The sequence below is a fragment of the Gastrolobium bilobum genome, unplaced genomic scaffold (assembly GCF_033153095.1).
Source record: "Gastrolobium bilobum isolate Gb01-03AN ecotype WA unplaced genomic scaffold, APGP_CSIRO_Gbil_v1 utg2894, whole genome shotgun sequence".
Taxonomy (NCBI): domain Eukaryota; kingdom Viridiplantae; phylum Streptophyta; class Magnoliopsida; order Fabales; family Fabaceae; genus Gastrolobium; species Gastrolobium bilobum.
In genome coordinates this window covers 1-72,089 of record NW_026897400.1, presented here as the reverse complement: position 1 = coordinate 72,089, position 72,089 = coordinate 1, and the positions used below count along the sequence as shown (strand labels likewise).

At 34.4% G+C, this 72,089-nt stretch overlaps 4 protein-coding genes across 4 annotated transcripts; all 4 read left to right on the top strand.

Annotated features, from left to right (window-relative positions):
• The first annotated feature begins 6,779 nt into the window (after positions 1-6,779).
• LOC133306612 (protein PIN-LIKES 3-like) lies at positions 6,780-12,628 on the top strand. Its single transcript, XM_061506934.1, has 10 exons — positions 6,780-6,914; positions 8,539-8,618; positions 8,710-8,834; positions 9,234-9,355; positions 9,437-9,691; positions 10,439-10,519; positions 11,241-11,341; positions 11,687-11,739; positions 11,838-12,023; positions 12,504-12,628. The coding sequence occupies exons 1-10, from the start codon at positions 6,780-6,782 to the stop codon at positions 12,626-12,628; spliced, it is 1,263 nt and encodes a 420-aa protein (XP_061362918.1).
• Positions 12,629-25,043: 12,415 nt separating this feature from the next.
• LOC133306614 (mitochondrial import receptor subunit TOM9-2-like) lies at positions 25,044-25,920 on the top strand. The gene has a single exon (XM_061506935.1). It carries the CDS (start codon positions 25,235-25,237, stop codon positions 25,496-25,498), a length of 264 nt encoding a protein of 87 aa, XP_061362919.1. The 5' UTR covers positions 25,044-25,234; the 3' UTR covers positions 25,499-25,920.
• An 18,873-nt stretch (positions 25,921-44,793) lies between these two features.
• LOC133306616 (protein PIN-LIKES 3-like) lies at positions 44,794-65,474 on the top strand. The gene is made up of 10 exons (XM_061506937.1): positions 44,794-44,928; positions 45,363-45,442; positions 45,539-45,663; positions 45,784-45,902; positions 46,020-46,268; positions 63,871-63,963; positions 64,245-64,345; positions 64,702-64,754; positions 64,854-65,039; positions 65,350-65,474. The coding sequence occupies exons 1-10, from the start codon at positions 44,794-44,796 to the stop codon at positions 65,472-65,474; spliced, it is 1,266 nt and encodes a 421-aa protein (XP_061362921.1).
• Positions 65,475-66,496: 1,022 nt separating this feature from the next.
• Positions 66,497-67,924, top strand: LOC133306603 (uncharacterized). The gene is made up of 2 exons (XM_061506925.1): positions 66,497-67,613; positions 67,761-67,924. Exons 1-2 carry the CDS (start codon positions 66,497-66,499, stop codon positions 67,922-67,924), a joined length of 1,281 nt encoding a protein of 426 aa, XP_061362909.1.
• Positions 67,925-72,089: the final 4,165 nt, after the last annotated feature.

The following is a 72,089-nucleotide window of genomic DNA, read 5'->3' as shown; positions in this document are numbered from 1 at the left end:
CCTAGGTCAGAATTTTTGCATTTATACGTGACCCTTGTGCCTCCACTTCTGATTTTGTGCTCTCCAAGCTTGCCACCTCCATTTTCTTCAAGACCAAGCCCAAGTGATCACCTTTCTCCACTCTTTCTTCATCTAAACACCAAAGCCTTGTGTGAGTGGGTCTTGTGAGGGTGTGGGAGCAATATTTTCTGAGTTTTGAACCTTGGGTAAGTTTCACCAACCTTGATCATGAGTTTTCTTTGTTTAAAAGTTGAGTCTTAGCATGTTAATGAGTTAATTAGGTAACCAACCTGAACATAAACTTAAAAGTGAATAAAAATGCATGCTTGGACGTCCTTATAGGTTAAAAGTTGAACTTTGGAAGTGATATCTCGCGAAATGCAGAAACTGCATTCTATCGCAAAATATCCAGATATGATATCTGGATATTGATATCCGGATATGGGGTTGGAAATATTCGGATATAGATATCCAGATATGAGACTTGTGATATCCGAATATGGGGTTGGAAATATCCGGAATATGATATTTGGATATGAATATCCGGATATGCCCCCGATAAATATTCAGATATTTTGGGAATTTCGAGACAGTAATTGTACTATTCATACATAATGATATTTTGGGTTTGTGGACCCATGTTTAGTTAAGGTGGACTTCTGTAATAACTAACTAAGTCAGAAGCAAAGTGATTAAGGGCTTATGGCTTTGTGAGAAGCCTAAAGACATGAAACGTAAAAGGAAAGTGTTGTCTTTATGTCATATACTTGTGAGTATGATTGTTGATATGGTTGCTGGTCTAAAACAGATTGTGATTCTGCTGTTTGTGGACTTTGAGCTTGGTTGGACTCTTGGTTGGATAGTTAGCTTGCGAGGTAAGCTTTCGTGTGCTCAATTTAGCCATTATTGGTTCCACCATATCCCATGGGGGGATGGTTTATATGCATGATGTGTTTTCATGTATTGATTTATTGAAATGCCTTTGAGTTGTTAAGTGCAAATGCCCTATGATATGTATGTGGTGTTTCGCCTAGACGGTAAGCCTGAGTATATAGCCTCATACAATATGGTGATCCTGTGGGCAGGTTGATGTGCCTTCGGCATATAGATATTTCAAAGTAAAAAGAATAAGGATTTGACAGTAATTCAGTGATAAAAAATATTATTTTTAATGAATTATTGATAATGCATCTTCAGACACACTTTCACGCTTAATTCAATGTTTTTGCAGGAGGAAAGCATGCAAATGTGATAATGGTGCAAAACATGTTATTCACTGCCTTCTCACGCTAATAGCGTGAATTTTGCGCTATTAGCGTGAAAACCTGAGGAGCCCTACTTCCTCTTCACGCTAATGGCGTGAATCTCATGCTAATAGCGCCAAGTGGAAGAAAAACAAGAGCCAACTACTGCCTCTTCACGCTAATGGCGTGAATCTCATGCTAATAGCGCCAAGTGGAAGAAAAACAAGAGCCAACCATTGCCTCTTCACGCTAATGGCGTGAATCTCACGCTAATGGCGCCAAGTACAAGAATCCTCATTAATCGTCTGCGCTATTAGCATGGATCTGGCGCTAATAACGTGGCATCGTGCTGTTAGTTTTCTGATTTGTGGATTTGGACGAAAACAGAAATAAAAATCAAATCTTTTGGAAGATTTTGACCTGATTGAGTCATTAGCTATATAAAGGAGTCATAAACCTAAAGAAAGAGAACTTTTGCGCGGAGAGAAATTTACGAAGGAGAACGCGTAGCAAGCAAGATTGAAGCTTTCTTCTCCAAATTTTCTGGTTATTGTTTTTCTTTTATGAATTCCTTTCTACACATAGAATTGTCAGACTTGAACATGTCTGGCTAGTCTTTTATTATTGTGGTAAGGGTCACAACCCTTAATGTGAACCCCTTGTAGTTTGGTTATTTTTTATATTTAATTATTTCAATTGCCTTTATTTTATCCTGTTCTTCATCTTATAATTCTTTTAGAACCGATCACTCTATTAGGATTGTGAGGGTTACGATTTTCAATAGGAATATTGAGATTCTAGTTCCTGACAAAGGGTAAAATAACAATTCATGTATGCACTAGGGATAGGCTACATGAATTGCAAACGTGAAAAATTCACTGGTTTAAAAGGATTAACTTGAAAAGGAATTTCTAAAGGATTAGGATTCTAACAGGGTTAATAAAGTTAAGATCACTAAGGAATTAGGGCTTAACTAATAAATTAACAGATGGTGAATTGTTTGATCAATGGTTAAATTAAATGTAAACATTAATTAATATTGCAAGGTGGGGATCATAAAGGTGTTGGTGTCTTTTACCGCAATATTCTTTTAAATATCTTCTCAATCTTAATCTGTTATTCTCAAGTTTTCAAAAACATCTTTGAATTATTCACAAGTCTTGAATTATTCTCAATCTTTACAACCACAATTATTCTCAAACCAATTTTATTAATCCAACAAGAGAAGAATAGATTAAATAATTTTGGTGCCTCAATCCTCGTGGAGACGATACTCTACTTATCCTTTTATTACTTGAAACGATCGGTACACTTGCCGATTTTTTGCAACACGGGTACAGTATGAGCGTGTACTATTGTGGGTTGTAGACGTATGTAAATCCTACATTTCTCTGGCCAGTAGAATAGTTGACACACATAACATGATTATCTGCTGCATTGCACTGATTTTTGGAACTTATATTATATTACTGCTTTTGAACTTATATTGCATATGTAAGTGAGCTTGGGGTGGAGAAATCCTTGAGGACTCATTGTCTTACTGAGATTTCTGTTTAGAGATCTCACCCCACGTTTGGGGCACATATTTTAGGTTCAGGTAACTCGGGGGTTGAGACCTCGAGCGGCAGGAGGCCGGAGCTGAGTTAGGCATTGCTGTTTATTCTGTTATAATTGGATCCTGACATGCTTTATGTTATTATTATGATTCTGTTGTTGAGACTCTGTTGGGCCTTATTGCCTTATTTGGTGAGCATAGGGGTTGTCCATGCCATATTGATTGATTATGTCTTATTTTAGATTCGAGTGGTATAATTGTATCAGGATTTGGTCCGGACTACGTGTGGTAGTTCTGTGACTTAGATACTCACTTATTTATATTATGAGGTTATTCAGTGTAGATAGCTGTTTATTTGCAATTACATACAGACAACGCTTTAAAGGATTGATTAATCAACTTGGTAATTGATACTGACGTCATAATTGAAAAGAAAAAGTTATTCCGCATTTTTAATTAAGTAAATCTTAATACGATGACATAATAACAACCCGACTATACACGGGGTGTTACACCAGGCATCTTCTTGTTGGATCCGGGCCTTCTCCTGTTGATAAAGGTGGCTGTGCCTATCCATCTCCTCGATCCTTTGTAGCAGGGCATTGATCGCAATGTGAGAAATGCGCTGATCCTCATTTGTCTCAAGTGGGACTTGCAACGCAGCTGGTTGCACCTCTCGAGCATTTGCAACTCGAATCAGTGGATCTTGGTTTACCGCCGGAGTTGATGCCGAATCAGAATACACATCACTCACATGGACAACATCATAATCAACCAATTGTTGATTTCCAAGAATAGGGTTATTCGCTGGTATCTCCTCTAAAATTGGATCTTGTGGTAACCCATGATACGATGATGATGGCTGTTAATAATCGCTTCTGGTGCGTGCCATGGTTATTGTGGAAATAAAATTTTATGGATTCTCACAGACGGCGCCAATGTTTTGTCGAATGACAAAAGTGTCAAGTCAAGGGCTAGTCGGTCAATCTATGATCGTGTACTCTCTTCAGGTATCTATCGATTAGATAACATGAGGTAGCAGATCACTATATACAACTATAACGGTGTTAATTAGCCAAAAGGGTGGTGTATGAGTGCACAGTGGCAACATAATGGTTAAAGAGAGAGATTAAGTCATACCTGTTAGATTTATCTCCTATTTATAAGGTTTTACCGGTGAGTATATGACTTTTGGGCCTCTTACTCATAAGCCCAATTGTTCTCTTGCACAACTGTCGTGTGATTGCCCTTTGTTGGGCTTTTGGATATATAAACCTTACCTGTTGAGTTTTTTTTTTTTCACAGAGTTAGCTCTTCATTGAAATATATAGTATATTAAACTAAAAATAGGGTGAGACTAATCCCCTCTTAAACTTGGTGATTCAACCGTAAACTAGTTTGGGCAGTAAAATAAAATAAAAAAAGCTATTTATAAGCACGCGTTAAATAGAAAAGAGTTAACTATGGGTTCTAGAACTTCGAATATATAGAACACATGAATCAAAATATAGTATAGTAGTAGTGGCAATATTCCACAATTATAAAGAGTGTAGAACTTGAAAGAAAGTATTCATAGGAAAAAACAAAAGATGTTTGACAAAAGGAGAAGGTATTTGAGTGGTGGTGAATGGTGGAAAGAAAGGAGAAAGAAGAATAGAGAATTCTGAGTCAAAGTGTGCGGTGCAAATGAAAGAAGAGAAAATAGAAAAAGAAAGTGGACTTACGTGAGAGAGAAAGAGTAAAGCCAAACATTGTTTTTATAGCATGTCGTTTCCAATTGTGTGCTCCCAGCTTTGGAATTCCATTAACAAATAAGTAGGTGCTTACCAATTCCAACTAAGCCATTTTTATGCGTTCCTATTCTACATGTCTGTCCTTTTCTCTACTGTCTTATTCATTCTGTTCTGAAGTTGTCTCGTAGCATATATATCTATGGTTAATCAGTGTACTTACAATATATATTCTTCTATATTATTTTTTTATTATATAAATTTATTATAATATTATGTTGTCAAGAGCGGTCACAAGTTTATTTGTGATTGAAATTTCATAAGTTTGAATATGTTAGAATGGTAACAGAGAGTTCAAAAACTCTCCCATGTTATATTTTCACCAAAATGATAAACCATAATAAATAAGTGAACCGACGCCACATACATCTCAACACAGAACTATAAGGATATAGGTCAATGGATCTTTTGCACTTATATGGTACTTACTTGATTTATTTCTAACCGATACGAGACTTCACCACTATTTACACTAACTATTTTCAAGGAGTCACACTAGCCTTTTGTTGGAATAGTATGGGAGAGCCCAAAAACTCTTTACATGCAAGGGATACTTCCACGATATGTGCAATGACAAACTATAATAAATGAACTGACACCACAATTCAACCTAAAACCTTAAAACTAAAGGTAAATGAGTTTTTTGCTCATATATGGTCATCACTTGTTTCATTTTTAACTAATGTGAGACTTTACCACTGCTCACACTTAAATATTTCCAACAGGGTGGGAAACAAATTATTTGTTATTCAAGGGTAAGACTGCATACAATAATTATTTTCCCCTCACCCTTGCTAGTCGAGTCTAATGAGAAGAGATTTTGTATCACACACAATATATATATATATATATATATATATATATATATATATATATATATATATGGTAGCGATATATATACATACATACATACATACATATACACACCCACACACGAGTGAGATCCAATAAATCACAGTTATTAGATTAACAAAAATCAACGGTTAAGATTTGGTGTAAAACTTATTATTTTTACACCGGTATAACAATAATAAGTCCTACACCAAATCTTAACCGTTGATTTTCATGAATCTAACAATTGTGATTTATTGGGTCTCACTCATTAATTAATTATTAATCCGGTATAATAATAATAAGATTTACACCAAATCTTAATTGTTGATTTTTGTTAATATAACAATTATGATTTATTGGATCTCACTCGTTAATTAATTATTAATTCTCAATATATATATTATCATGTCACTTGACCGTCCAGTCACACAAAACTACGTCGCTTTGGATAATTATTTTCCTTATTTAATTGATCAAAAATGGATATTATATTTTTCTCTCTTCATTTCTCATCATTGATCCATTATTATATGGTTATGATTCCTCAACTTGACAAATCCTTACGTCGAGTGACTTTACATCTGATTAACCATATATATATATATATATATATATATATATATATATATATATATATAATAAGTTGAGTGTAATTTGGTAACCAATTTGATTTTGTCATGTACTTTTGGGATAGTGCGCCATGTTTGTTTATATATTTCTCCTTGCTCACGCTAGAAGCACTTAACACAGTGAAGCCACCAATCCCTTTTAATATCTAAACCGCAGCTGCAGGCCTCCACCTTCTCATAGGCCAAGATTTGAGAGTCAGGTAATGAAGATTGTTTATTCATCTGCAGCTCTTTCATTTTCCATTCTATCTAAATTCATTTGTTCTTTCTTTCTTGCTTGTAGAAATGTATGGATTATGTAAAGACTGCATTTGTTTTTAGTATGTAATTAAATCCATGATATAATACCTTTTAGTTTTATATATCTTGAATTGGTTCATTTTCCTGATATAATATAATTTTCCTCCATATTGAGTTCTTGACACTCATGCATATTCATGCATGCATGTTAGTATGTGCTTGTAATAGCTAGTGTTCTTTTAAACAAAAGTGCATATTCTTTATGAATTTTTGCATATATTTTTTACTGACAGTTGTCTGTTCATGAATTGAAGAGCTAAGACAAGATTTTCTTATTTGATTCTCATTAATTTGGCTTTAGTTGATTCTACCAAAAGTGCTTGATTATATAATATATCACTGTGCAGGCAAAATTCATTGCAACTTGATTTGGAGTAGTAAGGAGAGGTATCAGTATCTTTATCATAGGAAAAAAAAGAAAGACACTATGGAGTTTTGGAAGCTTTTTGTTGTTGCATTAATGCCAGTTCTTAAGGTACTGTTAATTACTGTTGTTGGCACATTTCTTGCACTTGATCGATTTGGCATACTCAGGGAAACTGCCAGGAAAAACTTGAACACAGTAAGTTTCATCCTTTTTTTTTTATCTCTCCTTATTTTACCTCAAATACTATATCTTTATCCAAAGTTACAAATTTTTTAATTGGTAGCAAGTCATTGGTCATTGTTAAATTTTTTAAATATTTTTTTTTTACTGTTTATATTAGTTCTTAGTTTTCCAGTTTACTAATGAAATTCCATATAATGTTCTTAGGGTGAACATGTGACTTATTTTGCTAGGTGTAACAGCCCCAAACCCTGTAGCATGATATTGTCCGCTTTGCCCTCGGGTTCATGGTTTTGTTTCTTGGGACACCCCACAAAAGGCCTCACACTAAAAGAGGTATCCACACCCTTATAAGGCATGCTTCGTTCCCCTCTCCAACCGATGTGGGACATTACATCCTCCCCCACTGGGAATACAGTGTCCCCGCTGTACACACCGGTCCAGGGCCAGGCTCTGATACCAAATGTAACAGCCCCAAACCCTGTAGCATGATATTGTCCGCTTTGCCCTCGGGCTCATGGTTTTGTTTCTTGGGACACCCCACAAAAGGCCTCACACTAGAAGAGGTATCCACACCCTTATAAGGCATGCTTCGTTCTCCTCTCCAACCGATGTGGGACATTACACTAGTCAATGATGTTTTGTCATCTTAGAGTATTTTTCATTCAAGACTTGATGAGTAGCTCTAGGACCAAATGTGTCAGGTCCATATCAACAAGTACATGGATCAATCGGCACGAATTGTTCCAATTTAATAGTTGTCCCCAGTTCGAGTTCTGGATTGGTAGAAAGAGTCTTGGTCCTGTTGGGCTCAATTGAATTGTTTAATTAATCAATGAGTGGAGAAATCTTAAAAATATAAAGTAAAACAATTGTATCAAGTCGAAGTACTTTTAGTGAAATAGTTGCACACTTTAAATGATGTCAAGCTCAAACGCCAATATTAGTATCTGATTGGCCCAGCTGAGGACATATAAAAAACCGTAGATAGAGTTCAAGGAGGGGCCCTCTAATATTAAAAAAAAAAATGAAAAATGAGACGATGGGAGCAATGTTAATAAAATCGGATTGGTCCATGAATCGATAAATCGATCATATAATGGTATGAGTGAAGCAATGGACCGGCCATGCATCAGAACCGGTGCTACTCGGCAGGTTAATCGGTGACCCGATCCAGTCTAAAATAAAATTAATTTTCATTTTTTTAGATATTTGAGTATATTTATAATTTTTTAATATAAATGATAGAATTACATATAATTACCGGATCATGCAATTCAACCAGTGACCCACTGATTGAACCAGTCATCAAGTACCTTAACTGGGTCAATTATGTCTGTGATATGTGAGTGTATGAAGCTTTAATTGACCAAGTATTTTGGGTCTAATAATTTCACACTTCAAATCACTCCAAAACACTCCTCAATCCAATAAAGTCTAAAGAGCTCTCATGCATGAGGAACTAAAACAAATATAAAATCATTAACCTCAACTTAAAATCTTTAAATTTTTAAAATTGTTTATTAATATTTTATTATTTCTTATAAAGAAAAGGTTGGGGAAGAAATAGGACAATATTACTTGGTAACTAACTACTAATATGAGATTTTTATTTATTTTTTTGGTTGTTCTTTAACAGATGGTGTTTTTCGTCTTCGCTCCAGCTCTTGTTTGTGGTAGCCTAGCTGAAACAATAACATTACGGAGCATAGTTATGTTGTGAGTTTTGCTTATTGCTACTTTTGCATTTTCTTTTAGAAATTATTCTCCATTTAGTTGGATTGTCATGTATGCTTCACCAATAATGTAGGTGGTTCATGCCGTTGAATGTTCTTCTCACATTTATTATTGGGACAGCTCTTGGATGGTTACTTGTTAAAATAACTAGAGTTCCTCATCATCTTCAAGGCCTTGTGTTGGGGTGTTGTGCTGCAGGTAGGGTCACTTACATATTTAAAATTGTAAAGTTCAAAAACCCCCATGTAATAATTTTTTTTTTTTTTTATCACTTACCTCTTTTTATGGTTTTTTTTCTTATCACTTACCTGCCCCATGATTTTTTCCATCCAAATCCACTTTTAAAACCATTAAAATTTCAATTAACTTGTCTATTTTACCTACATCAAAAGCATTAATTTATCATAAATATAGAAATTTTCCGCTTTATATATAACGTAGGACAAGTAAGTGATAAGAAAAAAACTATAACGGGGTAAGTGATTTTTAAACTTTTCCCTATTTAAAAGTATCTCTTTAATTAATTATCTTATCATTAATATCATATAGATCCTAAATAATTAATATCTATAATGATTTGGAGTTTGATGCCGACAGGAAACCTTGGAAATTTGCCTCTTATTATAGTTCCAGCTGTTTGTAAAGAGAGAAGCAATCCTTTTGGAGATGTGGATGTTTGCTACAGAAATGGACTAGCATATGCTTCTCTATCAATGGCAGTATGAAACTAACTTTAAACATTTGGAATTTAAGTATGTTCATCACTGAGTGATGTTTACACTTTTGAATTATTATTTCAGCTTGGAAGCATTTACATTTGGACTTATGTTTACAACATTGTCCGCATATATTCAAGCAAGATTTCCACTGAAGTCAAAGTTGATGATTCCATGATTAATCCAGTATTTGCAACTGCAATAGAAACTGATCCAGAAAACCTTTTAACACGTTCCACTGGAGGAGCATTGGTTACTGTTGATGATAGATCACAGAGTAATGATCATGTGAAGCAATTTGAAATTGAATGTACAATGCCTGATAAACAAGCAAAGGTAGTTGTTGAGTAGTTCTAATATAATTAGATTGTCTAAACTTTTCCTTTATGGCATGAATTTCTAACCTCTTTGGTTTAGTATTTGTATCTAGGATCAATATGCTCGCGCGAGTCTATGAAAAGACACCGTAAAGGGTAACAGATCATTGTATGCATAGTGAAGACTAATAGAGTATCCAGTTCAGAGTGTGTATATTAACCCTCTATTTATTGAAGGGGTTACCTATAAATGAAGAGTGTCCTGATAGGAGTCAGCTTGTTGGGATATGATAAGTAGCCTCAGGCTTAGGACAAGAGATCATATCTCTTATCTCTTTAGCTCATCACTTATCTAGGCCCATAGGATAGGTCCAGAGAACAGGTCTCTTGCACCAATTAAATCTCAAATAATCCATTACTTTTTTTCTCTTTTAGGTTTGCACCACCAATAAGCACCATCGCCTTTTTATATCAGCAGCACAAATTGGTAGCTCTTAATTAATTGACATCTTATATTGTTTAGGTTAGAGTTGAATGCAACACATAATAACGATTGGTGGCTTATGCATTACCTATCTTCAAAATGTTTTATCAATTGGGAAGAAGTTAAAGACATAATAAGATTGAAACTCAATATGGCATGCCTTCTTATTCTATTGCATTTCACTTGGTGATGAGGAGTGAGAAGCACTGTTCTTGTTAAGATGTAGATAACATTCTATAGAAGTTATGATCTTACATTTCCAGATTTTTACAGGTACTTAAAAAGGAAAAGATTGTGAAACAGCTGAAAATATTAGCTGAAAAGATCAACCTGAAGGTAGTATTTGCACCTGCCACGATAGGAACGGTATATCAAAAACACTCTTATTCTTCTCTGTAGTCTTCTTATTATTCTCGTTCAACTCATTTAAAGACGGAACAATAATGTTTAGAACGAGGTATGCTCGAACAGTGGCCAAAGTGCTACCGTTGGCAAAAAAAAACACCAAAATGCTACGTCAACAGTAAATTTTGCCAAAATGTCACGTGGCATATTTCACTACACTGTGTAGCGAAATATGTGTGCAAATAATTCGCTACACGGTGTAGCGAAATATGCCGCCTTAGAATGCACAGAACCAAAAATGCCACGTGTCAGACAGGGAGAATTTCTGACACGGCATATTTCGCTACACCGTGTAGCGAATTATTTGCACACGTATTTCGCTACACAGTGTAGCGAAATATGTCACGTGACATTTTGACAAAATTTACTGTTAGCGTAACATTTTGGTGTTTTTTTTTTGCCAACAGTGGCACTTTGGCCATTGTTCCGAGGTATGCTAGTTACAATTAAAAAGAATTGCAACACTATTGACATAAAGTCATATCACAACACTATATGTTGATATCTCAACCATGTTAGATTCTTCTGAAGCATATAGAGGCATTGCTATCTTGGTTTATAAATGTTAGACTATTACCAACTTCGCCTCTTGCTTCTTAAGACTATTAATTAAGTTAATATATTGGAACTTTATTAATTATTCTTAACAAGCATATTTCCTCCTTTCCTTATGTGTATGCAGATTGTTGGTTTAATAATTGGTATAGTCCCACAATTTCGAAAGCTATTAGTTGGTAATAATGCTCCTCTCCGTGTGGTTCAGGACTCTCTAGTCATGGTGGGGTAAGTCACCCAAATCCTCTGCACCCACATTTGGTTATTAGGTACCCAAAAAAAAACTTTATTTTGATGAATTTTTTTTTTCTCATTTTAAAAGATATAACTTTATATCATTTTAAGTAAAAATGTTGTAATACATATTTGTTAATTTTTTACATTTTCTTTCCTCCATAAAATTTGGAGAGAGAAATAGAGAGTATTACGGAGAAAAAGAGAATGTAAAAGACTAACAAATTTATACCAAAACACAGTTGTTTTACTTAAATAAATATAAAGTTGTATCATTTAAAATGATAAATAATTTTTCCTTGTTTGATTGTACACCTTTTTATTTAACCTGATTTGCAGGGCTGCAGGAATTCCAGCAATGACCTTGTTGGTTGGGGCAAATCTTATTAAGGGCAAGTGAATAAAATGAATTTCTCAAATTTGTCATCAATCTCTTTGGTTGAGTTCAATGTAGTAGTTACATTTGAAAATGAATGTGATGATTTTTCAGGTTTAAAAGGAATAAGAAAGCAGCTTCCACTTATTGTTGGCATTACTTTGGTTAGATTCATTGCCTTGCCAGCAATAGGAATAGGCATTGTTAAAGGTGCCATTCATTTTGGCTTGATCCACCCTGATCCATTATATCAGTTTCTTTTACTGCTTCAATATGCCCTTCCACCAGCGGTAGCCATGAGTAAGTTGTTTATGAAAATAAAAAAATGAGCATTTATGGCAAAAGCAATTAAACTATTGTGACATCCCAAAATAATTTTTTCTTTCTTTTTCTTCTTTTAGTTCTTTATATTCTCTCAAAGTGATATATTATTTATCCGGAAGTTGGAATTATCAAGTTGATTACTATTGATAATGACAGAATAAGTTATTTTCACATTAAACAAAAGGTTAAATAAATATATTCACTTTGAAAATCTATCAGATATTCCACCTAGCACTTCTTAATTTGTCTACAAATATCTATCCATTGATAGTATACATAAATTTAATTTCATAATTTACTTACAGGTTACAAAAAAATTATTCTTCACCAAACCTGTTTGCATTTCCAATATTTTTTATTCACTTCATATCCATATAACAGTTTTCACTTTCTGAAATTTTAATCATTTCTCCTTTAGACTTTATGTGGTAATATACTTATTTATGAATGTAACAGGTACGATTACTCAATTATTTGGAGCTGGTGAGGGTGAATGTTCAGTTATCATGTTGGCAACTTATTCATGTGCTGGAATTTCGCTTACACTCTCCTGCACATTCTTTATGTGGCTTGTACTATAGTTATTTTATATTGCAAGATCTTTTTTTTTTACTTTTAACAAATGTCACATTGTCAAAGAAAATGCATTTTAAGATCTAAATATGTATAGAGTTTAGTTAAATTAGGACTGGTTTAAAGGTAGATCAATATTTCAGTGTGCAAAATTGTGGAAAGCATATATGTTGTAAGTTGTAACTTTATGGTGTAATTTTAGCCAAATGAAAAGGGAGAAAAAGGGATAAAAGATCAATACTGAGTTTCTTTTTTGTGATGCAATGATTTTACAGTTAGCTTCTGTCATGGACTCATGTGATGCCCATTTATCACTATGTTCAACAAGGGGCAATCCAAATATAAATATGATATAATTAAGGGAGAATATTCATCAAGGATATCAATCCTAATACGACAGCATTATACATGGGCTTGGGCTGCCAGGAAAGACACAGAAGGTCCAGAATCAAATATCCACAGGCAAACCCTATAAATAAGATGTAAAGCCTACATGTATGATTATTCTCTCTCTTACTATTATGATATCACTGTGCACACACACCACCCCTTTCGCGAAAGCTATTTTGTATTCTTTGTGCACAATGATCCGCTAAACTCAAGGGTATCTAACTCATAAATACCTTAGAGGGAGCACCTAGATCCAACATAAACATACTAGCCCATTAAGTTAGACATCTGTCTTCAGGACAGAACAACTTCAATATGCTTTGTCCTTTTGTAAAAAGCTTTATTGGAAGCATGGGAAGGTAAAGAGATCAATCGTGATGAATCTTTAGGATCTGGAAACGATGAAGTAAGTCTGGTGATGTGTTTGAATCATTAAAGGGAGCCAAGGTTGTTTATTGGGAGAGAAAAAGAGAAGCACAGCAGGACAAAGGAATTTGTTTGAGCAAGTGAAATGAGTAGTAGTGTTCACGGAGAAATTTCACCAAAGATTTTCACAATATTTGCTGATTCAATTTTTAATTATAGGATGTGAACAACTGAACATAGAGTGCATCAAATAAAAGTGAAAATATTAAATTGTAGGAATTTAAGTGACAAGAAAAATAAATTGATAATGGATGTAAATAGCGAGTGGAAATTGATGAGAAAGTAATTGGTGGTAGAAACCAACGGTATCATGATAACCCACATTATTAAGTTGTATAAATGGGAATTACTCATGGATTTGAAGATATTAATGTGACTAAAAATTCAATTCTTGCCATTCAAGTAAATTAGTTACTAAAATGAAGTTATGGAAAGTTTAGGGACCAAATTGTGAATATACAAAAGTTGGCCTAAACATAATTATAATGCCATAATAATTAAGTTACACTAATTAGAAAGTAATGTCTAATCGAGTGAAAATCTTAAGTTTTGGGTTAAAATATCCACCAGGGATAAAATGATAATTTGACAGAAATTATCCGATTTTGGACCAACCCTGTAAAATACACGTCACCTAAGCCTATAAAATTAGGGAAGCATGTTGGAAAGAGAAAAATTAGAGGAAAATCTAATTATATGTTGACCAGATACGTTCATGGTAATAACTAATCATACTTCATAGAGTCTTCCATAATCCGAATGCACTTAACTTGTACGACCAAAATATTCATTGGCCTTGTACTAAAATTTCATATATATATATATATATATATATATATATATATATATATATATATATATATATATCAGGCATTGCCTCTTCATAATCATATTATCAGAATATGCATTTTAACTCAAACACATAATTAGTGTATCCTTTTTTAATTAGGGTTTTTGACAATCTATAACATATGTATATAAACATATTACACATATTTCAATACTCTTCACATCATCATACACACCAAAATTCATCACCACATTACACTTATCAGCACATCAAACATTAGATTTGTCAGACATATCAAATCACTAGAATTTAAGACTTATCAGTTTATCTCTGAATTGTCAGATATGTTAGTAAGTTCATAATTTATCAGACATATCACATAGTTCATAAATGTTAAGTCATTAAACATATCAACATTATCAGATAATAGATCAAACATCATTAATTCACATATATTCACATTTTATTACTATATGAATACAACTATACTAGTGTCTATCCACATCATCAATACAGACATAAAACCATCATCTCACCATAGTTTGGTAGAACTCAACATAGGAGAAAACTCCTTAAACCAAGAGCTTACATGTGAAGCTTTCCTCACAAGCAACTTAATCCTTCAAAGTACTTCTTTTGTGCACACTCTATTATCACAAATAAGACATTATCAATTTCTAAATAAGTGTCACTTGCAATTCAAACAACTCAATACTTACATATTAATTTACCAATTAACCTAGGTGACTTACCTAATACCTTTGATCACTTTACTTGAATTTAAACAACCCATAAGACTATTTATCTTGTGATGGCCAAATTATGGCCTTATTGATTCGCTATCTTTACAAGCTTTTCATTCATCATTCTATGTTCCATTACATAGTTTAATTCGAGTAGTTATCAATTACATAACTTGATAAACTTCCAACTTTACCTTAAACCTCACGGTGGCTGAATTAGGTATAACCCTAGTTACACTCTTGTCATGTTTTTAATCATTCTTTCAAAGTTCCATTGGCATTTTACCATAACTAGAATCATTGCCAAATCATTTTCAACGATCTAATTGTCACTTTAAAATCCACACAACCTACTTAGATTTTCAAATGATCCTTTCATCATTCTTATTTTACAAACACATCTTAAGACTCATTATCTTCATGAAAACAAGGATGAAACATAATTCCATCCATTTTTACTTGACATGACTAATTTGACACATAGTCATTTTATAGGTTTCCATATCTTTTCCATGATTAATGAACTCTTGATTCATCTAATCATTTATTAAAAGCATCGATCATTGTACACTTAAACATTATGATATTCAATTTCAAAGGCTATTTACCTTGCATAGCCGAATTGGCTATATGTGCAGGTATTTTTAACTTTTCATTAACTTAAACTTAAGTTCAATTACTTCAAGTTTCCAAATACTCAGCAATGATCATGATTTCATTTAGACTTAATATTAAACACATGATACACTATCTTATCCATGTATAAGCCGAAACCTAGTTGTACTTTTAGCCATCCATTCTGCATTTTCATTAGCTTAACTTGCTTAGTTTAAGTTCAACTCATCCCACAACCATTCTTAGACATCAAACCCCATCAAATGTCCAAGATTATATCATCATATATTGCCTTAAAATAAAAAGAACATAGATGATATCTTGAGATCAAACCATAAGAACTCAAGTATTTTACTTTGAATAGCTTCTATGTCAACACAAGGTAACTCTCCACACTTCAAACCACTAAAAACTTCATCTTTCAACACAAAGACAGCCATACCTTCAAAACTTTAGAGAGGGTAAAACACACTCAACTCAGCCCCACTTGAAGAACTAATCATATATTCATGATCACAAGCTGAAACAAATGAAGAGCAAAGAAATGTTAAAGAAGGAGAGCAGGAAAGCAGTATAGCAGAAAGACGAGTAAGAAGAAATAAGATAGTTCCACATCGCTATCGTGAGGAAATGTAATGTAGTGAATGGTAGTTAGTCTGTTATTCAGTTACTGTTAGTTGGTTAACAGTGTAGTTAAGGACAGTTAGTCATAAACCTTGGGTAAATAAATGTGAGGACCCTTAAGTATAAAAGGGTATCTGAATGTAAAGAAGGTATCAATCATTTTAATCAGAATACAATCGATTCATTTCTGTTCCCCTGTTCTTCGTTCTTCCCTTCTTCCTCCCAAATTGTTCTTCATAGATAAGGTCTTCCTTATCAATTGGTGCTTTCATCTGAATCATGCCTCCAGAAACTAGAGCACGCTCCATGGATGATCGTATGGGTCAGACTCAATCGGAGATCGACACACTGAAGGAACAGATGAACGAGAAATTTCAAGAGATCACTTGCAAATTGGATGTGATTTTTGACAATTTCCAGGACAGAAGTTCTTCATCTTCTGTAGCAGAAACCCAGCAGCGGCACATTAATGCAAACGATCATCAAGCAACTCGTAATTTGAGGCTCAAGGTTCCCAAGTTTGATGGAACCATGGATGCACAGGATTGGATTTTCAAAGTGGAATAGTTCTTTGATTTTTATGAGATGAATGCTACACAGCGACTGCGAATTGCACCTTTCTACTTCGAAAGGAAAGCCTTATCATGGTACCAGTGGCTTAAGAAAAACACAACAGTTGATTCATGGCCAGTGTTCCTCCAATCACTACAAGTTCGATTCGGACCTTCTGAATGGGAAAACTATCAAGGGCAATTAGCAAAGTTAACCCAACAAGGTTCTGTCATCGATTATCAGGAGAAATTTGAGACATTGTCCAATAAGGTAAATGGTTTATCAGAATCATTTTTACTTAGTTGTTTCATATCTGGTTTGAAGACAACAATTCAACATGAAGTCAATTCATTCAGACCCACTACACTTACAAATTCCATTGCCTTAGCCAAAATACAAGAAGCCAAATTAGCCTATAAATACCCTTATCCCAAACTTCATTCCCCTTATCCACCACTATTACCTACACCCACAAATACACCTATTACAAACCCTGCATCATCCAAGAACCCTGTCAGTCACACTACTAACATTATTCAACCTAAGGAAACCATCCATAGACTTTCCCAAAGTCAAATACAAAGAGGAGGGACAAGAATTTGTGTTTTACTTGTGGTGATAAATATTTTCGTAGCCACAAGTGTAAGGCTTCTGTCCACATCTTAATTGTACCGGATGATGAAATTTCCTCGAATGATGATTCTGCTGTTGTTCATGAGGACTATATGTTACTGGATCGAGACTCATTAGTAGAGCAACATGAAACACCTCAGATTAGTTTTCATGCTTTGTCTGGCTTTGTGGTACCCCCAAACTCTAAGGTTCCAAGGACATATTGGGAAGACTGAAATGCTATTGTTGGTTGATGGAGGGAGTACTCATAACTTCCTACAGCCACAAGTGGTCTCTTCCTTACAGTTACCTATGTCCACATAAAGACAATTTGATGTTATGGTGGGAAATGGCCAAATCTTAAAATGTCAAGGTTTTTGCGCAGCTGTACCTGTCAAAATACAGCAACACATATTCCTTGTTGATTTCCATGTTTTACCTATCCAAGGAGTGGATATGGTACTAGGAGTACAATGGCTACAACTACTAGGTCCAATTGTGGTGGACTACCAGAGGCTCACTATGGAATTCACTTGGGAAGGAGAAATCATCAAGTTAACTGGAGAACAACACAACAACCCAATTTCTTTGAATCAGTTTAAAAAGATTCACAATACTGGTCAAATTGCTTCACTGTATCAGCTGACATTGATTGATTCCCAGCAACTTGTATCTAATGAAGACAGCCATCCACACATTCAACAACTGTTGGATGAATTTGAGGAACTATTTCGGGAGCCCACCGAATTACCACCTCATCGAGCCTTCAATCATGAAATTCATTTGGAACCACAATCACAACCAGTCAATGTGAAACCATACAGGTATCCACATTTCCAAAAGAATGAGATTGAGAAACAAGTAGCCAACATGCTGGAATCGAGTTTCATAAGGCATAACACCAGTGCTTTTTCCTCACCTGTCTTACTAGTCAAAAAGAAAGATGGCTCATGGAGGTTTTGTATAGACTATAGAGCCCTTAATAGCATCACAATTAGGGACAGATTTTACATTCCCATAGTAGATGAGCTCATGGATGAATTGGGAGGATCTAAATTTTTCTCCAAGTTAGACTTGAGGGTAGGGTATCATCAGATTAGAGTACATCCTCCTGATATTCATAAGACTGCATTTAGGACACACCAAGGCCACTATGAGTTCTTGGTGATGCCTTTTGGTCTCACAAATGCACCCTCCACATTCCAAGCCACCATGAACCTGTTATTACAACCATTTTTGAGGAGATTTGTAGCTGTATTTTTTGATGACATCTTGATTTACAGCCAATCCCTTGAAGATCATTGGCAACATCTCAGGTCAGTCCTTATTACTCTACAAACTAACCATTTTTATATTAAGAAAAGCAAGTGCTCTTTTGCGCAGCAATCTGTAGAGTACCTTGGTCACATTGTCTCAGCAGCAGGGGTACATATGGATCCAGCAAAGATTCAAGCTATGACAGAATGGCCAACTCCCAAAAACATTAAACAAGTTAGGGGATTCCTAGGCCTTACTGGCTACTATAGGAAATTCATTCGCAATTATGCAGCAATCGCTTCACCCCTTACAGATTTGTTGAAAAAGGATTCATTCATCTGGACCTCAACCACCCAGGAAGCTTTTCAAATCCTCAAGTCTGCCATGTTATCAGCACCGATCCTGATTCTTCCCAATTTTAACCAGGACTTTGTCATTGAAACAGATGCATCTGATTTAGGTGTGGGAGCCGTGCTACTTCAACAAGAACATCCAATTGCTTATTTTAGCAAAAAGCTATCATTAAGGATGCAAAGGGCCTCAGCATATGTGCGTGAATTATATGCAATTACTGAGGCCGTGAAGAAACAGCGACAGTACCTGCTAGGGAGGATGTTTCTCATACGAACAGATCAAAAGAGCCTTAGAGCTTTACTTGATCAAGTGGTCCAAACACCCGAACAACACTATTATTTGGCTAAATTACTAGGATTTCAATACTCCATAGTATACAAGCCAGGGAAGGAAAATAGAGTAGCTGATGCTCTCTCTAGGCAACCAACTATTTTCTCATTGTCCACATTGTCAACTGTTCAGTTTGATATTTTAGACACCTTGCGCAAGGAGAATAAGGAGTCTCAATATTTTTTACAGCTTTACAGTGACTTGAATTCCCAACACACGCATATGGAGGTCAGAGATGGACTCTTACTCAAACAAGGGAAACTACTCCTTGATCCCTCATCACCTGTAATACAGAAAATCTTACAAGAAACACATGCTACACCAATCGGGGGTCACCATGGAATCCAGAAGACAGTGGCCCGCACTACAGCTGCATTCACATGGCCGGGTCTACATCATGATGTCAAGAAATTTGTGAATCAATGTTTGATTTGCCAACAATCTAAATACTCCACCCAAGCTCCTGCAGGTTTGCTGCAACCCATCCCAATACCAGAAAGAGTTTGGGAAGATCTCACTATGGATTTTATCATAGGTTTACTAAACTCGAATGGCTTCACTACTATTTTGGTTGTAGTTGACAGACTCTCTAAGTATGCTCACTTTGGAGCATTACCAGCCAAATTTCATGCAGCAAAAGTGGCATCTTTATTCTCTCAAATGGTCTGCAAATTACATGGCTTTCCAAGGTCTTTAATTTCTGACTGTGATCCCTTATTCTTGAGCAAATTTTGGATGAAGCTGTTCAAATTGAGTGGCACAATCCTCAAGCGAACCACAGCCTATCACCCTCAATCAGATGGGCAATCAGAGGTGGAGAACAAGACACTGGAGCAATACTTGAGATGTTTTGTAGCTGACCAACCCAAACATTGGTTCAATTTCTTACATTGAGTAAGAAGAAATAAGATAGTTCCACATCGCTATCGTGAGGAAATGTAATGTAGTGAATGGTAGTTAGTCTGTTATTCAGTTACTGTTAGTTGGTTAACAGTGTAGTTAAGGACAGTTAGTCATAAACCTTGGGTAAATAAATGTGAGGACCCTTAAGTATAAAAGGGTATCTGAATGTAAAGAAGGTATCAATCATTTTAATCAGAATACAATCAATTCATTTCTCTTCCCCTGTTCTTCGTTCTTCCCTTCTTCCTCCCAAATTGTTCTTCATAGATAAGGTCTTCCTTATCACAAGCTCTCAAACTCTAAGTTTCATGTAGAAACCTTAACCTGAAAGTGTTTAGTTTAAGAGATATAATCTTGTCCTTTTCCAAGATACATGTTCGACCAAGGGAAGCATGAAGAAGACAAGAGGAAGAAAGGAAGCGTGCGTGAGACACCAAGGGAGAAAGATAACCGAATTGGTAGTAAAATATTTACCAAAGTCAACTTAGTTAATTCATTAACTTTCTTACCAAGTCTCTTTAATTTGTCAACATAGACTTGCTTACTATTGGTCCACCTATTTCCCTCAATTCACTTGAACCTTCGGCTGCATACAAGGAGGAAAGAAGGGAGTTCAACCGACTTACATAGTGAATTTTCCCATAAAACGACTTAACTTTGTTAGTATATCAATATAGCCTACAACTTTTCAAGCTTTCAATTGAATTCTCATTGGTCAATTTATCTCACTTGAATTCAACCCACTTACAAGACATGGGTAGAAAGAATGCGCACAATCCATAAAGAAAGAAGACACTCAACACACATGTATAAAATCAACAAAATTGACTTAGTCAATAGTTTACTAACTTTTCTTTCAATTTTGACTTGTAAACCTTTTTAATTCAATATGATTGGTCCAAGCATACACACATAATCGGGTGACATACATAGGAAAAACAAAGATACAAATCAAACTATGTAGTAAAAATAACACTAAGTTAGTCAACTAGTCCAATTTGCTTACTTACTTTGAATTTCCAAGTGATCTTGCATATCATTGGTTTATATTTTACTAAACTTTGACTTAATTTTATAATTTAATCTATGTATAGTTAGATCAATCCAAGACCACTTCTAGTCATCAAAATTCTATAGAGAATTTAATTAAACTATCAAAATTAAGCTTAGGCTATTATTTTGTTTATTTGCAATTTAGTCCATAAACTTTCACATATTTATACTTTGACCCCTAATTTTTATCAATAATCCCATTTAGGTCTAATTTACTTTACTTGACATGAATTGTATCATCACACTTCTTATCATGCCAATCCATTCAATTACACAACAAAACTTGCATCAAAAGCTTACTTTCTTTATAAACTACCAATCAACCTTATCGTGGCAGATGATATCTATTCTTAAAAGTAACTTTATTAAGTTACCTATAGTCCGTGTACAGTTTCATAGTTTCATCCTTCTTTTTCACAAAGACAACTGGTTCTACCTATGGAGACACACTAGGTCGAATGAAATTTTTGGCAAAAAGTTCCTCAATATGTTTTTTCAACTCAGCTAATTCCAATGGTGACATCTAATATGGAGCCAAGGAAATAGGCCCCACATCAAGCAACATATCAATGGAGAATTCAATCTCCCTAGCCAGTGGGAAATCTGGAATTTCGTCAGGAAACACCTCTACAAATTCATTCACCACATCAATATTTACAATTTGTTCCTGAATCTCACTCACATAGCCTCCCATCAAAACATAACCCAGAGCCCTAGCCTTCAAAGCCTTTTTAGTTTGACACAGACAAACCAGGAGAAGAACTAGAAGTTGACTCATTACAATTTTATACTATCTTTTTGCCAAATCAATTAATAATAGCACAATTTTTGGATAGTCAATCTATACCCAAAATGATTTTCAAGCTATTCATGGGCAAATATGCAAAATCAACCGTATAATCTCTCCTTTATACTTGAATACATCATCCTTACATATGACGTATGTTCAGGTACTTCTTTACAAATATAAAATATAAAAAAATTCAATTCAAGTGGCATTAATAGTAAAGAGATGGATAGAGTAAATCAATTTGATGATTTTAATATCCTAGAAGATAAAATTATCTCGTACATATATAAAAATTATAAAAATATATGAGGTTCATGTAAGGTCATATGAAAATAAAAGAAGAAAAAAAAAATATAGTTTATAAAATAAAATTATATAACCCCATACACTTTTATTTTCTACAACGTAAAAAAAATATTAATCCCAAAATAAATTATTAAATAAGTTATTTTTTTCAATTAAAATAAGTGTTATACTAAATGGAGAGGGTTATATTTATAAATTTTTTGTTTACAAATTCTTACAAACTATACTATGTAACCCTGGGAGAACACTAAGTTACATCATGTTTTCCTGAGAGTACATAGTATAATTTAAAAAAATTTATAAAAGAAATTTGTAAACGAATTATTCCCTTTGGTATAATTGTCGGTACTATCAAATACGAAAGATATTTTCATCTCAATATTAGTGATAGTGTTCCTCCCCTACGATCTTCACCATACACACTTTAGGATATTCTCCATGATTGTTCAGAATATATCGGATCCAGGTCCTTAGGTATGAATCTTTTCCCTTTGGTATTACTCTACTTTACTGATTTGAGTGCTGAAATTTCTACAAACCTATCATGAAGGAGCAACTCCAAAGCACCTTCAGCAACACCATCTGCCACCTTAGACGATGTCAAGGGAGACCAGATTCAAGTAATTTGCCCGTAATTTTTTTTAAGTCACATTATTAAAAGAATTTAAATATTTGGGAAAACTTTAAAACTCTCCTATCATTTTCTTTAAAATTATTTATTCCTATATTATTTTTTTAATCACTTACTTCTCCTATGATTTTTCCATCCAATTCCAACCCGTAAGAGTGTTAAAAATTAAACTACATTACTTATTTTGTCTGAGTTTGACACTAGTATTCCTAATGAATTTCATTGCTAAATTTTTCTCGATTTAATGAGAAACTCGTCATTGTATCATCGAAGCACACTTACGATCAAACTTCAATTCCACAGTGGATAAACTTTGCTCCAAAAGTGGGCAAAGGCTAATTCACATTGCTCTAATACCGAACTATGCATTAAAGAGTCTTGTTATTTTCGAAAAAAAAAGAGAGAGTCTTGTTCACCAATGGTGTCATCAAAACAACGTCGTAAGAATGAGTCATTACAAGAAAAAATCTTATTAGTAATAAAATTTTATGAAATTTTGTCACAAATTTTTACGTCGCAAGTAAATTTTGTCACAAATTTCCGTGTCACAAATTTATTTATGACAAAATTTGATTATTTATGTCAAAATTGTCATTTGTGACAAAATTTATGACGAAATTTATTCACAAATAAACTTTTTTCTTATAGTGAACCTATAACTAATTCACTCCGAGAGAACCAAGAACTGCAATAGTAACTTGAATGAGAATGCTAATGATTATATTTCTGCAAATATAGCAACAGCTATCGAGATGACAAGAAGATTTCTAGTTGGAAATGGTTTTCTTTTGATGTTGCAATTTTTTATGTCAAACAAAGCATGGAGCTTTGGTCATATGACTGTTGATTAGAAAATACGCTTATAAGAAAACGCAAAAACAAAAGCAACAAGTTGAATCAAATAAAGATAAAATAGATAATTTAAGTGATTAAAAAAATAATATAGGGATAAATGAAGAACCACAAATTTTCTCTAAATATTTTAATAAATATCAAAAATCAAATCATTTTACATTAACCATTCATTTTAAAGAAAAATATTTTACAATATCCATGTCCTTTATCATGAAAAATGTGTTTCTCCTACAATTCTTAAACAACTCTTTTTAGGGTTGGCAATTAATTAAAATACATGACATTTTGAAAATTTTATTTTTCTCTTGTGATATAATTTTCCTAAATATTCTTATTTCCCCCCAAATCCCAAAACAATAGTGTTTTCAATGTTAGAAGATAATGACATAGAAACATTAAAAATAAATTAGGAACATTTGAGCTGAATTTGTCCTCATGTGCAACAATATCTTGTTTAAGCCCATGATTATCCATAAACAAATCTGGAGTTTTACAAGAGCTGTCTATTACTGAAAAAGAAAAGTTCAATTGCTTTTGTCCATTATGAGGACACTAGGCTCATTGCATTATCTAATTAAAGACAAGGTTGTAGATCCTTGCATAGTGTGTTAGAGTTTTAACTTTTAACCCACCCAACAATGAATGCATTATCTATCAGCTTCAAACATCACCTGGTATTCCCTCGCTGTCATTGAACTTGTCTTTGAGTTTTGTCAACCACCACATAAGGCCAATCCAGAGGTTGAGTACTCAGTTTGGTAAATTTTACAATATCCATGTCCTTTATCATGAAAAATATTTTACAAAAATCAAATCATTTTACAATATTTTATAACCAAATTTTAATGGTTAAATTTTGTCAATCTAATCCATTTCATTGTAAACAAAAAAAAAATTATAAATATAATCTCTCAAAAAAATATTGAATAATTCACTATAGGAATAACACCCATATAAATATTAAGAATCCATTTATTTGGCTTTTTTTTAAAAAAAAATAGCTTTTATACCTTGTTTATTTTAGAAATCTTTTTTTATAAAAATTTAAATTAAATTTTAAAAAAAATATTGAATTTAAAAAAAAAAAATGATTTTTAACTTTTATTTTTTAAAAAATAAAAATTTTAACTTTTAAAAAAGTAAAATTTTAAATTATTTTTTTTATTTATACTTTTTTTTAAATAGATATCAAAACAAACTTACGATGAAAAAACATTTTTTTTTTCTAAAAAAAAACTTTTGAAAAAGAAAAAAAGGAAAACCATTCAAACGCTAAGGAACTATAAAATTTACAAAAACCTAGAAGAGGGTAAACCCTAAGTGGTTGGTGATTGCAATTTTGACTCTCCTTGTCTTGTTCCTTTGGTGTCGCAGAGTCATTCAATGGAAGACCAAACCTCCATAATCACCAAGATCTCACGCTCCCCTCTTGTCTCACGCGGCAAGCAAGCCGCCAGCGACGCCGCTTTCGTAGCGAAGAAGCTCCTCAAAAGCACCGGCAAGGCTACGTGGATCGCCGGAACCACCTTCCTCGTCCTCGTCGTCCCTCTCATCATCGAGATGGACCGCGAGCAGCAGCTCAACGACCTCGAGCTCCAGCAGGCCAGCCTCCTCGGAACCCCAACCACCGTTGCTCAACCTAAGTGATCAGGTTCTCAGATCTGTTTTTGTTTCAGAGAACAATGTGGTTCTGCTTTTCTCAGATCTGTTTTTGTTTCAGAGAACAATGTGGTTATGCTTCCAGGTTTCCTTGATTGCAATAATTTTATGATCTGTAGCGTTTTATACAGTGAGAAGTGGTGTATTCTCGCGCGTTTATCTAAAATAATAAATACTTTTTCCTTTTATTAATTATTTTAATGCGGGATGCTGAATTTTATATGGGATATATTTTTTTATTTTGTAGGAAAAAAATTATCTCATGTTGTAAAAATAAAAGTATATGTGGGACTCACACATAAAAGGGAGGAGAGAAAAAAAAAAAGAGTGATGAGACCCAACTCTTTTTATATGTGTAGGAGAATTATTTATCTCATATAAAATTATATGAGATAAAGATAACCCTTTATTTATTTGCTACTTAATTTAATAGCTCAATTAAGATGGTATTTCACAGGTTGAGAAGCTGAATTGTTCTTACTTCTTTGGTTCTCTTTCAGATTATAAATAAGAGTAAAAGATTAAGTAGTCGTTTGGAGTGTGTCTGTTTTTTTTTTTTTTTTTTTTTTTTTTTTTTTTCATTCTCTGCTTTTGTGTTAATACAGAATCGTATTCCCTTACCTATTTTTTTAATAAAGACGAAAAATATTTATTTTGTGTTAATATTTATTGTTAATAAAGACGGAAAATTTTTTAGCTTCTTTATTTTAATTTGGTTTAATATTTATTCAAATGATAATGTCGTTTTTAGGTTGAAAAATTAAAAATTAAAATAATAAAAATATTATAACTCTGAAATAAATTATAATTATAATCATACCATAATTTTCACTCATGATTTTTTTTCGCCCCAAAATAATATGTTTTGATAAATATTATACAAAGTTATCTAATTAACTTTATAAAAAATGAATCCTTTAATTTTATCTGTTTAAAGTTTATAGGTTATGTCTGAATTTTGAATTTTACCTTTTTATTTGGTTCTGATTTTATATGCATAGATATTATTTTATATGTATAAATATTATTTTTAAAATTAAAAGTAGGAATATTAAATTTTATTATTCAAGTCAATCCAGAATTTGTATTCATTATTAAAAACTAAAAATTCTCACCTGACTGTTGTTATATTTTTGTACCAAGTATTTGATTAATTATTTACTAAATATGATAAAAAGTAACATTTTTATACTATTTTCAGTTTTATAGTTATTTTATTGGCAAAGGAGCAAGTCCTATCACCTTTATAGATAACTCGCACTTTTCGTGTTTCTGGGTTCCTCTTGCTTAGTTTTTTTATTTTTTATTTGGTAGCTTATCTTATTTGATAAAAAGGAAAACTTCAAAAAAAAATCTCTTATGAATTTTTTCATTTATCACTTATCCTCCTCACAAATTTTTTGAATCATTTACATCTTTATTTAAATTTTTTTTATTACTTATTCTCTTGATTTAAAGTTTTTTTTATCATTTATCTCCCTCACTTAGAGGGGTAAATGATAAAAAAAAAGCTTTAAGTCAGAAAATAAGATCAAAATTTTGATAAAAGAATAAATGATTATGAGAAAAGTTATAGAGAGATTTTTGAACTTTTCCCTTGATAAAAATAAGGCTGTGCATTACCATTTTGCCTAAGGGCAAGGCTTAATTTAAAGGCTCTAGCAATAAACATTGGGAATCAAATTTGAAATTCGTTGTTGCTTTTTCGAGCTCATTCTGGAAGCTTCAAAAGCTTGGGAAAAAAAAAATCTAAATGGGGAATTGGGGTCCCATTTGATCAACTTAAAAGTCTCTCCCAAGATTTTTAATTTTTTTCCCTTTTATTTTTGTCTCTTGCTTTTTTTTTTTTGGGGGGGGGGGGGGGGGGGGGGGGGGGGATAATTTAAAGGTGAAAATGAAACACATAATTTAATATAAATTTTTTAAACTTTTTACTATTAAATCAATTCTAATGGCCTTATACTTATATCGTTGTTTTATATGCATGTGTTTCTTATTGGGGTTAAAAGGAAAAGCAAAAGGTGCAATGGCCCAACTGTGATTCTAATTTCAACTATTAAGACCACTTATCACCGACTATAATACTACAAGTTTCTAGAAAAAGTATTCTGATTAGATACGTCTGGATACAAATATTAAAAAAAAAAAAAAGAAGACAAAAAGGCACTCAGACAACATTATCTTCGAAATAAATCAATTGGTTATCAATTTCACACATGTAGTTACAATTTTAAAAGAAAACAAATGTTTTATAAGCATGAAGATATCTTTTAGCCTAACAACACGCTCATGCGTACATCAGAAAGAGATTGTAGAAAAGAGACGATGCAAAGGTCCGATTAAGGTCGGTAAAATGGGTCAGCTCAACCTGGCCAACCCCCATATATAATCCAAAAAAATGAGTTGTGTTAAGGTTAGTTCGAAAAAAAATGAGTCAAAAAACTCAATTCAACCTGAACTGGGTTAGGGTTGGCTTGAAAAAATGGCTTGCGGGTTGGCTCAAATATGGCTCGTGGATTGGTTCGTTTTTAGTCTATTTAAATGAACCTGTAGTATTAATGCACTAACTATGCAACTTCCATCAGCTTAAACAATACAATTGTTTTACATAATAGTTTATAAAAAAAAAAAAGCAAAATACAATTACAGAATGAGAAGTAAAAACAAAATGTTCTAATTTTGAATTTTTTTCACATCAAATTTGTATCAACATCGAGAAACAATCAAAATCACTTGCTATCAAGTGGGAAAGATATTTGAACCAAACAGAACCAATACAGCCTAACAATATAAAAAAGGCAGCGATGTGAGAAGATTAGGCACTTAGGTTTAGAGAAGGAAGGAAGACGATGATAGATGTAACACCCTGTGTATACCCGGATTGTTATCATATTACAGTATTAAGCGCAACTCAATTAAATGCGGAAGCTAAATTAAATTAAGTTATAAAACATGCAAGATCACTTTTTCCTTATTAACATATCAATATAAAATCCATTTATATCCTTATGTAATTGCAAAACCACAAATAAAATCTTGCAATGCCTCAATGTCATAAATAAATACTAAGTCATGACGCTACATCGCGTAGTCATGACCAACGTCCATATCTTATGACGTAAACAAAGTACATATGTTCAACAATAATCTCAAATAAACTCTACTCTGGCCTCTTGCCTCGGGAAACATCTATCACATGGACATTGTACCTGAAAATGTGCCCCACACGGGGTGAGATCTCTAAAAAAAAATCTCAGTAAGCAAGGGTTCTCGACGAGTTCCTCCGCCCCAAGCTCACTTCGGTATAATAGTTCAAAGATAACAGTTCAACAGTAATAATATAATCAGATGATGCAGCAACATATATATATCATACATGTGTGCTAACAAGTCTACTAGCCAGAGAATGCATGGCTTATGCACGTCTGCTACACGCATAAGAAGCATAAGGCAGATACCTTATACCCACACTCAGGGGTTACCATCTTGTGCAGCTCCACACTACACTCAAGGATTACCATCTTGTGTGTAACACACCACATAACATATATATATATATATATATATATATATATATATATATATATATATATATGAGTGCATCATTTCATCATCTCAAATAACAGATAAGCATATATACCACATAAAACTACCATCTCCCACTTGGAGTATGGTGAAACAAATGGGGATTAACCCTGAGAACACGAAACTTACCTGTCAAGAAGTATGATCAAGCTCAAGATCCAAACAGCAGCTCAAAGATCAGCAAACAGTAGAATCAAGGTCTGTTTATACCAGAAATATAATTAATATTCATAGTCTAGAAGCTTATTGCATTACGACAACGTTTCCTTTTTCGTTTAATGACCGTATGCTTCTCTCAGATCCATAAGCCTTTAATATTATTGGTTCTAACTTAATTAAATTATTCCAGAGGTTCATAACAATCATTTAAGGGTCCAGAAACTCAACCCACGCTTCTGTTTGGGTAAAATAGCTCAAAACATGATTTTTTTTTCAGAACATCCCGATATTCCTCGGGGATATATCAGGATATCAATATCCAGATATTCACAGACCCAATATCCGGATATCCATATTCGGATATCACAGACCCAATATCCGGATATCCATATTCGGATATCACAGACCCAATATCCGGATATCAATATTCAGATATTCACAAACCCAATATACGGATATCAATATCCAGATATTCACAAATCCAATATCCGGATATCCATATCCAGATATTTACAAACCCAATATCCGAATATCCATATCCGGATATCACCAACCAAATATCCGGATATTTCGCGACAGAATGCAGTTTTGCATTTTCGCGAAGATATCCCTTCAAGGTTCCATTTTTAACACTTCCAGACGTCCAAGCATGCATTTTTAGACACATTTAAGCAAGTGTTCGTGTTGGTTAATTAATATCTTCATTTAACATGCCAAGACTTGATCTTTAACATAGAAAATCATGAACAAAGGTTGGGAATGTATACCAAGCTCTCAAAACAGAGGAAAAGGATGATCTTGGAGCTTCCCACAACCCCCTACAGTTCTGCCACTACCAGGCCACGAATTTGATTCCACAAGTTTGTTTCTTTCATTCATAAAATCACTTCTCGAACGAACAATGCACAAGAAAATGGCTTTCACCTTCAAAAATCAGTGGACAACCCTCAACTCTCACAACTCCATGGCTGTAACTCAGAATTGGGGAACCTTTTCCCTCACCAAGGTTGCTCTCAAGTGTATAGAAGGTCCAAGAGGAATAATCAACAAGAAAGGTGGGAATTTTTGAGAGGTTTTCAAGTAAGAAGGGACATGGTAGAGAGGTGGAAGCCAAGAGCACAAGGAACCCACGTAGAGAAACTCAAAATTTGACCTAGGCTATTGTGCACCATGTTATTCATATCCACACTTAATTAATCCAACGGTATTAATCCTAATAGATCCTCTAATAATTTTAATCTCAAACTTCATATTCTGTACCTAGCCATTTTTTTAGGAATTATCATATTTTTATTATAATTTTCGCAGCACTTTGCCGGTAAGCGTTTTATAAGTAGCTGGCATTAGTTCTGACATCATTTCTCATTATATGACCTCAAACATGATATTCCAGTCCTAAATATTAGTTTAGGAATATATACATACTTTTTTATAATTTTTCGGGATACTTCATCGCTACGCATTTATATCGTGAAGCAGAACCAATATCTGCATTTTTCATCAGAAAAGTGACTTTCAGTGTTATTAAGCTCTTATAATAATTATTTAAGTCTTCCCATATTTATTCTACGTCAATTATGGTATTATTTTATAAACTCATAATTAATTATTTGAGTTCTTAATTTAACGGTGCGGGTTCTTACAACAGCGTGTGTGGGTTTTGTCCATTTTTTGTATATTATATTTTGTATGTTTTATAAAAATAAAAACTCAACCCGTGAGCTGGCCCGTTTGATCCGCAGGTTGGCTCTTTTTTTTCCGAGCTGGCTCTGGTCAGGTTGGCAGCTCATTTTTTTCAACCAAACCGAACTCATTTTTTACGAGTTACGAGCCAACCTGATGGGTTGGCTCATTTTTGCCAACTCTAGGTCGAATGCTAAAGAAGTAAAGATATATTAACTCTCTAGGGAAAGATGTATGGCAATACATCAACATTATGCTATAATTCCATATAAAAAATAATCTTTATCTATATATATTCTACTATACAACTGTAGCTATGCTAGGATTATTCCAAGTTGTAATTTGTAAGAACCTGCACCGCTAAATAATTAATAAAATAAGATTATCAGTGCCGAAGCATGGATTTGATAAAGATTATGCATAATTATGATAGGGTAATATTTAGAAAGTCAAATAATGCTTAAACCATTTTTCTGATGAAAAGTGCGAATACTGGTTCTTCTTCACGGTATAAATGTGTACCGGTGAAGTATCCCGAAAAATTATAATAAAAATTTAAATATTCCTAGAAAAATATCTAGGTCAAGAATATCAAGTTTGGAGAAAGAATAATGAGCGGTGATGTCAGAACTAATACTAGCTACATATAAAATCCGTACTGGCAAAGTGCTACGAAAATTATAAGAAAAATATGATAATTCCTAGAAAAATGTCTAAGTTAAGAATATAAAGTTTTGTACAAAAATGATTAGTAGAACCATTAGAACTAATGCTGATGACTTGAGTTAGTGTATTTATAAATAGATAAGTGGGGCACAAAACCCTAAGCTTTTGCACACTTTCATGTTGATCTTCTGAACACTATGGCTGCCATATGCTTCTCATATAGTTTTCATTACCTTCTCTTCAAGAAAAACCATCAAGACACCACTTTTATTTATCTTTTCACCATGGAACCTTTACAAACATTTGATGGAAATCTTCGGAGAGGAGAAAGACTCTTCCTTTGGGGTTGCAAGCTGCTGCCTTTTGAAGTTGAGAGCTATATTTCATCATGTTGTTAGTTTGAAACACATACATCCACCATTGACCATCAAGAAACCTCCTTGTGAAGAAAGAACCAAGCTTTCTCAAGTTATTTTCGTGCTTACCTATGGACAGAGTTGGAGAGTGAAGCTAAAGCATCAAAATTCCTTCCTTTTGTTGTTTTGAAGCTCATGGGTATATTCCTCAACACTTTCCTTTGTGTTTTCATGAATATAACATGATTTGAAGATGTAAAATTATGAGTTTTGATAGTTTGAAAGTTGGTTATTGAACCTAAATGTTAAAATACATGCTAAGTCGATGGGATAGATGTATCTAGGTGAAATATAGAATTTTAATGGATAATTTCGTGCTACGCTGCTATTTTTGGCCTCTGTCGTGAAATATGCAGATATGATATCCGGATATGGCATATCCGGATATTGAGACAACAACGAACCTGTTTCAGTAAAAATTCGATATCTTGAGCTACAAAGCTCCAAATCGAGCGTTGTTTGTACCTATGTGTAGCTAACACATAGGAATACAACTCTATAAAATTTTGTAGCCATTGGATAAGTGGTTTGATCTCAGTGTTAGTTTGAGGTCGCGTCTTGGTTGCTGGAAATTCAGTTTGCAACTGTCACTTTGCAAAAATCATAACCAGAGTTATACAACTTTGATTGAGACAAAAAATGTGTCGTTAGAAATATTGTGATGTCTAGTTTAACATATTAAAATCTCATAATTTTTGGTAAAGATTTGCAACTGCAGTTTTAAAAATGGTAAGCGAAGTTTGTTGTCGTATTCGTAAATAGAGTTGAATTATTTGGAATGTTCTTCAAGGAAATGAATTATAGACTCCATGGTACTTGTAAGTGATTTTCTAAGGTTAAGGGACCTTAGGGAGAGGACTTAGTTTATCCCACCTTGAGTTGGTGTCACTACGTAAAGAATGACTACGTAAAAGATAATATATAAAAGAATGTCGTAAACGAGGATATTTATTAATTGCCTTTATATCTTGAAATAGGTTGTGATTTTGTGAGGGCCTATGATTGTGGTCCTTTGGATACTTAGAGTTCGTGGGAGCATGTTGCAGATAAGGTAAGCTTTCGTGTTCTCGATTTTTTCCATTATTGGTTCCACCTACCTCATAGAGGGATGGTTTATATGCATAATGTGTTTTGTGAAATTATATGATGAATATTGAGCTATTAAGTGCAAGTGTCATATGATATGTATGTGGTTTACCACCTAGACGGTAAGCCTGAGTATGTGGAGACATACAAGATGGTGAATCTGTGGGTGAGGTACAAGCGGTGTTCCTTGTACTATAGGTTGTAGACGTATGTAATCCCTACATTTTTGTTCTCTGGCCAGTAGGATGCATACACACTTGACATGGATATATGCTGCATTGCACAGATTTTGGAAATTATATTGTTATACTATATTTGAACTTATATTGCACATGTAAGTGAGCTTGGGATGAAGAGATCCTTGAGGACCCCTTGTCTTACTGAGATTTCTTTTTAGAGATCTTCCCCCGTGTTGGGGCATATTTTCAGGTACTGAGATTGTTGATGTTGGTGCATCTCGAGGCAAAAAGCCGGAGTCAAGTTGTTGGCATGATATGCATGCATTATGATTATGAAATATTTGCACATGAGGCATGCTTAATATTGACAGTATTTATTATGTGCATTTGATGTGAGCATAGGGATTGTCTAGGCCATATTGTAATATGCTTGATGTGTTGTTGTTGAGGATTATGTATTAATCATGTTGGTCTTTATTTTTGTAATATGATTTACATGTGAGATGGCCTAAGTAAAGGATTGTTAGGTGTCACCGTTCATGCATGTAATAGTTGTTTAAACACCATGAGATATGACAACTTAGATGCCTAGAAAGATATGCAATAGCTTAATTAAAGCGATTACGTGATGGTATGTCTTAGGTAAGGACATCTAAGCATAAGATAAAGTAATATGGGGTAAGGGGGTTGAATGCTAAACCCCAGCATGTAGAGAAAGATATTCCATTTCACCACTGTCATGGAATATCCAGATATTGGAGATCTAATATCCAAATACACTACTAGAAAAAACTTGTATAGCGACGGAATTGCTATGGAAATTCTGTCGCTAATTTCATCCTCGCTACTACTTTCCGTCACAAATTCCCTCGCAAACGATTTTGCGAGGAAATTTGCGACGGAAAGTAGTATAGAGGATGAAATTAGCGACAGAATTTTCATAGCAATTCCGTCGCTATAGAGATTTTTTCTAGTAGTGATATTGATATCCGGATATGATATCCGGGTATAGCATATCCAGATATGTCCCCGACAAATATCCGAATATTATGGGCGAACAGAAGTAAAAATGAATGTTTAAAAGGAAAATCTTATGCATTTATGGAACTTAAATATGTAAGGCTTAAATCCACTTCTAAGGAGTGTGGTGCCTTAATAAATGTGAATGAAAAGATAAGTAGCTATAATAAATAATTTAGATGTGAACGGATGTCTTAGGGTGTGTCTTTATTACTATGCCATGGTTGACTAAATAATAGAAGAATTTGGTAAGATTGTCAAGAAATGAATAATTAATTATGTTGATGGTTAAGTATGACAATAAAGTAATTAGTGGATAATTTTGATATCAATGGATATTACAAGTAAATAATTAACAATGATTATGATAATAGGTAAGTATAAGATTAATCATGCAAATTGTAACACGTAGGATAAAGGAAAAAGTTTATCCGCATTTTTCACTTAGTAATTCTAACGTTAATTCTGTTGCAAGTAAGTAATATTAAGTTGCGCTTAACAAACCGGGTATACATGGGGTGTTACATAACTGATGGACATGGAAAAATACAAAAAAAAGCGGTTAGTTTTGTTATTCAAGTAAAGGAAACAATTTTAATATAAATTTGTAGTTAGTGTTTATAATAATCTGCATCGGTAAATTGTTAATTATGGGATAACCCTGGAATTAAGCATGGATTTCAATATAATTATGAGATAATTATGTGGAAGTTATTATGAAAGTCCAGTTATACCAAACAAGTCATTTAGGATAAAAAATATTATCATGATAAATTATATGAATCAATGTGCAATTATGGTAAAGTTTAGGGACCTAATTGTAATTATGTAAAAATGGTCATAAACTCAATTATGACATCATAATATGATTATTTAAGGAATTTAATAGTATGAAAATCAAATTATTAGTATGAAATTAAGTGGAGAAGATTATGATATTAAGGGGTTAAACATAGGAACTAAGTGGCCAATGGTGTAAAGTGTGGACAAAGTCAACAAAAATTCATTTAAGTTATCTAAGTTCCTTTCTCCTATCATTTTTCACTCTTTTCTCTCTCCTCCTATCAGCCCTAAGGCAGCGACCACCTCCCCTCTCCCTCTCCATTTTCTTTGCTTGCTATTTTCTCCAAGTTCTAGCCACCAAATCAAAAAGTGAGCAACATGGAAGTTGTAGGTTTACACCTTTCATTTATTATACCTAACTTTATAAGTTATAATTTCTTCATCTTACTTTCAAATAGATATTTTCAACACATACTTCATAATTTCGTTCTAGATTTATAATCAACTACAATATACTTGTTTCACACAATCAGACTTTATTTCATAAATCAACAATTCATATCAGAATTAATCACAACACACAATTCTTGTAACAGACAAGATTAGTACTTTACACTACTCCGATTAATCAAAATCATCAGAATACACAAACATCACAATCATCAAAGAACATTAGAATATTTTATATCTATGTTTTACAGAGTAATCAGAATTAACTGAAAATCAATTACTTTCACAGTAATATTTATTCGCAGTAATTCCACTAGAGCTATCCTTTTTACGGACTTCCTCAACTTGTATGACCAAATTATTAAATGGCTTCGTACTAGAATTATTTATATATATATACATATATATATATATATATATATATCACAACACTCTTATTTCAAATCACAACTCTTTATATATCAATTTACTATAATTATACACCACTCTTTAATCTGTTATCAGATTCATCACAACACATTCATTTTTTCTGCTGACAACAAAATCACAATAGTATATTAAGTACCCACAACACAAAATTTCAAACACCAACATAATCACATCATAACACAGAATTTCAATCATCAACACAATCAATAAACACATCAACAAGACATATTAAATCAATCAAATCATATCAGGTAATACATTAATCAATATAATAAATAACTACCGTATGTTATTTACAAATTCAGGTTCAACATCGTGCATTAAGTGTAAACAAGAAAGCATACATATTACATCCATTCACATGTTATTCACAACAATCATACATAATTCACATGTTATCAACACATCAATCATTTTGCATGTTGATCTTAACAAATCCTATAGTTGAACACAAATTCATACATCAAGCATTCATATAATGATTTACAGCATGTTGAATCAATTCACATAAAATCATAATATTTAAATCATACCAATCATATATAATTGTTGATCCTATATGAATGCAATATATGCTAGGATTAACACTTCTCACAGATATTCCAAACAGAAACCATAATCATCCATTTGATTACAATGAAACATTAAGACGGAGAAAGCTCCTAAACCGAGAACTTACTTGATCAACATTTTCTATTTTAACTTGTTGTCCACGCAACCTGCACTCTTTACTTTCACTTATTGTATCCCTTTAAAATTCGATATTATTTCATAAAAATAGTTAAATTTCTAAAGAGAGAAAAAATAACTTTAATAATATAACTATGTACCAGTGTTTTAAAAATCGGCTCGGACCAGCCGGGTCGACTTGGATTTCGGTGACCTGGTGGGTTCCCCGGTCCGAGCGGTCATTTGGACCGGTTCTAGGGTCAACTCGGTTTGGACTGGTTGACCCAACCGAGATTCGGTGACTCGATGACCTAGGTTAGACCAATTGACCTTTTTTTTTAAAAAAAAAAACTTTTTTTTTTGTTGCTGAGAACTCTTCACTTAAATCATACTCATATTTTGTGGTAAATATAATTAAAAAGTAAGGTGAAATAAGAAGGTATTTTGGATTAATGCAATTTGTTTATGTATATTTTATGCCTACCATTTGTTATCATGATTTAGTTTATCTGTGTTATGTCAAGGCACAAAAGGTGCATTTAGCTTATATTGCAATTTTAATCCAATGTCAGGGAGTCTAGAGCTAGAAGCCTAAAAGTATATAATACTTGCTATCATTGAGAACCAATTTATTTTTTGAAGCTCATTGATAGTTTTCTTATGTGAATTTTTAATATAAGAAATATGTTTATATTTTTTTAATATGTGAACAGTAAATTCGGTTGAATCCAGTTGAACCAATGACTCAGTGATCCAATACCTCGACCGAGTCGATGACCAGTTCGAGTTTTAAAATACTGCTATTTTCTAACCAGAGTATATAGTTATAAATTTTTGATCGAACCAAACCTTAAATCCAATCACACACACACACACACACACACACACACACACACACATACACATATATATAGATAGGATCCTTTGACACTAGTGTCAAATTTAAAATTTGATACCTCATCTGAGAGCCGTTAGATCAAAAAAGATCAACGACTCTGATTTGCAATCATGTGACACCATTGATCTTTTTTTATCTAACGATTATCAGATGAGGTGTCAATTTTCAGATTTAACACTGGTGTCAAAGAATCCTACCTCATATATAGACATGATCCTTTGTTTGTTAAGTGCGTTTGAATGGATTTTTTTATTCAAAATTCAATTTTATTTTCAAAATAAAGTACTTTTCATTTAATGTTTGCAATTGCATGTAACTTATAAAAATTCAATTTTTTTTAAAAGCCAATATTTTTGACTTCTGAAGAAAAAACTAAAAAGCAATTTTTTTTAATTTTTCTATAACCCACTCCCACCCCGCCACTACTGCCATCACATGACTTTTTTTAGCAATTTTATGCATAAATGTACTTATTAATTTTAATATTCAAATAATTTCTTTTCATATATTTAATCAATCAAAGTGGAAAAATACATTTATCACCAAAAAAGTTTATCACCTTTACAACCAATTTAAACACCATTGATTTCCGTCAATCTAACGGTTATAATTTATTAGATTTATTGGGAATTAAGAATTAATTAATAAATATGACCCAATAATTTCTAATAAATTATAACCGATAGATTGACAGAAATCAACAGTGATTAAGTTAATTGTAAAGGTGGTAAATTTTTTTCATTGGTAAGTATATCTTGTTGGAGGTTATGAGGTTAAGAGAGAAGGGTTTAGAGATGCTTGAAGTATTATACCAAGAGACATCAAGTTTGGAATGCTCAACAGTGTTACCTCCAGCTTAGGAAACCCTAGATATAATGCAAGTTATTGGGCTCCAGCCCATATGGACCCAAATAACCATGCTTTCACCTATTGGGCTTATATGTGAATATACTATTGGATTATATTATTAATATACCCAACAATCTCCTTCTATGTTCACCATATAGCACAATCCAATAGAGTGATCAATGTAATGTTCAATCAAATATGAATGATTCATATCCAGTCCAAGACAAATAACTCGGATCAATCAAAGAGTTTTAACTGTAAAAGATTAAACTCAATAGTCATTTTCAATCTAAATAAATAAATCATCATTATCATGAATCTGTTCTGAGACCAACATACCAAAGTAAATATTTAGAATTTTAGATTCAATCTAAACTCATCCAAATCCCAACATCCAAAATAAGTCTCAAAATCAGTTCACAATCAACAATGTTCATAAATTAAATATAGCAAAATGTAACTCTCAAATAAATGGACTCCATCAAAATGGGCAATAGCGGGTGAACTGTCAAGTCCCCACATACTCTAAATGATATATTCATTCATCAAGGAGGTGATCTTAGTCAAGATCCCTCTCATTAAGCTCTCATCCATCTCTGCCATCCTCTGTAGAATATCAAGTATGAATTTCATATTATTATGAATTCAATCAGTTGAATAATCTACCAAAGATGTCTAGTTATACTAAAAGGACTTAGCATCATATCATCAGGCAAAGAAGAACATATATTAATGTCATAAAGCATCGCAATATTATGTTCATAAGCATTAAGCCAGTTTCATAAATTATGAACAAGGCCTAAATAGTTTGTTTTGCAAAGAGCCATCAACTTAAGTTTATTTGTAAGAGAATAACTATTGTCTAATTTCAATGAACAAAACCAATAGTCAAGTTACTTACAATAACCTAGTCATGTGATGTCAAGTTTCGATTAAGAACATGACCCATAGGCTTCTTATGCAAACAACTATTTCAATGTTTCAATTTGGAATGTCACAATTACTGATTCCTCAAAGTCAAATAATCTAGCATCAAGTTTGGAATGAGATCATTTAACCAAAAGGATGGTCCAACCAGGTTGGATTGTATCATCAAGTTTGGAATGACACAAGTTTCCCAAGTAGATCCTTTGAATCGGGTTTAAGTTATCTTCATCAAGTTTGGAATGAGACAACTTACCCTTTTCAAATTAATCAACAACTATGAACATCGATGAAATATATAAAAAATGCTTATCAATTTTTGGCCAACAAAAGAAAGATTCGATAATTCAAAACACACAATTAAAAGGTAAGTAAATGGTAATTAAGACTTGTCTATATAGTCTTTAACCCCATTTCCCCCACTATTTTGAATAATCGATCTTTAGGCATATCTTTTGTGGGAGTATCAGCCAAGTTATCCTTCGATCTCACATCGATCAAGGTGATAACTCCTTGTTTTCTCAGATAATTTAACAACGCATGTCTCAATCTTATATGTCTTCTCTTTGAATTAAAGAGAGCATTTTTAACAACTCGGACAGCTGCTTGATTATCACAAAATGGGTTTAAAGAATTAATCTTTAGCCGAGTCAAAGGAATATCCATAATCATATTCTTTATCCACTTTGCCTCATCGCCGGCTAAGGCTAAAGCAAAAAATTCTGATTCCATAGACGACAATGCAATAAAAGTCTATCTTTTAGATTTCCAAGCAATAGTAGCTCAACCCAAAGTGAATACATATCCACTGGTGAACTTACTATTTCTGATTTCTGAACATCATGACGTATCAGAATTTTAATCCACAATTGAAGGGTAACCAGAGTAGGGTAAAGCATAATCTTTAGTACCTTTAAGATATCGCATCAGCCTATCGAGGGCATCCCAATGCTCTTTACTAGGATTACTAGTGAAATGACTCAGCACGCCAACTGTAAAGGCTATGTCAGGTCTAGTGCAACTTGCAGCATATATGAGACTAACAATCAGTTTTGAATACTTTAACTGATCCACATTGGTCCCTTCATAAGGACTAAATCTTTTATTATAATCACATGGTGTCTCACTCAGTTTGCACTCACTGTATCCCCAGGTAAAAAGTCCCTTCATAAGGAGATAACTTGCCTATCAAAGCTTACATTCATACCAAGAATGGTATTAGCAATACCAAGATCTTTCATGTCAAATTCTTTAGCTAAATTAGCTTTCATGTCACTCACTACAGAATGATCAAAACCAAGAATTAACATGTCATCCACTAGTTGTCTTTACATTCATTTCATGCACTACATAGTGTTCAATAGATGTCAAAGCAAGAAGAATTCTTATAGTTGATAGATAACACACAGGTGAGTCGACACCAAAATAGTCTACTTCACTTTGTTGTCTATAGCCTTTAACTACTAAATGTGCTTTGTATCTGACTATCGATCCATCACTATTCAGTTTCTTCTTCACGATTAACTTACAACCTATAGCCTTAGCCCCTTTTGGAAAATTGACTAGCTGTCAAGTTTGATTATGCAGCAGAGAGCTCATTTCATCATTATGGCTTCTACCCATAGTAGAGATTCCCTAGATCTCATTGCTTCCTGATAGGAGAATAGATCATCCTCTAGATGGTAAGTGACAAAGTCCTCGCCAAAGTCTTTGGGACCTCTCTATCTCGTAGATACTCTAACTGGAACTGATTCAATAGCTAGTTGTTTGGAGTAAGTGTCAGAAGGGCTTGCTTTAGATTCTATAGGAGATTCTAAAACCATATCTGTAGATCCAGAAAAACTCAAGCCATGATCTTTGATAAACTTATTCTCAAAGAATTATGCATCTCTGGATTCTATCACCGCAGTTGTAGATAGATCCAAAAATCTATTTGCAGGACTGTCTTCTGCACTTCCTAGATATACACAAGTAATGGTTCTAGGTTCCACCTTAGGTCTCTTAGGATCTTGTATTCTTACATAAGCAATACATCCCCAAGTCTAAAGAGTATCATATCTACAAGAGCGCTTATGCCATATCTCATAAGGAGTTATAGACAACTTATAGTGCAGCAACATGTTCAGGATGTGATTGGCAGTTAGAACTACTTCTCCCCAATAGGAGGAAGGCATGCCAGCTGTTAGTAACATAGAGTTTAACATTTCAGTTAATGTCTTATTCTTGCGCTCAGCAACACCATTTGATTGGGGTAAGGAGCAGTGGTTTCAAGTATCATGTCCTCCGAAGCGCAAAATTCCTTGAACCCTGTCATTGTGTACTCTCCTCCTCTATCACTCATAAACCTCTTAATTTTCAAATTGAGTTGATTTTTTGATTTTTTTTTACTTAAAAATCTAGAACCTTTTAAAAAGTTCATCTTTCGATTTCAACAAATCGACATGACAATATCTAGAAAAAATTGTCTATGAATATTATTAAGTACTTCTGACCACCTCTAGTAATATAATTTCTAAAGTCACAAAGGTCAAAATGTATCAGATCAAGAAGTTGTGTGCTTTTACAAACCGACTTAAAAGGTTTTATAGTGATATTAGTTTGTGCACATACTTCACATTTGTCAAATCGAATAGAAGCATTTAATGGAGTATCAAGAGTTTTAGCTAGATGTTGCATTTTCCTGTAGTTCACATGTCCACGTCTATTATGTAACAACTTTGGATCATTCAAAGTTGAACTCACATGTTTTATGCTCACAGTATCTAAACTCAATCTATACATATCATTAATCATGAATGCACAACCAAAATAACAAGAATTAACAAATAAATTTACTCTACCATTCATTATTGTGAAAGGCATATAAGATTTATCAAGCAAAGATATCAAATTTCTTTTAAGTAAAAGTACTACTCTAACTTGTTTTAGAGTTAGTAATTTACTTGAAGAAAGCACCAAATTTGCAGTTCTAACATGAGTCACATTTGTCTCATTACCACTGCAATTGTCCACTGTATCTTTCACTTCTATGACCTTAGTGAGTAAATTTCTATCATTTGTAGTATGACAGGTAGCACCGCTCTCCAACCACCACTCAGAAGAGACACTAGCCTTTCCATTCTTCATCATTCCAATAAAAGCTTGAGGCTCAGGTTTATTAGTTAACATATTAGCCTCATTTTGTGGTGTGTTATTCTTTAAATTATTTGGTAGCTTACACTCTGCTGCCCAGTGATCCCACTTTCCACAGTTATGACACTTGTCCTTCTTCTTTTGAAGATAGTCTTTTTGGCCTCTAACTATGAAGAGGATTCACCTTTTGGTGACTTGGACTTCTTCTGAGGTTTATTGGAATGTGAAACTAAGTAGGCAATTAACTTTTATTGCCTTATTTGTTCCAAACTCTTCCTAGAATAGTTTTGATCCTAAATATAAATAAACCTCTTTAATTTATCCAGTTCACTTTGTTCTTTCAGTCTTAAAAGAACTTCATTCAGCAGGTAGTTTACTCAATGCAAGATCGACAAAAAGATTATCAAACATATCAGATTTATCATCTTTTAGCTTGTTCCTTATGTTCTCAAGTTTAATTAACTAAATTCGTATTAAATTTGAATTCAAAGAACTTCTCTGCTATGAGAGTTTTGGAGAGCCCCTCTTGTTTTGGAACTAAGCATTCAAGTGATTTCATATTTTTTTCCATCGTCTTATATTCACTACAAGTCATAGCTAGATGAATATTTAGAGAATTTAACAAGTAGTCCCTACAAAAATATCCATCTTTATTCCATTGATATTGTTAATCCACAATTTCCAATGGTAAATGCAAAATCATTTAATACATTGTGGAATATATGTTCTTCCATGCCAAATTGAACATGTAATTTCCAACCATAAAATTCAATAACATCAAATGATTTCATTTCATAATATCATAGGAACTATATGTAGGCATTTTAATAAGAGCTAAGAGTTAGAAAGAGTGCACCTTGTAGATCTCTCAGACTTCGCAAATTAAAGCAAAGGCTCCATCTTTCATCAAACTGCTCTGTAGACTTGGAATTTGCCAAAACGACCCCAAAAACAGATCCGGAGCGCCCAAAAACCTTAAGATGGACTACCCCTATTGCCAGAAACTCACCGGAACATTCTCTTATTATTGAAATATCCCATAACAGAATATTCCCCAACTAAAAGAATATTCCCTCAGAATATTCCTTTCGCAGGAATATTCTTTTTCGCATAAAAGTGTACCTAAAACTTCAAACGATCATATCTCATTTGTCCGATCTCCGTTTAAGGCGAGTGACGACTCAAAACGATCGTCTCGACGAGTAGAACAAAGCCCATTAGGTTTCACTTTCTGAAAATGTCCGAAATTTTCGAGATCTGGACCGAAAAGTTGCGGCTCCAGTTTCTTCAAACTCAGATTCCGGTAAATCCTTCCGTCGAATCGCGAGAGTGATTTAAAATATGATGTTCCAAAGTTAATACTTCAAGATTGTTGGAAGTTATAAGGTTGAGAGAGAAAGGTTTAGAGATGCTTGAAGTATTACACCAAGAGACATCAAGTTTGGAATGCTCAACAATGTTACCTCCAGCTTAGGAAACCCTAGATATAATGCAAGCTATTGGGCTCCAGCCTATATGGACCCAAATAACAATGCTTTCACCTATTGGGCTTATATGTGAACATACTATTGGATTATATATATTATTAATATACCCAACATATCCTTCCCCTTAATTAATCAAAACACAAAATAACTTTAACTTTTGAAAAAAAAAATATTTAAAAAACATAATAAATAATAAATTCTGTTTTCAAAAGTCCATTGCTCAAAATTACCCTTAATTAGTTATAAATTAATAGTTGCTTTCTTCCTTTGCCTCTCTCATTTGCCGAGAGGCTGCATTCACTCATTCTCCGAAGAATATTGGATTGATTACATCTTCGTGCTTCATGGAGGCAACATGTAATTCAGCATTTACATTCAATTCTTCTCATATTCTTTCTCTAATGTTACGATAGAAAAAGAGACAAAATAAGTTTTCTAAACTTTGAACGGGAAGGGAAAAAGAGAGAGAGTAAACTTTCAACTTTAAAAAAAAAAAAAAAAAACTTCTGACGATATTAAATCTCCAAAAAAATTATTCTTAAATATAAAAAAATTTGATTATTAAATTAATCTTTTTTGTGTTATCAGTTTAGTCTTTCATAAATATCAATACAAATTTGATGACAATTTGTTTTCTAAAAAACTAATGTAATGACATCATAAATATTATGATAATTGGCTATTGACAAAACGAATCATAATGACCAGCTTCTTGTTTAATTTTAAAAGATAAAGATCAAAACCCTTTTCACAAAATGGATTTGATGTTTATTTGAAATTTGTTTCACATATCAGAATTACAACTTGATTTGGAGAGTCACAAGAGAGTTATATCTGTATCTTTTTAATAGAAAAGAAAGAAGACACTATGGATTTTTGGAACCTTTTTGTTGTTGCATTAATGCCAGTTCTCAAGGTACTGTTGATTACTGTTGTTGGCACATTACTTGCACTTAATCGATTTGGCATACTCAAGGAAACTGCCAGAAAAAACTTGAATACCGTAAGTTTCATCTTTCTTTCTTTCTTTTTTTGGTTTTTTTTTTCTTATTTTACCTCAAATACAATAACTTTATTTAAAGTTACAAATTTATTATTGATTGGTAGCAATTCATTGATCGTTGTTAACATTTTTCTAAAAAATTTCTTTATATTTTATTAATGTTTATTTTAATTCTTATTTTGTTCTGCTTAACGAATTTCATGCACGCTTCAACATTACTGAGTCATACCAAAACATTCCTCAAGCTCATATGTAAATAAAACGCAAAGAGCTCTTGCGTTATATATATTGAACCAAAACTAAAATGCTTAAGTTTTGAAATATGAAATACATATCTTATTATTTCTTACAAAAAAAAAAGATGAAAAAAAAATTATAAACCTTGCTTGAAAGAATTACAGATAGTTGGTTTTTTTTTTTTTTTTTTTTTTCAGATGGTATTTTTTGTCTTCGCTCCTGCTCTTGTTTATAGTAGCCTGGCTGAAAGAATAACTTTAAGGAGCATGGTGATGTTGTAAGTTTGTTTCTTGCTACTTTTGTATTTTCAATTCAAAAAATATTCCCCATTTAATTAGTTTGATTAGCAGAGATGCTTTCATGAATTATGTAGGTGGTTCATGCCATTGAATGTTCTTCTCACATTTATTATTGGGACAATTTTTGGATGGTTACTTGTTAAAATAATTAGAGTTCCTCATGATCTTCAAGGCCTTGTATTGGGGTGTTGTGCTGCAGGTAGGATCACTTACATATTTAAAATTATCTTTTTAATTATCTTATCATCAATATCATACATATAGATCAGAAACATTAACTCATTCTTATCTATGATGATTTGGGGTTTGATATCCACAGGAAATCTGGGAAATTTGCCTCTTATCATAGTTCCAGCTGTTTGCAAAGAAAATAGTCCTTTTGGAGATGTTGATGTTTGTTACAAAAATGGAGTAGCATATGCTTCTCTATCAATGGCAGTAAGACACTAACTTAAAAACATTTGGAATTTAAATATATGTATCACAGAGTGATTTTTACACTTCTATTTTTTATTTTTATTTTTGAACATTTTCATTGCGTTTATGGTTTTTCAGTTAGGATCCTTTTGCATTTGGACTTATGTGTACAACATTGTCCGCATATACTCACACAAAATTACCAATGAAGTCAAAGTTGACGATTCTGCTATGAATCCAGTGTCTGCAAGTACAACAGAAACTGATCCAGAAAATGTTTCAACATGTTCCACAGGAGAATTGGTTATTGTGGATAATAGATCACAGACTAAAGATCATGTGAAACAATTTGAAATTGCTTGTACAGTGCCTGATGGACAAGCTAAGGTAGTGTTGTACTTTTAGTAATCTTTTGCTTAATGGCATGAATTTTGTTTTGGAATATTATTCTTCCATTCATTGATTACTTAATTATTCTGATTCGAGTTAGATAAGACCATATCAGCATCAATTTCTAAACCCCATTGGTCTCTTCCACAAATAAATTTATGGGAGTGTGTTACAATTTTGAACTCCTACCTTTGCTTGAGCAACATGCACCATTACTTGATATCAATATGTTTGGTTCTTTCATAATACATCCAATCTTTAGTTAAGTTGAATTGCATTTTGACTAGACATCCCTTCGTACTCTCACTGTCACAATGAACAATAATATGTACACATTCAAAAGTGTGATTTCACAAACCAAACCTTTAAGTTTAATTGGTTCCTTAACAGCTTCTCCTTTGTAATTGCCACGTGCTTTGCCTCTACATAGTTGATAGAGAAATAGTGGATTGATGTCTAGCTTTCCAACTAATTTTACAATCTCTCTTAGTAAAAACGTATCACGTTAAAGATCTCATTTTATCAAAGATCTCTAGCATGAACTGAGTCTACAAATCATGTGAAACTATTTTTAGTTTTTCCATATTCCAAACAAGCATTTGTAGTACCAACCCAGTATCTAAGTATGCACTTAACTGCTTCCTATGCTTCTTGTCAGGATTAGTTAGATACCTACTCACAAAACTGATAGCCTATACTATAACTAGTCTAGCATATATCACGAAATACATAATGCACCAAACTGCATTAAAATAAGGGGTGCATCATTTAACCCATCTCCTTTATCTGTAGTATAAATACATTTGTTGAAAGTCTAAAATTAGAAGCAAGAGTAGACATTGGTTTGAGGAAAATTGACTCAATAACTTTTCGCTAAAAAGCCTTTTGAGAAAAGAAAAAATTCTCATTCATGAGGCCTGTCTCTTTGGAACTCAATAACGAAAATCTTTTTGGTAGCTTGATATATCAAGAATTGGCTTAGAATCGTGAATGTGTGTGCCATGCTCGTGTGTGCCTTGTTTTAAAATGTTTAGGCATATTTTTATTTCTAGTGGTAATAGAATAATTTTGTATTTTATGATTATTTGGCACCGTGTAAAAGGGTGTTTTAGACTGTATCTTTTTGGTTATTGATATCAGCATATTGTTATGACTTTTTTAGAGAAGGGTTCTCTTTATCAATTTCAATTCATGTGTTTAGACTATCGTCTATGTTTTTTTCACATAAGTTGGTATCAGAGCCCGATTGGCAATGGTTAAACAAATTTGTGATGGTCGTGGATGGTAGGATCACGGTTGTACACGAAGAGTTGTGATGATCAATAGAGAAACTAAAACAATAACTTGTAACAGAAATCAGAGAAGCCATTGGAAGCGAAAAATGAATTTCCTCAGATTAGATTGATAAGATACTTTACAATACTCAGAAAGATCATATATATATATATAATAGCCTCAGCAAGAAAAAGGATAACATATTATCTAACTACTTAGGTAACAGACTAATGCATCTAACAGACTTCTGGTAATCTGTTGCGATTAGTTGGCCATGCATGTGACGCATCTGACGTTGACTTCTGTATTCTGAAATCAATCAGTGAACTTGGTGCACATACATTGTTTGCTGAGATGGAAGTAGGCTTTGAAGTTAATGGGCTTGTAGTGTTTGAACTGCTGGTTTGTATTACACCCCCCCCCCCCCCCCCCCCCCAACAAGATGGACCATGATAATTAACAAAGTCCAACTTGGAGAGAGCTAAGGTGAAAGCTGATGGAGGCAATGCCTTGGTGAAAAAGTCAGCCAACTGATTGAGTTAAAGGTAACATGTAGCATACGAATGAGCCCAGATTGAAGTTTTTCACGCGTGACATGAGAGTCGATCTCTATATGCTTGGATTGCTCATGAACATAGGATTATGGGCTAGATAAATGGCAAAGTTGTTGTCTCAGAAAACAGAAGCAGGTTTCGACCAAGGAAGAAGAAGATCCTTGAATAGATACCAGAGCCATTGAAGCTCACAAGTTAATGTTGCAAGGGCCCTGTATTCTGCTTCAGATGACGAACGAGACACTGTGGATTGTTTCTTGGATCTCCAAGCAATCAATGATGATCCTATGAAGATGCAATAACCGGTTATAGACCTTCGTGTATCTGGGCAACAAGCCCAGTCAGAATCTGGGAACGCTCGAACACTGAGATCAGACTTTGCAGATAAGAAGAGACCAGAAGCTGGAGCACCTTTTAAGAATCGTAAAACACTAACTGCTGCATGTTGATGAATATCATGGGGGCATGACACGAACTGGCTTAATTGTTGAACAACAAAACAGTGTTGTTGTTAAATAAAGCAATCTACCAATAAAACGTCTATAAGTTGAGGCATCTGAGACGAGATGAGTGCACCATGGGAGTACTGCATGGCTTGGCAGCAAGCATGCCCATATCAGAAAGTATCTCCAACACATATTTGTGTTGATTTAGATGTATCCTACGAGAGCTACGAGAAACTTCGAGTCCTAAGAAATAACGGAGAGGACCGAGATCTTTTTATTCGAAACTTGTCATGAAGAAATGTTTTCACACAAGTGATTTCTGAAGGAGAATTGCCAGAGAGTATAACATCATCCACATAAAACAATAAAATTGTGAATGAAGTGGATGTCTGACGAGTGAACATGGAGTTGTCAGCCTCTCTTTGAATGTATCCCAGCGAAATGAGAGCTTTTGATAGCTTACTATGCCATTGACGACTGGCTTGTTGTTGCGACTTTGGCAAGTGCACCGGTTGTAAAAGTAATAAAAGTGTACTGAGTACGAGATCGTTCCCACGAGGATTGGTTTTCAAGAACTAGTTCGCTAACAACGATTTAGTTGGACAACAAAGAATGAGATGAAGAGAAGTGAAATTAAAAACAATTAATAACATGCAAATTAAAATTCAAAATTAGAAAGCAATTGAAAAGATGATTGATTAAGAATTTAAAACAAGCGTAGTTAAGGTTTCGACTTCCCCCAATCTCCTCTATATGCAATGAATTAAACTGTCAAGAATCCTTTCTTAATATAATGTCAATCAATTCTTTCTAAGTTAATTAGGGCTCAATTCCTTGTTACTCTAAATCTATGTGATCCTAAAAAACTCTAGTTCCCCGATTATTCCCCAAGAAAACATGCATTAAGATGAAGAATTTAAAGATTGCACAATTGCCCTATGTCTATCCCTAGATCACAAGGAATATGATAAATTTACCAATTCAGGGTTCATGCACCAACATCCCTATTGTCATACAATTCCCCAAAATCAATCTATAAGAAGCAAATTCATAGAAAGCATTAAACACAGATAAATTTATTCAAATATAAAAAGAAAAGAGTTCAGAGACAATTTAATTCAAAACATACGATTCATTTGGGTTCCATCTACCCCTAACTACATAAAAATCTAGCCTAGCATACCGAATTCAAAAGCAATAAGAAAGAAAAGAGAACCCAAGTCTCCATTGTTGTGATGTTGACTTGGTTCCTCAGTGCTTCAATGCTGCGCAACAGGATTCCTCCTTCAGGTCTCTGTGTAATTCTCTAATTTTGCTGTGAATGAGTTCATTCCATTGACCCCAAGCTCCCTATTTATAACCTTTGAAGCCATATCTTTTTAATTCTTCATCAAATCTCCCCATGAATCTCTATCGATTCCCAATCAAACCTTGATTTGTTTATGTCTTTATTTAAGATCCTACAGATTGGGCTGCCAGATTGAGCTTCAAATCTTTGTTATGATTCCTTTATCACTTTTTAGCACCAAATCTTGTGGATTTACCTTCAAAATAAGCAAGATATCAAAACATTAGCTGAATTTTCAAATCTTTATGATTTTTCATATAACACCTTGATTCCATGCAATCTACCATATAATTCTTGTAAAATTCAGCATAAAAATATGGTAAACCAAGGGTTTATCAAACATTCCCATATTTGAATATTGTTGTAACACCCCGTGTATACCCGGTTTGTTATCATGTCATCGTATTAAGCCACGCTTAATTAAAATGCGAAATATCTTTTTCTTTTCAATTATAACGTCATTATCAATTACCAAGTTGATTACTTAAATCACTTTCAAAATATTGCATGTATGTAATTGCAAATAGACAACTAGCTACACTGAATAACCTCAATATATAAATAAATGTGAGTATCTAAGTCACGGATCTACAACATGTAGTCTGGACGATATCCTGATACAATACTACAATTCGAATCTAAATAAAACATAGTCAATCAATGTGGCATGGACAACCCCCATGCTCACCAAATAAGGCAACAAGGCCCAACAGAGTCTCAACAATAACAACATAATCATAAAGATAGAACATAACAACATCCAAGCATCACAGTATAATCAGGAATATCTAACTCAGCTCCGGTCCCTACCGCCCGAGGTCTCAACCCCCGAGTTACCTGAACCTGAAATATGTGCCCAAACGTGGGGCGAGATCTCTAAACAGAAATCTCAGTAAGGCAAGGGGTCCTCAAGGATTTCTCCACCCCAAGCTCACTTACATGTGCAATATAAGTTCAAAAGTAGTAATATCATATAAGTTCCAAAATCAGTGCAATGCAGTATATCATCATGTCATGTGTGTTAACTATTCTACTGATCAGAAAAGTGTAGGATGTACGTACGTCTACAACCCACAATAGTACACGCCAATGTCACACTTGCCCACAGGATCATAATCCCGTCTAGGCGAACATCACATACATATCATAGGCATTTGCACTTAACAGCTCAAAAGCATTTCAATAAATCAATAAATGAAAACACATCATGCATATAAACCATTCCCCCATGGGGTATGGTGGAACCAACAATGGCTAAACCGAGGACAAAAAGCTTACCTCTTAAGCTAACTATCCAAACAAGAGTCCAACCACGCTCAAAATCCACAAACAACAGAATCACAATCTGTTTTAGACCAGTAATCATATCAACAATCATACTCTACAAGCATATAACATAAAGACAACGTTTTTCCTTTACATTTCATGTCTTTAGGCTTCTCACAAAGCCATAAGCCCTTAATCACTTTGATTCTGACTTAGATTAATTATTACAGAAGTTCACATTAACCAATCATGGGTCCACAAACCCAAAATATCATTCTGTATGAACAGTACCGCTGCTGTCCCGAAATTCCCAGAATATCCGGATATATGTCGGGGCCATATTCGGATATTCATATCCGGATATCCATATTCGGATATCACATGACCTCATATCCGGATATCAATATCCGGATACCATATCTGGATATTTCGCGGCAGAATGCAGTTCTGCATTTTTCGCGAAGATATCACTCAAATGTTCAACTTTTAACCCATTACTATGTCCAAGCATGCATTTTTATACCCTATTAGGTTCATATTCGTGTTAGTTACTTAAACAACTCATTAAACATGCCAAGACTCCACTTTTAACCAATGAAACTCATGATTAAGGTGGTAAAGCTTACCCAAGCTCAAAACAGAGGTACAATGGCTCTTGGGGCTCTCACAACAGCTTCTCAAGTTCTGACTTCACAAAGATACGAAAATGGTATCAAGGTTGGCCCTTTCTTCACAAAGGTCACCACTTGGAGCTCCCACAACCAAGGAAATGGCTCCCTCTTCACCAAGACAAGAAGTCAGCTCACTCATTCTCCCAAGATAGCAACCATACTAAAAAAAGAAGCCACTTTCCTACCCATAATGATTGTTCACACACACCCAAGGTGTTTAGATGAATAAAGAGTGGAGAAAGGTGATCACTTGGGCTTGTTCTTGAAGAAAATGGAGGTGGCAAGCTTGGAGAGCACAAACTCAGAAGTGGAGGCACAAGGGACACATATGAATGCACAAATTCCGACCTAGGATCATGTGCCACCCTTTATATAGCCAACTTAAGTTTTAATCGCATTGTATTAGCGCTAATATCTATGCTTAACATTTTAATCCCTAACTTAGGATTCTGAATCTACTCATTTTTCTAAGATTTTTCATATTTTTATTTTATTTTTCGCAGCATCTTTCCGGTACGCGCTTTTACTTAGCCAGTATTAGTTCTGGCACATGTTCTTATTATTTTGACTTGAAACTTGTTATGCCAGTCCTATATATTTTTCTAGTGACATATACATACTTTTCATAATTTTCCGGGATATTTCATCGGTACGCATTTATACTGTGGAGCAGAACCGGTATCTGCACTTTTCGTCAGAAAAGCGACTTTCAGCATTATTAATCACTTACAATAATTATTTAAGCCTTCTCATAATTATTAGGGTCAATTATGGAATTATTTCCTAATTCTCATATTTATTTAATTAATTTCCTAAATTAACGGCGCGAGTTCTTACAATTGCTATCCTCAGCAATCAATCAGAATAAAACTAAGGAAATAGAGAGTAAGAATCTTCATTTGCATGGAATTTGGCAGGAATGATTCAATCAGAGACATGATTGCAGAGTGTAACACCCCGTATATATCCGGTAATGTTATCATACTATCGTATTAAGCAGCGCTTAATTAAAAATGCGGAATATCTTTTTCGTTTCAATTATGATGTCATTATCATTACCAACTTGCTTATTAATCAATTAATAAAACATCGCCTGTATACAATTGCAATAAAACAGCTATATGAAAATACCTCATAACATATATAGTAAAAGTGTGGCTCTAGTCACGGAACTACAACAACGTAGACCAGACCATCTAACAGTTTATACAACTCCAATCTAAAGCACTAACATAAAGTGTCATGAACAATCCCCATGCTCACTCAAATAAGGCAACACGCCCAACATCAGTCTCATCAACAACATAAGCATAAATAGCGGAAAATATAAACAGCATCCATATCCAGTCATGGCAGCAAAACAACATAATATCATCAACTAAGCTCTGGCCTCCTGCCGCCAGAGGCATCAGTCACCAAACTACCGGAATCTGAAATAAGCATTCCCCAAACGTGGGGTGAGATCTCTAAACAAGAAATCTCAATAAGACAAAGGGTCCTCAAGGATCTTCCACCCCAAGCTCACTTACATGTGCAATATAAGTTTAAAAGCAGATATCATCATCAGTTCTAAAATAGTGTAATGTAGCAAATAATCATGTCATGTGTGTCAATTCTATTCTACTGGCCAGAGAAATGCAGGATTTACATACGCCAAATACCCACATTAGTGCAAGACGCTACTTGCATCCACCCCTGATCACCGTTTTGTATGACGCCACATACTCAGGCTTACCGTCAAGATGGAACAATACATGCATATTAAAAGCCATTACACATAAAGCTCAACAACATTTCAAATATTCAAAGCATGTAACACAGCATGCATACAACCACACCCCCATGGGACATGGTGGAACCACAACATGGCTAAACCGAGGACACGAAAGCTTACCTTGCAAGCTAACACCCAAGGCCAAGAGTCCACAGCTCAAAGTTCAAACACAGCAGATTCACAATCTGTTATGGACCAACACTATATCAATAATAATGCTCCACAAGCATATAACTTAAACACAACGCTTTTCCTTACGTTTTACGTGTTAAAGCTCCATACCAAGCCATAAGTCCTTAATCACAACGATTCTGACTTAGTTCATTAATTACAGAAGTTCAACTTCATCAATCTAGGGTCCACAAACCCCCAATAGCCTACTGTACACACAACACAGCTACTGTTCTACGAAATCCCAGAATATCCGGATATTCCTCGGGACCATATCCGGATATGCAATATCCGGATATCTCATTGGACATATCCGGATATGCAATATCCGGATATCCAGAATCCCATATCCGGATATCTAATATCCGGATACTCAAAACCCATATCCGGATATTCAATATCCGGATATTTCACGGGCACATATCTGGATATTTCACGACAGAATGCAGAAAATGCATTTCGTGAAGATATCCTTCCAAGGTTCCATTTTTAACACTTAATTACGTTAAAGCATGCATCTTTATACTGATTAAGGTCCACACCCCAGTTGGTTACTTGATTAACCCATTAAACATGCAAAGATCACACCTTTAACCCATTAAAACACAAGCTCAAGGTAGGTACAACTCACCAAAGCTCAAAACAGAGGATCAATGGCTCTTGGAGCTCACCACACTGCCTCTACAGGTTCTGGAAATAAGGTGTACGAAAATGCAACACAAAGGTTGGTCCTTTCTTCACAAAGAAACTTCTTGAAGCTTCACAAGCCAAGTAGGAAGCTCTCACCCTCACCACAAGGCCACTCAGCCCACAAACTGACTTCAAACAGTCCCTCAACTCAGAACCAAAACTCTCTACACACTCATAAATGCCACTCACACAAGGCTCAAGTGTTTGGAGGTGAAGAAACCAAGCAAAAGTGACACTTGATCTCCAAAATGGTGAAGAAAGCTCAATGGAACAGTAGCAACTGACCAGCCACTCCAACATTCACGTAGCAACAGAAAATACCTAGGGTTTTGTGCCCTTAACAAGGGTATTTATAGACACTTACCCAAATAACACACAATATTAACTTTAATTGCTACGCTTAGCATTTTAATCCCAAACTTTGGAATCTGAAACTACACAATTTTCCAAGAATTAACATATTTTTCTTATAATTTTCTGAGCACCTTTCCGGTACGCGCTTTTCAAAGCCAGTACCGGTTTCCAGCACCAGTTCTCATTATTTGGACTTGAAACTCGTTTTACAAGTCCTACATATCATTCTAGTAATTATCATGCACTTATTATAATTTTCCGGGATACTTTTTCGGCACGCATTTATACCGACTAGCAGAACCGGTATCTGCACTTTTCTTCCGAAAAGCGACTTTCAGCATTATTACTCACTTACTATAATTATTAAAGCTTCATAATAATTATTAGGGTCAATTATGGAATCATTTCCTATTTTCTCATAATTTATTAATTAAATTCCTTAATTAACGGTGTGGGTTCTTACACATAGCATTCGGACTCTAAGGAATGATACATCAATCAACAAGATTCATAATTCATCAGTTAAAAGCTGCAACAAAATTTCTTAAGATCAATAATAAAGAAAATTTCCTGAAACACTCCCTCACTAGTAATTCAATTCACTCACACTCAACTGTTTAGAGGGTTGGTGTTTCACTCGTATCCCACTGAATCAACACTACCATAGGCTTGCTTATATTCTCGCTCTCCATAGTTATTGTGACATATCTCACAGACCAAAAGGTCTTGTTTAGGGTTATAACTTAGCCTGGTTGAAGGAAGGGAAAATTTAGAGAATGAGCTCCAAGATTAAAATCTAGATTCAAAGAGGAATAAATGTAATCGTTTAACAATTTGTAAATAACTTTCTCCTTCTTTTTGGTCCATTCTTCTTCTTTTTCTTTTGAACTTTTCTCATGTTTGTCGTTCTCTTTTCTCAGAACAAGTTTTCTTCTTTCTTTTCACTTCTTTTCTTTTTCCTCTTTCTGAGTAATTTTCCTTTTCTTTGTTTGTTTCTTTTTTATTCTAACCAACCTTACTTCCTTAGCTTTTGCCTTTCTTCCCTATACTCCCATACATTACAATTTATGTAATCAATTAATTATCATATGTTCCTCAATTCAAATCTTAAAGTTAACCTCAAATAAGGTGAGGATTTATATGGAAAGTGGCTTATTCATCTTCATAGGTTTTCAAAGAACAAACAGGCCTAGGCTCAAAAGGGTTTAACTAAGGAATGTCAGCAATGGTTGGCTATTTGGCCATCTAGTTTAAAGAAAGAACATACCTCAATCATATCCATATAATATATCACATATTAATTCAAGCAAGAAACAAAGCAAGTTCTAGAGTCTTTCATACAGTGGGATGCACACTCAATAAAAAATTTCTGTATAGGCTCAAAACCTCACGGTTATGAATGCACAGTAATTTTCCTATTCCTCATCTCAAAAAATTTCATCACTAAATAGAATATTTAATAAATCATGAAAATCATTACATTGATGCTCATTATGAAAATTTATGTGAGTGCATCATCATGCTCTGAATCAATCACTGATTAAAATTCCTGCCATTTTCCATTTAAAAGAATTGAGTAAAATTTTCAGAATTTTCGTAAAACAGTGGCTTGGGGTTTTTATTATTTTAAAACTCTAAACAAAATCCAATTCAAATTGCATTAAAAAAAAGAAAAAAGATAAGATAGTTCCTTGTACTAGCCGGATGTTCTGTGTATACTCATGCAGTTTCTCCGGTTCATTTAGCAATACCCACTGATGAACTACGCGTTTCCCATTCCCAGATTTAAATGTTGCTGTCCCCAGCAACTAATTTAAATCTAAAAAAATAATCGCGTTGAGAGTTAGGAACTAGTGGATTCCTCTGACTTGTGATCATGGTGGCTCAAAGCATGATCTTGGTGATGACCAAGCTCCATCATTCAGAAATTGTGTCCTACCATAGTGCTCTTCTGCATATGGATGAGGTAAAGTAGTCTAAGGAACTTCTGTATTATGAAATCAATTAGTGAACTTGGTGCACATACATTGTTTGCTGAGATGGCAGTAGGCTTTGAAGTTAATGGGCTTGATTCAATTAATGGGCTTGTAGTGTTTGAACAGCTGCGTTATATTAACTTGCATAACCATAATTGTGCTTTCAAACTGAAAATGAGATGGAATTTGGAGATGCATCTAATGAAGAAGGGTGAGACATCAATCCCTTTGCAATTCTGAAAAGATAACGGAATTGTGGAATACAACGTGGAGTTGGACCTATTTTCCCATCATCGAGAGATGGGTATTAAGTTTCTTGAGCTTGAGGGCTAGACTCATCCTAATTGTTTCATTGACGGTTTGTGTATAACCAAATGATGGTAGCTTAGTTGGCGCCGGGGAACTAAGCAGGTGGAGGGTGAGAGTATATGTTTGATCCTCCCTAGCACCGTCTTTTGAAGAGGTTTAAAGTCTTAATCCCAGGACTCGCCCCGAATCGGACTAGTTGCGAAACGATGAACCAATTGGAATATCTCCTAAAAAAAATTGACGGTTTGTGTATAATCAAGAGGATGTTTTACATTATAGACCTAACCAAACACCACAAGATTAAAGTAGAAGCAATCAGATTAAGAAAGCATGCTTTGATATGGTGGGAATATGTTAAAAACAGCAAACTAGAGAAGGGAAGTCGAAGGTTGTGAGATGGGACGAGATTAAGAAAATATTGCAAAAAATTTAATGCCTAATCATTAGATGCATGAAGCATTTATCGAATATTATAACATCAAACAATGAGATTTAATGGTTGAGTAATTTACAAATGAGTTAGATCACTTCGGGTTGCTTTGCAATGTTTTTGAGTTAGATGAACAAACAATTGCTTGATACTTAGGAGGATTGCGGACTAAAATATCTAATGTTGCTTTATTGTACCAATATTGGAGTTAAGATGATGTGTGTGAATTGGTTTTGAAGGTAGAAGAGAAGTGTAAGAGTTAAGATTTGAGCAGTTCCGAATTTCAGGTTTGATTTTTCAAACCAATAACAACTCCAAGTTTAACACTAGTGATAGGTAAGAGAATATTCCAAACCTATTTTCAAGGAGGGGCATAGTAGTAGCGGATGTAGTATGGGAGTAGTAAAACCCAAGAGGTTCTACAAAGGTCAGGCGATCAGAAATTTTGTTGCATATGGTCCAAATCGGCATATTGTGAAGCTTGTGGAAGCTTTAGTCTAGAACAAGATCTTTATTTGTGATGAATCCGATGGAGAGCAAGATAATGAGAATCTAGAGACATAGAAGATCTTGCAACCAAAAAAAGAAGAAGATCTTTTGTGTTATTCTGTTGAGTCCCTAACTGTCAAGAGGGATATAAATGTTGTAAAAGAAGATGAATTTGGCTTAGGTATAATATTTTTCACACTATGTCCCTGAGGGGAGAAAAATTCTACAAGAGGATATATAATAGATAAAAGGAGTTGTAAGAATGTGGTGTCCATTATCATGGAAGAGATAACTTGAAAATGAAGGTGAAATATATTAGATTGGATCATTCACATTGTACTTTTATGGGCATAATCCAATTACTCCTCTAGACCTTATACCATTTCTAGTTCACAAGTTGTGACCTTATATCATTCCCAGTTCACAAGTTGTTCAGATTGTGTCTATATATATATAGGGATAATCCATTTTCAAATTTTTTTTTAAAATTTTTGCAAATTACACAATGTACTCCTGAAAGTACACTACCGGAAGTACATAGTGTAACATAATGTACTTTCGGGAGTACATATTATAGTTTGTAAGAGCTTGTAAATAAAAAGTTTGTAAATACAATCCTCCCATATATATATAGTAGAAGTAGTATAGACTAATTAATTAGTCCTACTTCATGTATTTCAGGTTGTATATACTCACTAGTTCTATATATAATATAGCCTCCGCTATTCTGTTGTGTCACACGAATTTATTCCAATGTTTCTTTCGTCTCTTATTAATCTACATCATATCAGAGTCTCGATGTCAGGGGTTCGATCTTTATCGCCCCCATTTAATTAATAATTAATTAAGTTTTGTGGAGTTTCTTAGCAAATGTAGATGAGACAGTGCATTATCCATCTTTCAAACCTAGTAGACTCTCATGTGGGGGGCGTATTAGAGTATAATATAAATCATTAAGAAGACCATCACCCAATAGCTTAAATTTTGGGGTTGAAATGTATAATATAGCCTCCGCTGTGTTGTTATGTCACACAAATTTATTCCAATGTTCCTTTTTTCTCTTGTTACTCTACAAAATCAAATACAAGTGAACATGCCAAGCGAATCAAAAAGTTGTGTTCATTGATTTTACCCTGGCATAAGGAATTTGCTGATGTAATACCAGAAGCAACATACCTTAAAAAAAATACCAGAAAAAACACCACCTGGGTTGCTACTTACGCGTAATGTGACTCGATCTGTAGAGAAGGGGGGTGGGTTATGTGACTAAAACCAAGGGCAAGTTTATATATGCATGGACATATTCTAATTGCAACATGATATCTCCCTTAATTGTTTTTATCTTGGGGTTTGCCAAGAACACAACGAAATAAATATTTTATAATAGTGGTTGATATCAATGAAGAGGAAGAAAATTTGAAGACGAATCTTTTCTTAGGAAATGATGATTTACCAAAAATCAACTTAGAATCGTCATGCGTACATCATATTTTGAATTTTAGGCTTATTTTTGTTTACAGTGAGAATTTTATGATTTTTATTTTAATTGTTTTTAAGATAATTATTTGAAATTACGTAAAAGGATTTTTAACACTCCATTTGTTGGTTGTTGAATTTCATAATATTGTTATATTTTTTTAGAACAAGTGTTCCCCTTATTAATTCCAATTCGTCGGATAGTGTATTTTTTGTGTTTTGGCATCACAACTAACAGATCTTTCATGTTAAATTCAGAATGCTAGTTCCTATTAAATTGTAATCTTATATTGTTTAGATTAGAGTTGAATGCAATACATAATAATGATTGGCTGCTTATGTATTATGTTGGAATATTCAAATGTGATGAATTTCATATTAGTTGGTAATAAGTTAAGTAAAATGTATATAAGTGGGGGGTCCCATAAATCCAATGTCTTGAGATTTTAGGTTGAGACATGGTGTCGGATGTAACACCCCGTATATATCCGGTTTGTTATCATATCATCGTATTAAGCCACGCTTAATTTAAAAATGCAGAATATCTTTTTATGTTCAATTATGACGTCATTATCATTAGCCAAGTTGAATTACTTAATTCATTTCATAAAACATCGCCTGTATGAAAATTGCAAAAGACAGCTAACTGAAATACCTCATAATATAAATAACATCATTATGTCTCTAGTCACGAAACTACAACACGTAGACCGGACAACCCTGATAGTTTATACAACTCAAGTTGGAAGTACTAACATCAATGTGGCATGGACAAACCCCATGTTCACCAAATAAGGCAACAAATCCAAAAAGAGTCTCAACTCAAATATCAATCTAAAGACAGAAAACATAAACAACATCCAATATCCAGTCATTCAGCATACAACATATATAATCAGCTAAGCTCCGGCCTCCTGCCGCCAGAGGTCTCAACCCACACATTACCTGAACCTGAAATATGTGCCCCAAACGTGGGGTGAGATATTTAAAAATAAATCTCAGTAAGACAAGGGGTCGTCAAGGATCTTCCACCCCAAGCTCACTTATACGAGCAATATAAGTTCAAAAGAATTTAACAGTATAAGTTCCAAAACTATGCAGTGCAACAGATATTCATGCTATGTGTGTTTTAACTATTCTACTGGCTAGAGAAATGAAGAACGTACGTCTACAATCCCACAATAAGTACAAGGAACACCGCTTGCACCTCACCCACAGCTTCACCCTCTTGTATGTACCACATACTCAGGCTTACCGTATAGGTGGAACACCACATGCATATCATAAAGGCACTCGCATATAACAGCTCAACAACATTTCACAAATCAATATATCATGAAAACAACATCATGCATATAACACTACCCCCATGGGACATGATGGAACCAACAATGGCTAAACCAAGGACACGAAAGCTTACCTTGCAAGCTAACAATCCAAGCCAAGAGTCCAACCAATCTCAAAGCCCAAACACAACAGAATCACAATCTGTTTTGGACCAACAATCATATCAAAATCATACTCAACAAGTATAAGACACAAGGACAACGTCTTTCCTTTACATTTCATGTCTTTAGGCTTCTCACAAAGCCACAAGCCATTAATCACTTAGATTCTGACTTAACTAATCAATACAGAAGCTCAACTTAACCAGTCTAGGGTCCACAAACCCAAAATATCATTCTGTATGAACAGTACCTTCACTGTTCACGAAAACCCAGAATATCCGGATATTTGTCGGGGGCATATCCGGATATCTCTCTGCCAATATCCGGATATTCAGATCCCCATATCCGGATATCAATATCCGGAGATCATATCCGGATATCATATCCGGAGATCATATCCGGATATCATATCCGGATATCTATATCCGGATATCCATATCCGAATATTTCGCGACAGAATGCAGTTCTGCATTTTGCGAGATATCCTTCTCAAAGGTGGTTCATTTCATGCATACAGAAGCTTAAACATGCGGATTAAGGTGTGTTTAACATTACCCAACCCCAAGTTATCAACTTTAGATCATAACATGCATCAAGGTTCCATTTTTAAGCATTAAAACTCATGACCATGGTTGGTACAACTTACCCAAGCTTCAAACAGAAGCACAAGGTGCTCTTGGAGCTCACTTGAAGCTCCCAAAGTCCAGCACACACAAGGACACGAAAATGGTGCACACATAAGGTCTTTCCTCTCCAAAGGTTGCTTCTTGGATCACCAAGCACCAAGACTATGACACCACAATCCCAAAACCAGAAACTCAGTCCCTCACACCTCACAAGGCAGTGCCAAAACTCAGAATGATGCACCCTCCCCACTCACAATACACTACACTAAGTGTTTGATGAAGAAACCAAGAAGAAAGATGTCTTCTTGGCTCACAAGGTGATGGAGAAGGGGAGAACCACAATGGAACAGTGAAAGAGAGCTGGTCAGCCACCACAAGCACGTAGGATATCTGTTATGGCCTAGGGTTTTGGGCCAACTAATGTATTTATAGTGTTTTAAGCCTTAAGCACACAGTATTAGCGCTAAATGCTACGCTTAGCATTTCAATCCCAAACTTTAGAATCTGAACCTACTCATTTTTCTAAGATTTATCATATTTTTATTTAATTTTTCACAGCACCTTTCTGGTACGCGCTTTTCCATAGCCAGTATCAGTTCTGGCACAAGTTCTCATTATTTTGACTTGAAACTTGTTTTACAAGTCCTATATATTATTCTAGTGACATATACAAACTTTTTATAATTTTCCGGGATACTTCATCGGTACGCAATTATACCGAGTAGCAGAACTGGTATCCACATTCGTCCGAAAAGTGACTTTCAGCATTCTCAATCACTTTCTATATTTATTTAAGCTTCATAATAATTATTAGGGTCAATTATGGAATTATTTTCTAATTTCTCATAATTAAGTAATTAACTTCCTTAATTAACGGTGCGGGTTCTTACATCGGACCCACTTGATGTGGTTGGTTTAGTTTAGCCCATCGGTCTCCTGCCACGAGCTCCCCTTGGATCCGCCTGACAGTGGTATCAAAGCCCGGTTGAGCTCAAGCTAGCTTGGTGATTGGCTAGAGGCGGTTGAGTACTTAGGCCCTGGGGTACTCGAAGTTGGGAGAAGCATACCAATGTTGAATTTCACACTTGAAGGAGAAATTGTTGGAATATTCAAGTGTGATAAATTTCACATTAGTTGGTAATGGACTAAGTTGTGTATATAAGTGGGGGGACCCATGAACCTAATGCTTTAAGATTTTAGATTGAGATATGGTGTCAGACTAATTTGATGTGGTTGGTTTAGCTTAACCCATTGGTAGTGATCTCACGCCACGGGCTTCACTTGAACTCGTCTGACAATTTACCAATATGCAAAATGTTTTATCAAGTTGAAGAGATAATGGGATTTAAAAATGGCATACCTTCATACACTAATGCATTTCACTCTATGATGAGTAGGGGTGAAACTGGGCCGGGCCGGCCCACAAGGGCCTATGGCTCGGCCTACATCAGGCCAGACCTGACCTAGTAAATTTCGTAAAATAGGCTGAACTTGGGCCTTGAAAGAGCTTGTTTTATAAAAAGGCCATAGGCCCACTTTTACTAGGCCTGGCCTATAAGCCTACAGGCCGGCTTATATTGTACTATTTATTTTAAATTAAATTAAATAGAATAAATATGCCTTGAAGAAAAATAAAGATATAAATTTAATCAATTATAATTATTTATAACTTAATTATATTCGATTATATTTTAATAGAAATCTAACTTTATTTCTTATGTAGAAGGAACCAACATATCAGCATGTTAAATTGTGTATATGAATATATTATAAGGTTTTTGGGAGAGGTTATACTTACTACAAGCATCATTATGTGTTTGTAATTATTTTAATTTATATAGTATGGATTTGTTTGTTGGATTTGATGAAATATATGTTATTTAATTTGAGCATTTTGCTTTTGAAAGTGACTTAAATGCAGATTGTATGAGTTTTGTTGTGATTCATGATTATGTTTGGACGTTGAAATTATAATTTTTGGTTTAGTAATAGAATTTGAGTATTTTGTAAAGTGGATTTATTGTTCTGTTTGGAAGTTAAAAATTAATAGGCTAATGGGCTAGGCCAGGCCATTTGATTTTTTATAAATGAGTTAAGTCAGGCTAACAGTTATACTTGTAATAGGCTTAGGCCAGACCAAATTGAAATTTTTTGACGTAGGCTTAGACTTTTCAGAGCAAAGCTTGGCCCAGCCCAGCCCACTTTCACCTCTAGTGATGAGGAGTGAGAAGCACTGTTCCTGTTAAAATGTAAAAAATAAAGAGGTTATGATCTTACATTTTCAAGAGTTTTACAGGTACCCAAAAAGGAAAAGATTATGAAACAGCTGAAAATATTAGCTGAAAAGATCAACCTGAAGGTACTATTTGCACCTGCCACGATTGCAACGGTACATAAAAAAATTCTCTTATTTTTCTCAGTAGCCTTCTTATTATTTTCATTCAACTCATTCCATAGAGTGGGAACTAAGTTTTGAATGAGGTATGCTAAATAAAAATTACAACACTTAAATAGTCTCCTGTTCAACTCTAAAATCTGCATATCACAACTCTTTATATATATGTTGATATGTTAACCATATTAGATGCTGCTTATGACAAGTAAGTTACATTGAAGCTTTATTAGTTATTCTCAACAAGGATATTTCGTCTTCTCCTTATGTGCATGCAGATTGTTGGTTTAACAATTGGTATAGTCCCTCAATTTCGAAAACTATTAGTTGGTAACAATGCTCCTCTCCATGTGGTTCAGGACTCTGTAGTCATGCTTGGGTAAGTAACCTCAATCCTCTGCACCCACGTTTGGTTATTAGATTAACAAAAAAAATATTAAAAAAAAAAACCTGAAAGATACTTTATTTGATGGAAAAAATGATTCTCATGTGACATTAGATAAAATTATCTCCTGCAAATTCAAAATGATATCATTTTGAGGATTTAGAAAATTACTTATTTTACTTTCCTTTTGAATCATGTAATTTTACTAAATTACTCTACATTTTTTTTCTTAAACCTTCAAAACGAGTTGTTTTAAAGTTATAGGAAATAACTTTATCTTACGTTACAAGAAAAACATTAATCCTTTATTTGATCGTTTTTTTTATTTTTTTATTTTCCCTTATATTCAGAGATGCAGGCATTCCAGCAATGACCTTATTAGTGGGGGCAAATCTAATTAAGGGTAAGCCAATAAAATGAATTTTTCAAATTTGTCATTAATCTCTTTGGTTGAGTTCAATTTAGTAGTTACATTTGAATATGAATGTGATGCTTTTTTCAGGTTTAAAAGGAATAAGAAAGCAGCTTCCACTTGTTGTTGGCATTACTTCGGTTAGATTCATTGCCTTGCCAGCAATAGGAATAGGCATTATTAAAGGTGCCATTCATTTTGGCTTGATCCACCCTGATCCTTTGTATCAATTTCTTTTACTTCTTCAATTTGCCCTTCCACCTGCGGTAAATATAAGTAAGTTGACCATTATTAATTATGACTGAATAAATTATTCCCAATAAACATAGGATAAATAATATATTCACTTTGAAAATTTATATGTTCCCTATGCACACTTATTAATTTGTCTTCAAATATCTGTCCACATGTAGTATGCATAAATTTTGTTGGTATATTCAAATGCGACGAAGTCTCACATCATTCCACCTTATCAAACTAAAAAACTAATAACAACTTCATATTCATACATAACTATTCACTTTCTGTCGCTACAAATCTTAACATTTTTCCTCTGCAAAATATATTTATTTAATGACTGTGCCAGGTACGTTTACTCAATTATTTGGAGCTGGTGAAGGTGAATGCTCAGTTATCATGTTAGCAACTTACTCTTGTGCTGCTGTTTCGCTTACACTATGGTGCACATTTTTTATGTGGCTTGTACTATAATTATTTTATATTGCAAGATCTTCTTTGAGGCTCCACAAATACCACACTGTAAAAGAAAATGCATTTTAAGATACAAATCTATATAGAGCTTAGCAAAATTAGGACTGGTTTAAGATAAATCTGTATTTCAATGTGAAATATTTTATGTTAATTTGTAATAATTAAAAGTTATATGTGTTTGTTCTTTTTAGCAATTAACAAACGTTTGTTCTTTTTTTAGCAATTTTATACATCAATATGTTTATTAATTTTAATATTCAAATAATTTCTGTTCATGTATTTAATCAAAACAAAAAATAACTTTAACTTTTGAAAAAATATTTAAAAATAATAATATACAACAAATTCTGTTTTCAAAAATCCATTGCGCTAAATTACCCATAATTAGTTATGAATTAATAATTGCTTTCTTCCTTTGCCTCTCTCATTTGCCGAGAGGCTGCGTTCACTCATCCTCCGAAGAATTGTATTGGTTACATCTTCGTGCTTCATGGAGGCAACATGTAATTCAGCGTTTAAATTCAATTCTTCTCATATTCTTTCTCTAATGTTACGATAGAAAAAGAGACAAAATAAGTTTTCTAAACTTTGAACGGGAAGGGAAAAAAAAAAGTAAACTCTCAACTTATTTTTTTTTTAAAAAAACTTCTCACGATATTAAATCTCCAAAAAAATTATTCTTAAATATAAAAAATCAATTATTAAATTAATCTTTTTTGTGTTATCAGTTTAGTCTTTCATAAATATCAATACAAATTTGATGACTATTTTTTTTCTAAAAAACTAATATAATGACATCATAAATATTATGATAATTGGCTATTGACAAAACGAATCATAATGACCAGCTTCTTGTTTAATTTTAAAAGAGAAAGAACAAAACCCTTTTCACAAAAATGAATTTGATGTTTATTTGAAATTTGTTTCACATATCAGAATTACAACTTGATTTGGAGAGTCACAGGAAAGTTATATGTATCTTTTTAATAGAAAAGAAAGAAGACACTATAAAGTTAAGAGAGATGAGTGAAGAGAGAGAGACCGGCAAGGAGGCGAGAGATGCTACGACGGAGGAGGAAGATCTTCTCTATCGAAGCACAAAAAAACCTAAAGGCCCTGCTATGGAAGATCAACCTATGGATGATCACATGGCAGAGGAGGATATCCAGGTGAATGTGACTAGCAACGGGGAAAAAAAGAAGGAAGAGTCAGGTGATTCATCTAACAGGAAATTGGTGTCATATAAAGATTCTCTTCTTGGTTTTAATGGAGGACCCCATGTTGCTGATAGCGATGAGGAAGATTGGGTAGAAAAACTACGTAAGGAAGAGGACGAAGAAGAAGGGGATGAGGTGTTTGTTACGGTTGATGGTGAGGAGGATCCTCTTTGCCCAACGTACTCTTTTCCAAAAGCCTTGCATTTAGAAGGTTGCAGACCTTGGAGACAGGCAGTGATTGTGAAACTTCTGGGGAAGAAAGTTGGAGTTAGATTCTTACTCAATCGTTTACTGAGAATGTGGAATATCTCAGGCACATATGAGTTCATTGATATGGAGAATGACTACTTTTTGTTCCGATTTTCAAATAAGAATGATTACTCTCATGTTTTGGAGGATGGTCCTTGGATCATAGCTGATCATTATGTGGTAGTTCAACGGTGGCGTCCATTTTTTAATCCTTATGATGATGAGATCAGAAAGCTGGCAGTTTGGATTCGTATTCCAGGACTTCCTGTTGAATTCTATACCTCTCATCATTTGTGGAATATAGGTAGTATTTTTGGTCGCACATTGAAGATTGATAGGAACTCTATCAGGAAACGTGATTCTGGTGAAGGTGATATTACAGAGAAAGCAAAGTTTCCTAGAATTTGTGTCGAAGTTGATCTTAGGAAAGGCTTTTTGTCCAAATTTCGGATTGCTGATCGTATCTTCCATGTTGGATATGAGGGTCTCCACTTAGTTTGTTTTGCTTGTGGAAAGTATGGGCATAGAAGGGATCAGTGTTCCCATAGTAATCTTCAACAAGATACTACGGCTTATTCTCCTGAAGTTTCTGACTCGGTGGTGCATAAGCAGCCGGAAAAAGATTCTGTTCTGGCAAAGGAGGAACCGTTTGGGAATTGGATGCTAGTGCAGCGTAACCGTCGATCAAGGAGCATAGCACAACCAAAGGAGGAATCAAGGAGCATAGCACAATCAAAGGAGGAATCAAGGAGCATAGCACAATCAAAGGAGGAATCATTACCATCGGGTAGGAGACAAGTTGGCGTTGTTAATAATGCAGCGTTACGTAATAAGGCAGTTTCCAATTCTCATCCTAATCACAGACAGGTCATTCAATCAGGTTCAAGATTTCAAGCTATTGCTGAGTTGGCTCAAAAGGATAATAATATCTTAATTATTTCTGATTCTCCAGTGATTGATTCAATCAGCATTGAACTGGTCTGACACGAATTAATCATGGGGAATTAATTGCTCATAATGAAGAACCGTTGGTGAAAAAGAATATTCAAATGGAAACAGTTTCTCCATCTGCTAACCTATCCGCGGGCAAGTCGAGAAAAGAGGTCCAAAGTCAAGGAGTAAAATTCAAAGAGAACCAAAAGAAGAAAGCAACTGCATCATCTGCTAAAGTTCATCAGCTGGTCCAGAATGCTAATATTAGCAAAGGCAGATTAAATGCTTCAAAAGGTGCAGAATCTCAAAAGAATAATTTTAAACTTGATTCTCAGAAGAATATGTCGGAGGATTTCCAAGATAGACAAATTGTCTTGCACCCTTCTTTATCTAAATTCCAGAGGAAGACGTCTCATGTGGTTAATGATCAGCAAGTGACTCTTCCTTCTTCTAGTGGCTTGGATAATGGAGGTAAACATGGAAGACCACCAGATGCTCTTACGTTAATGAGGAATTTTTATCAAACTCACAAGGATTCTATCCCTTTGGATAATTGGGACGTTTTGGGTGCGACTTCGGTCTATACCAATGCTCTTTCTTAGGGCCGGTTTCTGTTCGGATAAATTTAAGATTGTTTTTATGAATATTTTGACCTGGAATTGTAGAGGGGCTGGGAAAAGGAGTTTTCCGCCTCTAATTCGGGATCTTTCTCATAGATACAGTATTAAAGTTATGGCTTTGTTAGAAACTAGATTGAGTGGTGTTATGGCGGATAGAGCTATTCGGCGTCTTGGTTTTTCTGGTCACTTTCATCGTGATGCTGTTGGTTTTTCTGGCGGTATTTGGGTGCTTTGGAATACTGATGAAGTTTCAGTGGATGTTCTTTTTTCTCATCACCAACTTGTCCATACTAAAATTTGTTGGGTAAAAGAAAATAGAGAGGAGTTCATGACTTTTATTTATGCAAGTCCGCGAAGACAGGAACGTATTCAGCTGTGGGAAATTCTGTCTTCTCTGTTTGATCAGTCCATGAGGAATGCAGCTTGGGGGATAGCAGGTGATTTTAACACTTATTTGTATGAGTATGAGAAGCTAGGTGGTAATGGGCATAACTGGAATAGCATGAGGGAATTTCGTGATTGTTTAGATGAATGTAGCTTGTCTGACATTGGCAATCAAGGTCCTATTTTCACTTGGCAAAGAAGAAATCTTCAGGAACGTCTTGATAGGGTTTGCGCTAATGATAATTGGAACTTGGTTTTCCCTAACCGTGTGGCTTTCAACTTGCCTTTCTTTGGCTCAGATCATCGACCAGTGTTATTATGGGAAGTTCAACCTGCTATTTATCCGAGAGGGGAGCGTCCTTTCCGTTTTCTAGCGTCCTGGTTAACAGAGAGCACTTTTCATGAGGTGGTTAATGGATGTTGGTCAAACAATGTAAACTGGATGCATGCTATGGAGACATTTCGGATTAATGCTTCGGAATGGCATAGAAATGTTTATAGGATTGCTCTGAAAAGAAAGAATGATTTGCATGCAAGGATTGGAGGTATTGATAGATGTCTTAGTTATCAGTACAGTCATAGCCTTGAGATGTTGCAAAAGGATCTATGGAGGGAACTAGACAAGATTTATCTTCAAGAGGAAATTACTTGGTTTCAAAGATCGAAATTGAATTGGTTTGCTCTTGGAGATAGGAACTCGCGTTTCTTTCATTCTGTGACGGTTGCCAGACGTAGGAGGAATCGCATAGATACGTTGAAAAACTCTGAGGGAGTTTGGGTTGGTGATCAACAGGTTTTAATGGAAATGGCTGTTTCTTTCTTTGAAAATTTGTACACAAAAGATCCATTACCTAAACCAGCTTTTCCAGTTCGTGGCTTTTTTCCAGTTATTGAAGCGCATGCTTTAGACACGATGAGTATTATGCCAAACAGTAAGGAGATCAGAGATGTAGTCTTCTCTTTTGGTCCATACAAGTCGCCTGGGAAGGATGGGCTTAATGCTCTTTTCTTTCAATCTCAGTGGGATAAGGTGGGTGAGTCAGTTATCTCTTTTGTGAAAGGTGTGTTCCTTCATCCGGATAATATCAAAGAGGTTAACCAAACTTTGATTTGTCTGATTCCTAAGATTGATGTGCCTGAATTACTTAAAGATTTCAGACCTATTAGCCTTTGTAATGTTATTTACAAGACTATAACTAAGATTGTGGCTAATAGGCTGAAATTTCATATGGCTCACTTGTTATGCCTAATCAATGTGGTTTTATTAAGGGTAGACAAGGAGCGGATAATATCATTGTGGCTCAGGAAATCATCCATTCCATGAATAAAAAGAGAGGAGATAAGGGTTGGATGACTGTCAAAGTTGATTTAGAAAAGGCTTATGACAAGATTTCTTGGGAGTTTCTGAAAGACACGCTTGTGGATGTTGGTTTGCCTGAGAATATTATTTCTCTGATCATGTGTTGTGTCTCGTCATGTACAATGAATTTGTTATGGAATGGATCAACTACGACAGAATTTTCTCCTAATCAAGGTCTTCGTCAAGGAGATCCTTTGTCTCCTTATCTTTTCATCCTTTGCATGGAAAGACTTGCTCATTTGATTAATGTAGCAGTTCAAGAGGACGTTTGGAAGCCTATCAGATTGAATAGAAGGGGACCACTGCTTTCCCATCTATTTTTTGCAGATGATCTTCTGCTCTTTACAGAAGCCACAGAAGGGCAAGCTGTTATTATTAATAAGATTCTTGATTGTTTTTGCAGGTGCTCTGGTGAGAAGGTTAGCAAGGAAAAAACAAAAGTCTTCTTCTCCAGAAACGTTAATCATACCCGAGTGCAGAATCTAAGCCAGTTGATAGGCTACTCTCCTACAAATGACTTGGGTAAATACTTGGGTATTCCTCTTCGTCATAGCCGTGTTACAAAGAGTACGTTTGGCTATATCTTAAATCGGATGCAAGCTCGTTTAAATGCCTGGAATCAACGTACTCTTTCATTGGCAGGAAGATCAACTTTGGCTAGGTCAGTTCTTACTGCAATTCCTCAATATCCTATGCAAAATTGTATTATTCCTAGTGGTACGTGTGATCGTATTGAGAGTGTAACTAGGAATTTCATTTGGGGATCAACTTCTGAACGAAGGAAAGCTCACCTGGTTTCTTGGGAGACGGTCTGTTTGCCGAAGAATGTAGGGGGGCTTAGTTTTCGTAAAATTAAAGAGAATAATATGGCTTTTATCATGAAGCTAGGTCACCGAATCATGACTGATCGTAATTCGTTATGGGTTCGGGTCCTTCGTAGCAAGTATAAGGTGGAGGAAAGGCTCATTCCAAGTATCTCGGCTTCCGCAAATGATTCTGGTTTATGGAAGGCTATTGTTAAGTATTGGCCTCAAACTCTAGAGAATTCTCGTATCATTTTAGGGGATGGGGTTCATACGTCTTTTTGGATGGATTCGTGGGTGCCAGGATGTCCTCAACTTGTTTCTCTGGCCGTTCAACCTATTCCTCCTATTATGACTCATTGGTCTACGTCTCAATTTGTAACTTGTTATGGTAATTGGGACTGGCCTTTATTTCAGCACCTTCTTCCTACTTCAGTATTAGACAAGATTCGTAGTGTGCTCCCTCCTACAGTGGATCCTTCTCCGGACCGTGTTATTTGGGCAGGTAGCCAAGATGGGGTTTTTTCAGTGAAATCAGCTTATAACTATCTCATGGGTACCTCGCATTATCATCAGGATAGGATTTGGAAGGTAATTTGGGCTTGGCCTGGTCCTGAACGTATTAGACAATTCTTATGGCTTCTCTACAGAGGTTCTCTTTTAACTAATGTTCATAGAGTGCATCGTCACATGGCTACAGATGCAGGGTGTCTGAGATGTCATTATAATCTTGAGGATAGTTTACATGCCATTAGAGATTGTCCTGGTGCCAGGGAATTATGGGAGCATTGGGTTCCTTCTGATAACCGTAGTGACTTTTTCTCCATGGATCTTCACCTATGGATTCAGACAAATCTAGGATTAAAAGGTCCGTTTCAAACTGATCGAACTTGGCCTTTGTATTTTGGGGTGATAGCTTGGTGTTTGTGGGGGAAAGAAATAAGGCGATCTTTGATCAAACTATCACCTCGAAGTATGGTCTCATTAGGCGCATTACCTATACTTGTGGTAATATTCAATTGGCTAATGAAACCCTTATTAAGATTGGT

Coding starts and splice junctions, on each gene's coding strand:
- LOC133306612 (XM_061506934.1), top strand. CDS start 6,780: ATGGAGTTTTGGAAGCTTTTTGTTGTTGCATTAATGCCAGTTCTTAAG. Junction 10,520..11,240: donor CACCTGCCACGATAGGAACG/GTATATCAAAAA, acceptor ATGTGTATGCAG/ATTGTTGGTTTAATAATTGG. Junction 11,740..11,837: donor TGGGGCAAATCTTATTAAGG/GCAAGTGAATAA, acceptor ATGATTTTTCAG/GTTTAAAAGGAATAAGAAAG.
- LOC133306614 (XM_061506935.1), top strand. CDS start 25,235: ATGGAAGACCAAACCTCCATAATCACCAAGATCTCACGCTCCCCTCTT.
- LOC133306616 (XM_061506937.1), top strand. CDS start 44,794: ATGGATTTTTGGAACCTTTTTGTTGTTGCATTAATGCCAGTTCTCAAG. Junction 45,664..45,783: donor ATTGGGGTGTTGTGCTGCAG/GTAGGATCACTT, acceptor TGATATCCACAG/GAAATCTGGGAAATTTGCCT. Junction 64,346..64,701: donor GACTCTGTAGTCATGCTTGG/GTAAGTAACCTC, acceptor CCTTATATTCAG/AGATGCAGGCATTCCAGCAA.
- LOC133306603 (XM_061506925.1), top strand. CDS start 66,497: ATGAGTGAAGAGAGAGAGACCGGCAAGGAGGCGAGAGATGCTACGACG. Junction 67,614..67,760: donor GAATTGGATGCTAGTGCAGC/GTAACCGTCGAT, acceptor TTAATAATGCAG/CGTTACGTAATAAGGCAGTT.